The 50,606-nt window shown below is 31.7% G+C and overlaps 4 protein-coding genes and 1 long non-coding RNA gene across 5 annotated transcripts; 2 read left to right on the plus strand and 3 right to left on the minus strand.

The window, feature by feature from the left end:
* Positions 1-7,101: 7,101 nt before the first annotated feature.
* On the minus strand, positions 7,102-8,489 carry LOC121261205. Its single transcript, XM_041163449.1, has 2 exons — positions 8,276-8,489; positions 7,102-7,746 (listed from the first exon to the last, which is right to left on the minus strand). The coding sequence occupies exons 1-2, from the start codon at positions 8,441-8,443 to the stop codon at positions 7,225-7,227; spliced, it is 690 nt and encodes a 229-aa protein (XP_041019383.1). The 5' UTR covers positions 8,444-8,489; the 3' UTR covers positions 7,102-7,224.
* Positions 8,490-28,394: 19,905 nt separating this feature from the next.
* On the plus strand, positions 28,395-30,421 carry LOC121261206. The gene is made up of 2 exons (XR_005939846.1): positions 28,395-28,839; positions 29,963-30,421. It is a non-coding gene; the product is annotated as an uncharacterized LOC121261206 (long non-coding RNA).
* A 573-nt stretch (positions 30,422-30,994) lies between these two features.
* Positions 30,995-33,319, minus strand: LOC121260308 (protein FAR1-RELATED SEQUENCE 5-like). The gene has a single exon (XM_041162132.1). The coding sequence runs from the start codon at positions 33,317-33,319 to the stop codon at positions 30,995-30,997; it is 2,325 nt and encodes a 774-aa protein (XP_041018066.1).
* A 1,092-nt stretch (positions 33,320-34,411) lies between these two features.
* Positions 34,412-36,328, plus strand: LOC121260309 (probable calcium-binding protein CML43). The gene is made up of 2 exons (XM_041162133.1): positions 34,412-34,531; positions 35,731-36,328. The coding sequence occupies exons 1-2, from the start codon at positions 34,412-34,414 to the stop codon at positions 36,325-36,327; spliced, it is 717 nt and encodes a 238-aa protein (XP_041018067.1). The 3' UTR covers position 36,328.
* Positions 36,329-43,621: 7,293 nt separating this feature from the next.
* Positions 43,622-45,166, minus strand: LOC121261207 (acetyl-CoA-benzylalcohol acetyltransferase-like). Its single transcript, XM_041163450.1, has one exon. The coding sequence runs from the start codon at positions 45,120-45,122 to the stop codon at positions 43,812-43,814; it is 1,311 nt and encodes a 436-aa protein (XP_041019384.1). The 5' UTR covers positions 45,123-45,166; the 3' UTR covers positions 43,622-43,811.
* Between the last annotated feature and the right edge of the window lie 5,440 nt (positions 45,167-50,606).

The raw sequence follows: 50,606 nt of genomic DNA on the forward strand, positions 1-50,606 counted from the left end.
CATTCGCTCCGACCATCCACTGCCATCGACGACGAAGCTCCTGAATCCGTGGTTGTTCTCTATCCCTACACACACTACTGTTCTCTTGTAATTTTGTTCATGTTGATTGTTTTTGGGTTTCGATCGGTACTGATGTTCATGTGAACTAGTTTGTGAATTTCGATTGGGTTTCTGGCTTGTTCATCTTTATTTGAACTATTGTATTAATCCATAATGTTGATAATACTCTGAACCCATAGCTTGTTCGATTGGGTTTTTAGCTTGTTCAAGTTTCTTTCTAATCAGTGTCTCATGTGAAGAATAATCAGCTTCTTCCTAATTAATCAGCCCCAATTGCCCCAATTCCCCACAAATTATTTTCAAGTTTCTCGATTAGCATCAATGCCCCCATGTGAACAATTATAATCAATCAGTTTCTTTTCCACAAATTATTTTTAAGTTTGTGAATAATGAGTGCACGCCTCCATGAAAACAATTTTCAAGTTTCTCCCTTGACGGGCGACGGAACTTTCGATGGCATTGTGCGGCAGTGTTAGAAGGGGTTCTGTTTAGAATTTTGGAGTGTTGATTTTATCAAACGTGCAGCGTCTTACTATATTGTGTAGAATTTGCTGACATGGTGTGATTTTATTGGTGGTTGTCAAAGCCCTTAGAACAGACAAACCGTTCCGAAGGGGTTTTGATATTAATATCATTTAAAGAATTAGTAATGAGCTTGTTATATATATAATTTAAATTTAGTCAAAATTTAACTAGTCAGTTCAAAATACATTCACAAAAAATTCTCTAAATCTATGATAAATTTAATTTTGGGACTTTTAACTGGTCAAATGTAACCAGCCAGCCAGCCAGCCAAAACGAGTACTGGTTATATATTTTTTTCTCATTAATATAATTTTTCCTATTTTCTGTAGGTCGGTTTTTTTTTTTCTTTAATTTTCTTTAATTTTGTTTTTTTGTTTTTTTTTTTTTTTTTTTGTGAGCTAAAGTTAGCCTACACGTTGTGCGAGTTTTTGATTTACGAGAATCTCGTTGTATAATTTGTGAACTACAGGTCGTGGGGTTGAGTATACACATTTTTATGCATATTCAAGTTAACATTTAAAAAAATCAATTAGAATCCGAAAGTCATCTTTTATTTTAGGTGAATACATAGAAGGCCAAGTCATCTTTAATTTCATGTATTTTTTTAATCATCATAAATATTTTTAAAAAAATAAAAAATTCACAACATTATTAAAAAATATTTTTTAATCACAATGTAAAAAAATAAAAAAAAGCGCTTTCGGGACTCAAATTCGATTCCCAAAGCATTTCTCAAAGATCATATATATTTATGCAGTCTCGATCATAATAAATAAATAAATAAATAAAAAATTGATTTAACGGTTAATTGGTATTATATTACATTTTACTGTTAAAATTTTTATAAAGATATTTTATTGTTTATTAATTTGTATCTTAATCCATCTGTTTGCTGCGAGCTAATTACTTCTAAACTAATTTCAGGGCTATAATTTGTTTCCACAAGGAATTATATATAATATGATTAGCATCAATTTTATAAGAAAAATTATATTCATCATTTCTATACATTACACTATATATATATTTTTTTTATCAAATATGTGGTATATGTATAATAAATATAATAATTCAATAAATTTAAAAAAAATAAAATTAAAAAAAGTCACTTATAATTTTTTTTAAAAATATAATATATAAAGATGATAAGTAATAAAATTCATCTTATAAATACCTAACAAAGGGGAAAAAAAGGGCAGTGGTACTGTATCCGAAAGCTGGGGCAGTGAAATCGATCCAATTTGGATTTGTGAACGTTCATTTGTTAAAGCAAAAGGTTTCAGTGGAGCATCAAAGTTAGTGAATTATTATGTTTATGGACCCAGATTTCAGATCTGATGCGACATTCGAAAGTCTCTAAAAGAAGAAAAAAAAAAAAAAAAAACTTGGTTTCCTAAAAACTTTATAAGCTCTTCTCACTTCTGTCCATCAAAAAAGCAAGGAAATCCCAATTAATAGAACTAATTTATTTGAAAATAAATAAAAATAAAAACTACTAAAAGCAAAAGCATTAATTCGCCCGTATGGCTTGTGGCTTATATATGATGCAAAAGAGTGCATGCAATGGCGGTGGTATAGACAAACAGGACAAATTAAACAATGAAAGTTGATTTGGACAGGCACCGACCTCTGATTAAAGTCGGTGAGGTGCTTTGCACAAAAGAGGTAAACTCCCACTTTCTTTGAGTTTTCTTTTGCTTTTTTTCTTTTTGCCCTCCAGCTCCCCCGACCACTTTAGAACTAAAGGCTGAGTAATACCTAACTTACTTTGTAAGGTGAATTACGTAGCCCCACGATACACCCACACCATCAACGAGAAAGTTTATGTATGATTTTATTAATGATAAAACGTTGATAATGTGGGGGAAGGAACTAGCTAATTCGATACTTACGTACGTAGGTTAGCTAGCTAGCTAGCTAGGGCCTGATGGCATTTTGTGTATAAACATACATACATATATACATATATATACACACTAGTAATAGAGCAAAGTCCAAGAGACGTTTGCCTAATTTAGATTTTTTACAAAAATTATATGATTTTTTACAAAAAAAAAAAAAAAAAAATTAATAAATTATCTAACAACTTTTAGCAGTGGTTTAATATGCAAAGCACGTTTGTCACATTTGTCTAATTAAAAAAAAAATTCTTAAAAATAATGTGTCCAAACAGCAAATAAAGTATGACTCCTTGCATACAATACAAAAATCTTGAATAATTGAATTAGTTGTTAGTTCATAATCATTAAGATTGAAAGAGTACATAAGATTGATTTGTAAATAGTTTAATGCATAGAGCATAAAACCTAATATAAGTAAACATCTATGAATTTTCATCTTTCTGATCTACTTTAATAAGAAGAATTTGTTCCAATCGCAGTATTTCCAAACATTTTCTTTGGGTTGATCATCTGTACGTGAAATATCAATCATGATCACGTGTTAATGCTCTGCATGGAAGTTTCAGCTCTACAAATTAACCATATTTGACGGTAGAGATTAATGCATGCATGTCATGTTACCTCCAACTATGCATAAGATGTAATGAGCTCGTATGAAGCAAATCAACCCTCCCTATTTCTGATCTCACGTTCTTTCATCATTAAAGTAAGCCTATTATATTTTGGAAGCCTCAAAAATATTATAATTGAAGAAAATCATTTTATCTAAATGAGTTTAGTTAATTAAGAATATTATGAGAGTTAAATTATGTTAAAAACTCTAATTATTTATATAGTTTTACTTTCTTAAAAATATTTAGCAAAATTTCATCATTTATTTAATGATGAAATATTAGTATTTTATAAATTAAATTTGATAGTTTTTGTATGATATGGTATTTATATTTTAATTATCTATTTTAAGTTATTTTAAATATGTGTTTAAACATCCACCTTTGGATCAAATCTGAAGACTTAAGATGAAGGGTTGAAATTTAAATCTCCAAAACCTAGTCTTTTCCCCCACTTTCCCTTTCTCCCTCTCTCTCATTCCCCTTTAGTAGCCACGTCTTCCCTCTCTCTCTCACCCAATCTTTTCCCTCAAGCAGCCCAGCGCAGCCTTGCGCCACCCTGCGGCGTCACCGACCACCTCACCGGCTTCCCTTCACACTGGTGACCAAACCCCACTGTCGAAGCCCTTTGGCAACTCCTCCCTCAGTCACATGTGAGCAACTCGAAATGGGTCTCGACGCACGGGTTCTCCACCCTTGCGCCACCACGGCTCAGCCCCAGCTCCACCAAGCACCACCACTGAGTTCCCCTCACGTTGTGAACTACTTCCATGGAACCCACCACTCGTAGCTCCTCCCTAGTCCCACACACGTAACTCCTCTACACTAATGGGTTTCTCCCTGTAAAGCCGTCGTTAGCCAACTCCACGCCACCACACCAGCAGCAGCAGCCTCCTCCCTCGCAGACGATCCCTTCCCTTCCTCATTTCCTCCAGCTAAAGCCCCAGTCCCAACCTCTCTCATGCCCTCTCTCTTCATGGGATCCCAGATCCACTGTCGTAGGACCACCATGATGCCGCCGTATGTCGCCTCTAGCAACCACCACGAGGCCACTCACAACGCAGCTCCCTAATCTGCCTTCCTCTCTCACGCAACATTTCTCTATCTCACGGGTTCTTGCAGGCGCATAGCCTAAATCTGCCACCTACAGCCCACGACACTACCATCAGCCCTCCACAGCACCTCCCATACTCCTCCATGTCCAGCCAAGCCTCTACCTCTCCCTTGCTCTAATTTTATGATTTTGTGAATTTATACAATTAGGATGATTTTATGATTTTGTACCATTAGAATGATTTACGATTATTTTGCGATCATCATAAGGTGATTTAGAGATGATTTACTGTGAGATTGGTATGTGATTACTGTGAGATTGTACAGAGAGACCAACTGTCAAATATTGATACTGTTTATTCCTGTTCATCAACGAATATACCACAAAGCTTTGTGGGTCAGCAAAGCATTTTCTTATATATTATGCTACAGATCGACTCCGAGACAGCAGGCCGCGGCGGCTGATTATTGGTTCCGCAGAATAGATATACTGTCATGATCTTCTCCCCGCATGTCACTGGAAATTGTGTCCACAGAGTAGAGTCGCTGGCCGCAAAATGGCATCTGGCTTGGGATCAACAAAACACGATGCATGAGACGCACAACACCCTTATCCTGTACGAAAAATTACATGCGAAATTAGTAATTGAAATTAATTAGTACCACTGAGATTATGGCGGCCTATAGAAACCCTAGCTACCTGTTTTCCAAAGAAATGACAAAGAAAGAACTCGTCTACGTTCGTCTATAAGCTGGAATCATTCATGAAAGGAAGGAATGTCACTGGTCACATACCTCGAAGAAGAATAAGACAAAAAGCACATATGATCGATTGAGTACTGTCTGGAACTCAAAAAGAGAGGGAGTCGAAGGCGAAAATTAAAGGCTCCACAGTCACAAGCTGCCCAAAACATTTTATTTATTAATTTTTTTTAACGTCTATACAAGCACTTAATTAAAAGGTCATGAAATCTTTAGAACTCAGTGTACATTAAGAACTGATCAGTTGCATGTGTTTTTAATTCTTGAAGAGCATTAGACTAAGGCTTCTTTTTTTTTACAACTATTATTATCTCATCTCATCTAATCATTATAATTTTTTCATATTCTCATATAAAATAAAATAAATAATTCAACTTTTTCAAATTTTAAAATCAAAATTATTAAAAAAATATATTATATTAATATTTTATTTAACTTTTAACTTTTATTTCAATTTATCTCATCTGTAAAAATTAAAATGGGGAGATTAATTACCAAACTCTGTTGGAGTTGGATTAAGATGGGCTGATTTATTACCAAGCTCTGCCGAGCTTGTTTAATAGGTTTTAAAAATACGATCCCAAAGCCCAAATTAATGATCTGAAGTCAGATTCTAAAGCTATACGCAATCCTGGATATAATGCATTTCTTTAAAGCTAGGCCTGTGTTGTAGACCCGTCAAGAACGACTTGTCAACTAATTGAAGGCGAAGTTGACGAATGACGAGGAAGCCGGAAAAAAACAAACGCCTTTTTTATTTTCAGAAAATATCTTATCTCATCTCATTTTATTATTATAATTTTTTTAAATTTTTATATAAAATAAAATAAATAATTCAATTTTTTCAAATTCTAAAATAAAAATAATATTAAAAAATATATTTTAACAATATTTTATTTAACTTTTTAACTTTAATTTCAACTCATCTCATCTCATCTCATCTCTAAAAACAAACTAGCCCTAACAAACTTGGGACTTTCTGATTGGATGTGCACTAATTATAGTAGTTAGGTTATAAATAATATATGTATTTGTTAGGACGCCCCACTGATGATATAGTAGTTAGGTCATGGATGATCAAGTCTCATGTTTGTCTAATTAGTTTCGGTTAATGCTAGCTGTTGGACTCACAACGTATATAAATTTTAAAAGAATAACACATGGCCGGATTGAGAGTATATATGCTTGTGAGTTATACAATTAGTTATATATAATAATATTTAAACCTCTCATTTTGCTTATTAAGGATATGTCGGACAATTGGCATCATTAAGGGATCACGTTCAGGCATCTATGTTCAAGACTTAGGCGTAGTTTGGACACTGAGTATATTTTAAGTATTTTGTGGATAGTAATAAAAAAAATAATAATAGAATATTGAATAGTAGTGAATAGAAGTAAAAATTAATAATAAAATAATAAATAATAGTGAGATATTCTGAGATACTATTCTAAATATCCAAATTAGGCCTTAATTACCACTCACCGGAAATTGAAGGCTTGATTCCGTAGAGGGCCAACCCATGCATGCATGCATGTATGGTACGTAGTCATGAATGTTGCAGCGGATATCTAAGGCTCTTAAAAGTTTTAATTTCAAGCAACTTTCGATTAATCCTGATCTTCTAAGTTTCTATATATATATATACGTTCTTGACAGTACTATATACTTCTTATTTCTTTTATTTATTAATTTAATGTTTTTTTTTTTTTTGTTTGCTGCAAGTGATGATAAAGCTTTCATATATATGATCAGCAATTAATAGGAAACAAAATAATTTTGAGTTTTAGGTTCGTCCCCGGACATTTAATTGTTTGCATGAGCAGTAACTTTTTGAACCATGCATGCATCAACCATAGAATTAATGGTACTATTCATAATTATTACATTTTTGTTTGCTTTCTTGCAGTGCATGGCAGAGTACTAAAGCAATTTCTTTACCCAAAAAACAAGCACTAATTTTTCATTTGGTCGTGAAAAGTTCTAAATAATTAGAAAAAATTTATTTATTATTTATTTTTTTTTATCATCCTGATCTCATTATTTTATGATATAGATAGATTTTTAAGTGAAATATATTAAATAATTTATATCATATCATAAAATAATAAAAGGAGGATAAGAATTAAAACTATAAATATAATTACTCAAATAATTATTACGCAGCATTTACCTGCACGCACATCTGGAAAAGAAGAAAAAACAATTACAACTTAAAGCTGGACATAAGCAGAAGTGATCATAATTAACTTCCACATTATGCCATGGTTTCCCTTTCTTTTTGTCTTCTTCCCTTCCCTCGCTATGATATTCATACAATACTCCCATCCTCAAATTTCCCCTTTTCGCTCTCAAACACAAAGTCGAGGTTGTAAAGCACAGGCACCATTGTTGCAGAACACAAAAAGACCAATACAGGACCAAAAATCCAAAGCAGAAGAGGAAGTCCGACATGGAAGAGCCTGTTTCCAACAGTGTTGAGGAGAAAGCCCTTCTCTAAGAGCTTGTACACGTACTCGGGGGTGACAATGGACGTGGAATCCTGTGGAGTGTTGATGAGGATGTTCACTTGGTTTATGAACCTAATGGACAGAGAGTGGCAGAAAAATGAGAAGACGAAAACGGTGAGGAGAGTCACATACTTCAAAGCCAACATGAATTCCCCATGTCCCCCATAAACAGTGTCGTCCAGCGGTTTCTTCACGCTATATGTGCTGCTTATGACGGCAGCCAGACCAGTGCAGAGGAGAATCGATGTAGTGGCCATTAGGGTTGATCCCATTATTGTGTTCCTTAGCGATTGGACCGCTAAGATGTTCTTCTTGTCATTGTCCTGTCAAATTAAATAATTCAACTGCTGATCATTAGAGTTATTATTTTTCTTTTTACTCTAGTTTTATTTTGCCAACATGATCATGCATCTTCCACTATGATTACACCACAAAATTAACCCACGTGGAAGCCACTTTTTGATCTAATGTTGACAGGCCATATTGTTCCACGCGTGCATGCTATTGCTATTTGCTCAATATGATAGCAACTTTTGGGGATGAATCTTGGTAGACTAATTGAAGAGATGACAGCGATACTGACCAATTTCTGCTTGGATTTGTTGCATTGCGTTGTAGCCCAATACACTTAGATAGTTATGATCTGTTCTTAATGATCATTATATTAAGATCAGATGACAAGCCAGCTACAGTTGCAACTTTCTTAAGATTATGCTCCATGGGTATATGTATATGAATACAAAGGATATTGGTGTTTAAGCAATTGATTCCCTACTACTACGAGCAAATTAAGTTCATCATGTCTTTCTCTCACTACTTGCAGCAAGTTAATGACAAATAAGATGTTCGTACCTTCATCATGGCCGAGACCCAAAAACGTCGTCCGGCAGCATTTGTTCCGATGATAGTCGTGAATGGTTGTTTGCGAACCTTATGCCATAACCAGATATGATAACCACTGGTAATCAAAAACCCTAGCGGTACCAGAATCACATCCAGATAACATTTTCTCCATTCCATCTCTCTTTGATCTGTATATACAACTTTGGCCTGCTAATATACTACTTTTCTGAGTTCATGATCTCCTTTGCCTCTGATCGGCAACTATATATACACATGATATTCAGAAAGAATGTGCGCGGACTTGTTTTAAATGGGCACGTACGTAATTCAATTGACAAGCAAAGTAAATAAAACTGAACCCCTAATTTATCACAAAATTACGGTCATGACCTAAAATTATGGGGGACTTAAGTCCCCTTTGCCATCTTTTCTGTTCCCCACTTTTTCTTCGTTTCCTTTTTTTATCATCATGATGTGCTATTTTAAGGGTATTTTGGAGGAAAACCCACTCTTTTATTTTATTATTTTATTTTATTTTATTTTTCCAAGTGTCCGGAACTCTTCTGATCAGTTGCACACTAATCATTGGACATATGAAGATTAATCTTCATGCAGTTTCCTAACCATGATCAGATTTTATACACGATCGAAATTCTTAATGAGTGAAGTACTACTAATTATTAAGCCGTCAATTATAGAATAAGAGACATTTAAAGTTTGTTGTTCTAACTTCTAATCTTAAAATTAGATCGATAATTTTGCTCTTTATAACTGAGATCACATATTAATGAGATATATAATTTTTCCCTAGTATAAGTAAAAATATAACTCTAGATTGTCTGAAATGGGACATATTGTCTATGATTGTCTGAATGTATCGACATAGTACATGTCTGAAAAAAAGTAATGAGACATATTGTCTATGATTGTCTGAAATCATGTATTGACATTTTTGTCATTTCATAAAAGCTCGACACTCAATTTCATGAGGTTGAGTAAGCATACGTTTGATATGATTTGTAAAAAATTAGTAAATAATTTGTGAATAATATATAGTGAGCTGTTAATTAATTATAAAAAATAGTGAATATTAGTGAAGTAGTTTGAAACTATTTTACTTAATTACCAAACAGTACAGCCTAAGACAAAACTCTCTTTGTCTTTCTATTCTTTTTTTTTTTTTTTTTCAAATGCTTATGTATTGTGCGTATTTGTCAAAACTCAATTAGTAATTATATGATTTTAACCCATACAAACAAAAAAAAATGCAACTTAGATCAGCTATCTCTGAAATGGCGTTCAGATTTTCTACAAAAATTAAAAAAAGAAAAAGGTCGAAGGGCAATGTTGTTGTGATCGAATTATAATAATCTAGGGCTACATGATATTATATGCATGCATGGTGCATGTGGAATTAGGTACTGTTATCATGCGAGAGTGAGAGTCTGACAAGGCGCAGCTAGGAAAAAGAAACTATATATATATATATATGAGCAGAATTAATGGAGATAGAGGTGGCCACTGGCCAAATAAGAGCTAGCACGCCTTCCTTATGAGTCATGACTTGGATTGCCAATAATATAAGTTTATGACGGTTAAATGGAAGCCGTTTCGTACCCCAACTTCGTAACCTTCAATGTACACCGCCATTATTTCCTGGCCCACTCTAATTTTTCTTTTTCCAATGTAACGTATGCATGATTATATATATATATATATATATGCTATATACATGCATTTTAATCCCTTTTCAAAAAGCCAAACACGGGGAAATTAAAGCAAAATAATGACAAATTTAAAGAAAAGGCAAACTATAAATTTGTTCAAGTCCACTTTAAGGCTGCGTTTAAATGTTAAAATAAAGTGAATTAAATTAAATTGAGATAATAAAATATTATTTTTTAATATTATTATTATTTTAAAATTTAAAAAAATTGAATTATTTATTATATTTTATGTTAAAATTTAAAAAAATTATAATAATAAATTAAAATGAATTAAGATGGACCGATATCCAAACGGTCTTTGACGAAGCTCGAACTTTCAGCAAATTTAGTCTCACTTATTAATAAAGAAAATGCGATTGCATTGTTGTCCTTTTCGGTCAACAAATTTGTTTGAGATATGCATGCATAGGCGCTAGCTAGCTAGCTGTTTGTGATATTAACGAAAACAAATTCAAAGGCAAGCAATAAGCAGCCTGAAAGCGTACGTCCTTGTCTTCCGTTTCAATCGTGAAACTTTAAAATTCATTTTGATCAGAAGTACTAAATATTATTATTATTTATTTATTTTTATTTTCCCATAAAGATGAGAAAAAAAAAAAAACAACAGAGTTGTCCAATCAACAGGGTCATGTATAATGGGCTGCCTCATGATCAGGAAGTACGTACGTGTGGGTGGCCAACAACCTATTAGAATTATTTGATTTCCACATGATAAGGCCATATGCAGCAACCAAAGAAAACACTACAAGACCATTTAATTCGTGTCTAGTGCTCGTACAGACCCAACAAGCTTGCTTTGGGAAAAAAAATATAAAAAGATAATAATCCGAGTCCCTAGCACAAGCACTGAATACCATTGACGCATATATGGAAGCACGAAATCGCCAGTCACCATTTTCGATAGTACCTTTGCGCGACAAAAGGCCATTGTCGGCTGCCATATTTATATTTATATATATATATATATAAATAATAAGATAATTATCCTCTTATTACTTATTTATTATTTTTTTTATATTTAATTTTTTTTTAATTTTTTAATTTTACTTAATAGTTAAGAAAATGACTAGTAGTAAATTTATATATTTTTTTAATTTTTTCTTAATGATTAAAGATATTAAAAAAATACTTAAAATAAAATGATAAAAAAATTAAAATACTATAAATAGTAAATAAGTAGTAGATAGGTAGTAAGCCTATCACTACCTCTATATATATATATATATATATATATATATATATAATGCATGCCAACGTGACAAACATCTTTCAAAACCGGCCATTTTGCTCGATCGGATTGACAACGAGAGATCCAGAAGTTGCCACTATAATCATAAGACATAAGAATATGCTACTTCAGGATTCATTAACATCCACATTATAAATAATTAGTTCCCATTATATTGCTGATTTTCGTACGTACAGTGTGAATTAAGTACTGGAAACTTGATCTCTTTTTAACATTTTAATGTCATCCATGTCATTGACATATGAGAAAGTTTCACTACAACAAAAATTTATTTTTGAGACGATTTTTGTTTGGGATGAAATAAAAATCATCCCAAAAAATGAGATGTAAGGACGAAATTCAAATTTTGTTCCTAAATAATGACAGAAGGTGTTTACCATTCCAACACGGTATATATAGGGACAAAAAATTTCGTCTCTAATTAAATAACCGTTCGAACATCGACAAAAAATGCTTGAACAAAATAAAATAAACATTTGAACAGCTATTATATATGGTCGAACGGGAATTTGGCGCGTTAAATGATAAAATTTAACGGGACATTGACTTACCGTTCGAACAACATACAACAATGTTTGAACGTCAAAGTAAATTAATGTTCAAACATATATTATATATGATCGAACGAGAAATTGACGAGTTAAGTCAATAAATTTAGCGGGACATTGACTTACCGTTCGAACAGATTATGATACTGTTTGAACGAATACATTAATTAATGTCCGAATGTGAATAATGAGTTCGAACAAAGATTTATTGCAAAAATTTATAAAGGGAATGGAGAAACGTTCGAACATGATATATTTCGTTCGAATGGTTACGTAATTTTTACAATTATTGATAACAACAAAATACTTTACTTAATTATGGATAAATATTTAATTTATATGAAAATTAGCAATTAAATAATAGGAATTATAGAAATCAATCATTAATTTAGAAAAGACAAAAATGATTTAATTCAAAATTAAATTAAATTTACCAAATACCAAATATTGTCTATACTAAAAAAAAATGTAAAAAAAGATACAAAGTACTAAGATTCAAACTCTCTATACACATATTCGACTGCAGCTTGGTGTGTCTTTAACTGTGTTAGTCGAGTATTGATCGTGAGATGAGTCGCAAGCATGACATTAATCTATGTACGTAAGTCAGACATAGTAGTACGGATCTCATTTCTATAAGTATCGATGGGGTTTGGAATAGGACCACAAAGACAAAATCTCAAGGGCCTCGTGATTCGTGACATGGTGGAGGAGTTGATCGGTCTAAACTCTCATCGGCTCTCGGATATGCTCAACAATATTTGGCAGGACCCCGACATGTATAAATCGTGTGATCAGGATCTTGAATAACAATATATCCGTCATAATGTATCGAGCCTCTGATTGAATTCTATCGAATATATAACTCACTAGGTCAATAGGAACACCATGAACAATGCGTATCATATAAACTTCATTCGATCCATGCCAACCTCTGTCTTGTGATGCCGAAGATTAGACTATATAATAGTATTAATATTAGACTATTAGTATAGTTATATATTAGTATTAGTTATAAACCATATATTAGTATTAGTTATAAACTTTTAGTGATTTAGTATAACTATATTAATTATGAGTACTATAACTATAGTCTATATTATATTTGTAATATATATATATATAGACTATATAATATATATATATATATTGAATCATTGATACGTATATATTTATAATACATTTAATATACTATAGTCTAATATATTAGACTATTAGTATAGTTATATATTGGTATTAGTGATAGTGATTTAGTATAACTATGGTCTATATTAAACTATTAGTATTAGTTAAATAGTTGTAGACTTATATATCAGTATAGCTATATAATATATTAATCTATATAATAGTATTAATATTAGACTATTAGTGTAGTTATATATTAGTATTAGTTATAAACTTTTAGTAATTTAGTATAATTATATTAATTATAACTATAGTCTATATTATATTTGTAATATATATAGACTATATAATATATATGTATATATATTGAATCATTGATATATATATGTATATTTGTAATACATTTAATATACTATAGTCTAATATATTAGACTATATAATAGTATTAATATTAGACTATTAGTATAGTTATATATTAGTATTAGTTAAATACTTGTAGATTTATATATTAGTATAGCTATATAATATATTAGACTATATAATAGTATTAATATCAGATTATTAGTGTAGTTATATATTAGTATTAGTTATAAATTTTTAGTGATTTAGTATAACTATATTAGTATAAGTATAACTATGGTCTATATTAAAATATTGGTATTAGTTAAATACTTGTAGACTTATATATTAGTATGGCTATATAATATATTAGACTATATAATAGTATTAATAATAGACTATTAGTATAGTTATATATTAGTATTAGTTATAAACTATATATTAGTATTAGTTATAAACTTTTAGTGATTTAGTATAACTATATTAATTATAAGTACTATAACTATAGTCTATATTATATTTGTAATATATATAGACTATATAATATATATATATTGAATCATTGATATATATATATTTGTGATACATTTAATATACTATAGTCTAATATATTAGACTATATAATAGTATTAATAATAGACTATTAGTATAGTTATATATTAGTATTAGTTAAATAGTTGTAGACTTATATATTAGTATAGCTATATAATATATTAGACTATATAATAGTATTAATATCAGACTATTAGTGCAGTTATATATTAGTATTAGTTATAAACTTTTAGTGATTTAGTATAACTATATTAGTATAAGTATAACTATGGTTTATATTAAAATATTGGTATTAGTTAAAAAGTTGTAGACTTATATATTAGTATGGCTATATAATATACTAGACTATATAATAGTATTAATATTAGACTATTAGTTATAAACTATATATTAGTATTAGTTATAAACTTATATATTAGTATAGCTATATAAATTATTAGACTATATAATAGTATTAATATTAGACTATTAGTATAGTTATATATTAGTATTAGTTATAAACTTATAGTCATTTAGTATAACTATATTAGTATAAGTATAATTATAGTCTATATTAGACTATTAGTATTAGTTATAAACTTATATATTAGTATAACTATATAAATTATTAGACTATATAATAGCATTAATATTAGACTATTATTATAGTCATATATTAGTATTAGTTATAAACTATATATTAGTATAGCTATGTAATATATGATCAATTCAATTTTCATTTTTAAGATTAAACTTTTATTTTATAATAATATCTTATATATAATTATATTAATAGCATATGATCAAACAAATTACAAATGTTCACATTTAAGATTAACATTTTATGTTAAAATTTATAAATTATAATATGAAATTATTTCAACGATATATATAATTATATATCATATATAAAAATTTCACATATAATTATACATTATATATAAAACTTATATATATATAATATTTTTTATAACATTAATTTTGTATAAAACTTATATATAAAATATTATTTTTTATATATTTTTTTATCAACCTGTCCGGGAAATCGTAAAACTGGAACCGGACCGGTTCCGACCGGTTTTTTACATTACAAGAACCAGTCCCGGACCGGACCAGTTCAAAATCGGTCCAATTCGGACCGGTTTTCCGGTTTAAATTTACACCCTTAAGTATTAGTATATGCTAATTATAATACCATATATCCTATGATATCATATAATGTATACTATATTATAATATATCATATATCACTATAATATAGTACTATATATATTATAGTACTATATAGTACATGTTATATCACTATATCACTATACAATAGTATCATTGATATATATCAATATATATACTATATCTATATATCACTATATAATATATAGTATATGCTTGTATATAATATTATACACTATATAACTTGTTATACACTTGTTAACACTATAACTTATTAATATACTATACTATATTATATTATACTAAACTATATAATACTATCATATAATAATATATTAAATTATACTATAATATACAATACTAAACTATACTATACCATACTATACCATACTAAACTAATACTTTTTTTTTTTTTTATGACAAATATACTAAACTAATATTAATACTATATTATACTAGACTACACTATACTATACTATAGTACACTAAACTATACTCTAGTACTTTACTATGTTAATATTATAATATATGATAGTATATATATTATAGTATTACACTATACTAGTATTAATGTAGTATTTATAATATATACTCATAAAATATATTATGAGTATATGAGATATATATTATGATGTACCACCGTTCGAACTGTAGTACCTTACATTCAAATATAATAGGAACATTTGAACGTTTTTTTTAGTAGCAAGTCACGTTCGAATGGTGGCTAGGGTTTTTTGGCGGTTGCTAAAATGGTTGCGGGAATTTCTCCTGCCAATCCTTGAGTATTCGTTTGAATAGTGGCACAAAAATTTTGTTAGCTGGAAAAATTGCACACTGAAAAAATTTTCACGTTCGAATGTAAATGTGAGATGTTTGTACGGTATAGAATTTAAAAGGTCACGCAGGTGAGGACTTTTTTTGCCGTAATAAGCATTTTTTTAATTGAAAATGCGGCGTTTCAATTTAAGGAACTTGTTACAACGACATTTTGTCGCTATAATAAGTTCAAAAATATTATGTCTGGGTTAAATACCGTAAATCACTCTTGGCGACACACACTTTTCATTTCAGATTTCTTCTTTGAATTCCAGAGAGTGTTGAAGAATTTGAGGTGTTTTTCTTCAAAAAATTAGAGAGAGAGGTACTCACACTTTGGTTTAGAAAGAGACAGAGAGTGAAAGAGATAAAGATAGAGTGAATAAGATTGAGGGAGAGTTTTGAGAAAGGGTTGGATACGAATTTTTCCAAGAGTTCAAATTTGATAAATATCTATACACCTTAACTCATGTTTTTTATTATAAATTTTAGATGTTTACTAATTTTATTATATCTCGTAAATGTTGGGTAGAATTTTGTATTTATTGGATTGTTTGGAATTGCATTGAAGGTAAAATCTTTGATTTCTACTCATTATAATCTATATCTATGTTTGTCCATAATACATTATTTGTGTTTGTGAATAATCACTGGGTTGTTTTGCATTTGTTCGTCTATATCGATGTTGTTTTGCGTTCCAGTCAGGAAACTGGGCTGAAATCATTCGAACTATATCTGCTACCATTCAAATAGTATCTGTTACATTTGAACAGTAATTTTGCATTCAAATGTACACTATATAAGTTCGAACGTGAATTTCCACAATAGATTATGCAAAACTTTAATTAAATTACGAATTAAATTCTAAAAATGTATTTTAAATTCTCACATAATAGAACATCAGAATAATAAATATAATGTGAGTATAATTAATATTTAAAAACATAATAGATAGTTGGAGGTTATCATAATAGACATAATAATAAATTATAATTATTACTTAAAAACATAAATAACACAATAGAACAACATATAATAAACTATAATTAATACTTAACAACATGCACCAAGTGAATAAATATACTAATAAAAAATATTTGGTCAAAAGTAGTTACCATAAATAAGAACAACATAATAATAAACTATAATTAATACTTAAAAACATGCACCAAAGTGAATAAATAGCACAATTAATCATATAGCACAATTAATTAGATTTAACAAAATCGTATAGCACAATTTATTATATTTAATAAAATCATATAGCAAAAAAATAGTACCTTAATTATATAATTATCTGTTGTTTGATATATTCTTGTATCCTGATTTGTTGTTGTGTATTACATGAGATTAATGGTATGTTGCATCGAAATAAATGTTAGACCCGTTCGAGAGTTATCAATCTCATTGAACGATTGATTGATAACTCTTAAATTATCAAGAGTGAACAATTTGGAATTGTAATATCATTATCGCAAACTATTCAACTATATTTATTCGTGTCCGACATTATATTTTTGGTAGAGTCATCCGTTGTTTTTTTTCTGAATATGCAGTTTTGGTGATAGTGCATTGATGTTTTACTTATCGGTGCACACGACCAAACAAGCATATTTAAAGAATTATAGAGAGATGTTGCTGAAATTTCGTTGGACGTGATAGATAATAATTGATAGATTGACGACTATGATTTTACAATCCTAAATGGGATAAGACCAACTACGTAGTGAAAGGAAGAAATTGCACAATATGTTAGATACATGGTTGCTTGTTGATGCCCACGTGACTGTTTGTAATAGGGTATTAGGCATGGATAAGAGTTAGATTCGAGTTAAAGATCGTTTAGGTGAGGACTATAATGTATATGCTGAAGGTGATAAGAAATTGTTAGAGTTCGCATCCTTTACAGTTGATAGTGATAGGCGTATTAGATGGTCATACTGACAAGGCAAGAATTTGCATTTTCATTAGATAGACTTGCTAAGAGAGCATCTATTTGTCAAAAGCATTGACCAGGGTTATACTAATTGGGTCTTACACGGTGAACCATATCCATTATCATTCAAGCCTTCACATGAAGAAGAAGGCATCGATGAAGATGTACAGCCAGAGGTTGTTGGTGATGAATACAATGAGGTTATAAAACAAATGTTGGGTGACATTGGTGCGAAAATGTTTATGGATGAAGGTGATACAGACACATCAAATTCAAATTATGTGGGCTATAACATTTTCGCATGTTTGTGGAATGATTCACAGCGTGAGTTATATATAGGATGCAGAAGGTACAGAAAGTTATCATTTACAGTTACACTGCTTCACATAAAATCTATGTTCTGATTACCTATTAAGCCTGTCCATATGTTACTCGAGCTGTTTAGAGAGACACTTCTATCAGACAATATTTTACTTCTCAACTTTTGTGAAGCAAAATAGTTGAAATGAGGACTCATGTTTGATTACAACGTAATACATGCATGTAAGAATGATTGTGTATTACACGAACTTATGCACATTTGGCTACAAGTTCATGGCAGAAAATCTTCCAAAATGTTAATTATATTAATATTATTTAATATGTATGCAAAATTTAGAATATTTTGGGTGATAATATCTTTATATATATATATATATATTTAATTTTTCAATGATGACTTCGAATTAAATTTTAGTCGGAGAGAGGAGCGTAAGACTGTCGATGAGCTTATGTGTAATGCATTTCACAAATATAAGACGAGGTGTCATGAGCATTATAATAAGCTCGAGAACAAAGAAGATGCGCACCAACATCCTTTTCAGGATGTCCGACCTTCCAATCGGAAAAAAGTTTTATGACATGTTTGAGAATCTATCATATAAGAAAAATTAAATGAAGTTTTTTATGTGTCTTATTTATAATTTTCGTTTTTTAATATTTACAACTTCTATGAAGGAGCGAAATTCTATAAAGAAAACAAATAGATCGAAGTTTAAAATTCATTATCATGCAGGCTCAAAATCTTTTCATCGACTCTCTAAAAAACTGGTAAAGCTATTTTATTTTTATTGTATATAGTTTGTTATTTGGAAGTATTCTAATAATTTTATATCTCAACAAATGTCTATTATAGCAAGAGTTAAATACCAATTATGATTTGACAAAATTATATGCTGCATCATATACTGCTCTCCATTGGACTCATCCCGAAACCCATGAAAATTATGTAAGTATTATATCTGTTTTAATTAAACATATTTGAATATTCGTAGTGATATTAATTTTTTCTCTTGTATGTAAGATGAAATGGCTGCCCTACATTTTTTTTACAAAAAAAAAAAAAAAGTTAGAGCCACATGTCCATAGTAGCCCCTACCCTATATTAATTAACAAAACCCTCACTTGTGGCGGAGGAAAACCGTGTAACAATAAACCACTTGAGTGTAAAGTAATAAACAAAGAAACATCTGAACCTAAGTGAAACTAAAAGCATAATCCTCAAACTCCTAGCACAAACCTGAATCTAAGGACAAGCAAGAAACAAGACCTGAACCCACTCGACGCCAACCATTAATACCTTAAAGAAGGAAGACCTAATTTATCCACCTTTAAAATACCTTTTAGCTTCTTTGGAACATCATCAAAATCAATCCACGTACCAGACTGATGGTTCGAAGCCAGAAGAGCAAGTAAATCAGCTCCTGAATTTCCTTCTCTATAAACATGACTGATCTTGACCTGCAAATGGTTGCACTACATGCTGAATTTGCGCCAGATCAAAATTCCTCAACGAGTGATGTTGAAATTTTTACACAAGTTTTAGGTCAACGTTCAGGATATTTGAGAGGTTTGGGGTGCTTTGTAAAACCTTCTACCTCTTCCTTATCGTCTGGGTTTGCTTCTAATACTTCTATAATGTTAGAGAAAGTAAATTCTAAAATTGAAAAATTAACTACAAGGCAGCATGAGTTAAAGATTCAATTGATGAAATAAGCAGACATGGAGATATGCATGAAACAACAAGAACAACAAGAAGGAGAGTTCAGGAGAGAGGTGCAACTCTAAATGCAGATGCTTATACAACAATTCAAACCTTCAAGCAACTGATTTACATTATAAGTACAGATTTTGAGATCTATTTTTGTACGAAGGATGTTAGTACTATTTTTATTTATTTATTTAGTTCGCACGTATTTGACTACTTTTATAGATATTAAACAAATTGTATTGTATTTTTTAAAATATTATGTATGTTTATTTGGTTTTTTATTATTGAGTAAAATAAAATAGTTGCCGTTCAAATGACAAAAAATCGATTAAACATTGATACAGAATATTCGAATGTAATCGATATTAAACGTTCGAACAATACTTCAAACCGTTCGAACAATACTTCAAACCATTCGAACAAATCATCGAACATGAAATAAACGTTCAAATGACATCTCATAACAAATCGTTCGATTCTATCATGGTCCAGTCGAACGTCTTACTCAATACATTCAAACATATTTTACTGTTCGACCATCAAGTTGTTTATTCGAACGTTTCCTCATGTCTATTTAGTTGAACAGACTACTATCGATTGATTGCTCACGAAGGATGCATTCCTACATAATTGGCATTCAAACATCAAGTTTGTACTATTTTAACGTTATTTTGGGATGAAATTCAATCGTCCAAAAAAAAATATTTCGTTTGAACACGTTCGAATTAATTTGCTTAAGTTCGTTTCAAAAAATATTTTTTTGAATAAAATTAATATTTTCATCGTAAAATATCTTTTGAGAAGTGTTATTGGAATGACTTTGGGATATTTTTTTTAGTCCCAAGAAATATTTTAGAATGAAATCACAATTTGTTGTGACGGAAATTTTCATCCAAAAAACCACTTATGTTGTAGCGTTTTCTGTTCAAAGATATTTTAAGACAATATATATTTTCAAAGCCCACCTCACATTTCCACAGCAAGTGAGATAATGGTCATCTATATATCTTGAGAAGAAGCTGCGCACCTTGATTACTACTAGATCATGACATCATGCATGCGAATGAGAAGCCTTGAAAATAAAATCACAATGATTGAAGGCAACGCACTCAAGAAATTAAGGAATATCAGTACTGGGTCGAGTCGGATGTCGTGTGGATCGATCCGTATAGCTTCAAAGAGCTAGGATTGGTATTTTCTAATGAACAAAGCAAGCAGGCGCTAGCCGCTCTGGCTACATGCAAACTCACGTTCTTTTCCATTCCCTTAATTTCTCAAACTATTGGGTTATCCGGTTATCGCCTCTCTCTCTCTCTAGCTCTCGCGCGCGCGCATATATAGTGAGGTTAACTCTATAAATTAGGAATAATAATATGTGATACGATTAGTGAATTTAATAAAGACAAGATATAAAATTAACGAGTTTAAATTTGATGTTAACGGATTCAGACTAAAATTGATTTATCCGTTAAGACACGATTTATAAACAGATTAATTTGCCTAACACGAAATCAACCCGTTTTGATTCGTTTAGAATTTATTTTAAAATCAAAATTTTATTATTATTAAGTTATAATATTAATATTTCTCGTATACTTATATTGTTATTGTTTTTATTGTTGGGATAGATTTTAACTTTTATGTAAAATTATGTTAATCATGTTAAATAAGTTATGCGTTTTAATTCAATCTATTTATATGAAACAAATGAGTCTAAATGAGTCGCATCGTATTAACATATATATTTTTAATTAATTATCAAACAGGTCAAAATGAGTAATATGACAAAATCCGTTATTTAAATAAGTTGGATTATAATTTAAAAGTTTGACATGTTTAATTTAAGAGGTTAAGTTAGATTTAATCTATATAATTGAATGTTCATTATTTAACACAATGTGAACACGATTCAAAAATCCGTAAACACGAAAACACCACCCAGAAACGGCAAATCTTGTACGTATAATCCTCCTTGTAGCTTCTTGGGTTATGATATATCAAAGAAAATAACTTAATTTAGGACAGAGGTGTTACCTAGGTTGTCGCGCTTAGTATACATATTCATTGGCGGCCTTTCCTGTAGCTTAGGATTCATATATATATATATATATATATATATATATACTAGCAGTGGTAAACGGCAAAGCACGTTTGCAACATCTGCCAAATTGAAGAAAAAAATAAAGTGTGATTTGAAATATTAAAATAGTATAATGCATAAGAGTGAAATTACTATTTATTCATGTTTATTATTTATTATAAAATTTAAATTATATTAAAAATTCAAATTAATTAAATAATTTTTTTTCTTAAAAATGTTCAGTAAAACTACATAATTTATTTAATTATGAAAAATTAGTATTTTATAAATTAAAGTTGATTTTAAGTGTATGATATAATATTATTCTATTAAAAATGTTCATTAAAACTCTATCTTTTATTTAATGATGAAAAATTAGTATTCTATAAATTAAAATTAATTTTAAGTGTATGATATAATATTTATATTTTAATTATATATTTTATATTAGTTTAAATCAATATTTAAACTTTTACCGTTAGATTAATTCTAAAGATTTAAGATGAAAGGTTGAGATTTAAAACCTAAAGTTTATGTATGATATGTTATTTATATTTTAATTATTTTAATTTTAAATTAGTTTAAATCAGTGTTTTAATAAGAGAAATTATTTATATATAAATTTTAACAAGAGAAATTATTTATTATAGTGATAAATATTAAAGTCTTATAATTATATCTCTAAATTTTAACAAGAGAAATTATTTATATAATTCTAAAGTGTGTAAAATATGCACAATATCTTTAAAAAAATTTGGTATATTTGAGATCCACTTTAAAAAATCTACTTTTTACATAATAGTGATAAATATTTTAATGATTTTATTTTATTTTTATATATAATAGTGATAAATATTATAGTAATTTTATTTTTTATTTATATATAATAGTGATAAATATTATAGTTTTTTTTCCTCACTTTCTTTCTCTCTCCTCTGCCCGATTCTATTTATCATTCTATACCACACATCACACTTGATAATTTTTTTTTATATACTAAATAAATTATTCTATTCATCATCTATACATCATATATTTAGCAAGAAAAAAAGATAAAATAAAAAATAAAATAAAAAATCATGTATGGTGTGTGGTGTGTGGAATAGGAAAATATGAGTAAAATAAAAAGATAAAAAGTTATTTTTACATTGATCCATTACATTTAACCATATATGATTTTAACAACTTTAGTCAAGCCACCTTTAAAATTATATTCTAAAATAACTAATCAATATTACAATTAAAATATCTTAGAAAAAACCTAGAGACTTATTATCTTACAGCCTACTTGGAACCAAAATATGTTATAATTTATGTTATACAAACAAGTTTAAGCTTTGTTCATAAGTTAATTTTAACAAAATATATTTTTAAAGTCATATAATTGCATCTCTAAATTTTAACAAAAAAGAAATATTTTTATAATTTTAAAGTGTGTAACTTCCGCACAATATCTTTAAAAAAATTTGGTATATTTGAGATCCATCTTAAAGAATATATTTTTTACATAATAGTGATAAATATTTTAGTGATTTTATTCAATTTTATATATAATGGTGATAAATATTATAGTGATTTTATTTTTTTATTTATATATAATAATGATAAATATTATAGTGATTTTATTAATTTTTTTTCTTTCATCACTTTCTCTTTCTCTCCTCTAGCCCGATTATTGCCCATGGCTCATTCTCCTTCAGCCCCGCCCGGTGCCGCCGTACTCCGACCAGCCTCACCGCCATCACCGGGGATTCCCCCTCAAGCTGACGACCAACCCAGCCACCGCTGATATCCTCCACGCGCGGCCTCCTTCTCTCCTGCAGTAACCCAATCGAAATGGGTTTCTCCCATTTGTGTCAACGTGAGCCGCCGTATGCGGCCACCCAGCCTCACGACCACCATCGGGGACTCCCCCTCACGCCGGCGACCAAGGCAGTAACAACGGATGTCCGCCACGCGCGGCTGGCTCTCCTCTGCGGAAACCCAACCGAAATGGATTTCACCCATTTGTGTCCACTTATGCAGCCGTATGCGGCCACCCAGGCCACCGCGCCTCCACCAACTCACACCGGCGACAACCTCGAGCAGACCTAGCCATCACGAACCTCCCTTTCCCTCTCCGTCGCACAATGCCATTCGCACGCACCGACCCATTTCTCCAACTCTCTCTCTCTCTCTCTTCAAACCAAAAAGAAAAGAAGAAACAGAATAAACACGCGTAAAAAAAATAATACAGCCTCTTTACTGTTCATTACGGTTGATGTTACTGTTCATTACTATTGATGTTACTGTTCATATCAACATAACATCTTTTAAGATATAGGAAGATATATATATAAATATATATATAGAGAGTATTGCTACAGAGCAGTTATTGTAACTGTGCACACATTACATACACTACGTGGCTGCTTCTGGTCCATTTATTTTTTTATTTTTTGGTGCAAAATGCACATACAGCTTCTCTCTTCCTCTCTCTCTCATCATCTCTCTCTCCAGCTTCTCTCTCATCAACTCTCTCTCTCTCGCCAGCTCTTTCTCTCTCCTCAACTCTCTCTCTCATCAGATCTCTCTTGTTGACTCTCTCTCATCCCTCATCATCTCTCTCTCTCTCTCATCGTCTCTCTCATCTCAATCTCTCTCTCTCATCTCCACTCTCTCTCATCCTGGTAGTAATTTTTTTGAGTGTGATAAGTATAGTACTTATGACAATACTCTCTTTACTCGCTCACCAATTGATTAGTTATATTTAAGAGAAATGCTAATCTTAGGGCTTCCCACAGTTTTTTTTTTTTTTTTATAAACTTAATAATTAAAAAGATATTTTTTAATGATGTTATGAATTTATTAAAATGTGTTAAAAAAATGCATGAAAAAAAACTATTATCGGGAGCCCCATCGGGAGCCCCATGTGTGGCTGTAGAGCCACTCATATATTAATCCAGCTGATGATCAACAGGTGGCCGGGTCTATTCATTATTTAAGAAGAATTTCTCCATTTTTAATTCCTAGATGTGTTAAAGATCTCGAATTTATAGCTTGATCTGTTTTCCAGAAAGAGTTTATGTGCCTCTCATCACCTTTTTTTATTATTAAGTTGGACTTGTTTGATAATATATGCCATTGCCATTTTCCTATATTATATATATATATATTAATTTTATTTTTGTATATGAAAATATGTGCTTATAACGGTAAATTGCATTTATATATTCAACGATATGATTAAAAAAAAACAGTAGCTGCTTTATTAAGAACCTTCGTCGGAAAATTAGTTCCTCTTATGCTTTTTTTATTTTATTATTTCAACAGTTCTAGTTTATGGACATACCTTTAGTTGGGCTGGCTCGGCCTAGCCATTGTTGTAGTGGAAAGTGGAAACCTAGCTCGGAGTCCATTATGGGCTGCAAGATAAACCCACGGGCCATGCCTAGTCTTCTGAGCCTGCCTATACTGAAACGTTGAATTCAACAGACTGCTAGATCTCCTGATGGGTGGCCCAACGTAATACTGCCTTTTCCCGATGGCCCAGCCCATTATCGCAGTCATGTATGTTTTTCAAAATTCGCCGGCTTTGCATCGGCTTCCTCCTTGATTTAGTGCTTGGACTATAGCATCGACGAAATAGAAAAGAAAAGCCAAAAAATAAATAAACACACGTTACTTTTTATAATAACTTACACAACTATATTTTAAAATGAAAATATCTCGTAAAAATAATATTACTTTACAAAAATATTCTTATTTTGAAATATAATTATAATATATATTATAAAATATATTGTATAGTTATCATTAATTAATCATGAATTGCAAACTAGGGATACTACCAGCCTATGCAAGGGCGAGGTCGACCCTTCCTTGCACCCCACTCCCAGGTTGCAGCCCAAGGAGACGCGGTCTCCCATCCGCTCCAAAAGTATCCATGGCCCACTAAGCCTAGATACTATTTTTGGGCTCAAAGTGAACAAAAATATATTATTAGACCTAAATTGTTAGATTTAAATTTATAAATATGACCATAACTTAAAATTCTTCCAAGCCGCCACTTGCAGCCACCCCCACATCCCCAAATTTTCTTCCCAGAAGCCCTTAAAAAGGCGGAGAGGTAGTAGAACTAAGGAGGCAGATACCGATTCAACGAACAACTCTAATGACTATGAACAGAAACCGAATCATGATGACGTTAGCCTTAGTAGAGATACCAGCAGTGGTGCTTCTACTACTAAGCTTGCTAATGATGGTAGCACTAGCAATGACAGTGGCAATAGCACCAGTATGACCGACAACCCTGAAAATCCCAATCCTCGAAACGACTCTATTGGTAGGATTTTTAACAATCCCAGAATTCACGATGCGTTCTTGGGTGCTGGCGAATATGGGAATTTGGTTTTGCCAAATGGGGATTTTGGCCTAGGATTTAAGAGGTTCAATTCGAAGGAGGGGCCCCTTGTAGCCATTGGGCACTCGGGAATGGGCGGATCAACAGGCTTTGCCGACTTATATAACAGGTTTGCTATTGCTGTGACCCTGAATTGAATGTCTTTTGGCGCTGTAACTGCAAACATCGTACAACTTGTTTGTTCAGAGTTGAATATCCCGGTGCGGGAGGAATTCTTGAGATTTGGTGGGATGGGATCTGATGGCCAATTAAATCCAGCAAGACCTTTGATTAATTGAGGACGGGAAGAAAAATTTTTCCCGTTTACATATTACATTGTTTTTACCTATACTACCAATACTATATATATCTTGACATTCAAACTCTACAGAAGCTTTTCTAGCGCATTGTTATAACTTTACCGAAGACAAATGTAGATGTCATTGTTCTTACATTGTACCGTATATGCTTCCACTTGATCACAAAAAAGTCACGACAGGTGCAAAGCATAATTATTTTTTCATGGTTTTTCTTTTAGACTAATTGCCTTATTCTGTATATACGACGTGCCAACGGTATAAGTTTAGAGCATACAAATTTGAAATTCTGTGTAAATTTTTTGAATTCATTATTGATGGAGGGAGGGATTTTCTTTTTTTTTATTTTTTTTTATTTTTACTAAATGATTCAAAATTGGATTTAGTAAAATGATATTCGTAAATTTTCCGAATGAATTAGCATGACGTATCTCACATGCAAAAGCTGTAGCCAAGATGCATATCATGATTTCCTTTTTTTCAAGAGGCATTGATTAACAGGTAACAAGGCTTTAAAATTGAAGGCCGGTGCGGGGAACCTGTGGATTTTACATGCTATACCAAAATCGCGGAAGGAAATGATGAAAATACGAGTATGAGAAGCCATTAAAATAAGTCGATCCACGTAAAAAAAAAATTGTCTAGTCTTTTTTCTCTCTCCAGGCTATATATCCTCTCACCACCGTTTTAGGTATAACCACATCTTCTCCGGCCAGAGGGGGTGGAGAGTCGACTCCACCCTCCCTCCCCATGTCTGGCCTTTGCCGAACTTGTTGTCCAAAGATTTTTTTTTCCCCTGATTTTCCTTTATTTTTTCACCCATAGCACCGCCACTTTGCAGCCTATCCTACAACCCCCATCAGATTCTCTAGTCGTCGATCTTTTAGATGATAGAAGAAAATGGACCAAAAGTGCAGCACATACGTCTCACACGCGGTTCACACTGCAAACAAGACTCACTCGCCGTCGCACTAGGGGAAGTCTTTCTTCGCCACGTGCGGCATTATCGAGGTCAGCGACTTCGAATCTTTTAGATCCGACCTATATTTAACTGTCAAGGGTGGTGCGTGAGCTACACGTGCCTCCACAGCCAGTGACCGTCTTTAGCCGGCAATTCGACTCATTTTTCGGTTTTTACTTTTTTCTGCTCCTGCTTTTCCTAATCAAGGATCAAGATAAAATAGTTGTAAAAGTCTACTTTAACTAGTCCGGCCAAGCAAAATGTAGCACACAATAATTCGTTACGGCTTCTAGCCGTAATTTTATAGTCTGTTTATCAAATTATATAAAAATTACTTCAAGTGACTTCCTCTTGTAGGAAATGAGTGAGTCAAATTTTTGACTCCAGATATCTTTCTTTTCTTATTTTGCATGTGTTGTACTTGTTAGTTTTGAAATGATTGTTGAATATTCTCACCCCCATTTAATCTTGTATCATATAATGTCTTTGTTTATGATTTCTTGTTTTAAAAACTAAAATAAAAAAAGCATCCACGTGACAAGAGCGGGCAGTACTTGCAAAAAAGTACAATTATAATTAACTTGTAAATAAGTGAGTATAGCTAATAAAATTAAGAAAATGATAGAATTATTATTTTTTTACTATTCATTTACTATTTATTTTATTTTATTTTTTTATTTTATTTAATAGTTAAGAAAGTGATTATTAGTAAAATTATATGTATTTTTAATTTTTTTAATGATTAAGGATGTTAAAAAAATATTTAAAATAAAATGATAAAAAATAAAAAATCTCAAATATAATATAAGTAGTAAAAAAAGTAGTAAACCGGTTGCAATGTATCATTACCCATAAAATTATGACGGGTACAACTACAAAACGCGGTTTCTACCCTTTCTCAGTGCTTTATAATATGAATAATTCTTCTTGCAGTCCCCGAATGCGGGACTGCAATGCAGTCCTTTAATGAAACGTTACGTTTCATTAAAAGAGCAAAACGCAACGTTTTATTAAATGCAAAGAAACCAATCTCCAGAGGCAGGCCTCGGCTCCTTTCAGTGTTGTCTCTCATTCATTTCAGACCCCTTCATCACCCAGACCAAGCCAATCGCGCACGAAGCCCCCCATCGCGCACGCACACGAATAGCGCCGTCGCCGTGCTGAAGCCCCCATCGCGCACGAACAGCGCCGTCACCGTGCCCAAGCCCATCGTGCAGTGCCGTCGCCATCTCCGTCTACATCGCGCAGCGTGGCCATCTCCATCTTGGTGAGGATTTCCCCGAATGCGATTTGAGCGTGAATTTTTCTGGTCTGAGCGTGAATCTTGACTTGGTTCTGTTCATAATTCTTCTCGTTTTTTATCTGTAAGATTGGTTTTGCTTGGTTGTAAATTTGTGTTAAGATATTTACTTGTTAGTAGAAAATACTTCTGGTTTAGAAATGCACTCTACGTGTTTGTTGAAATTTGTGAATGGGTTCCGATTTGGTAATTTATGCTAAGAGATGGCATAAATTATTAATTGAATACTTCTGGTAACTTATTAATTGAATACTAAGAGATGGCACATTAATGAATGAATAATTTCAAAAATAGCTGAAACTTAACATATTCTATTTTTTCATGTGGTTAAAGCAGTCCATATGCATCGTGTGTCCACACTTCAATAACTTAAGTGGCTTTGATCGAGTGAAAAAGATACTGTCAGCATAAATTAGAACAGAAAACTCATCTTTAACTTTTAAAAAATTCACATCTGAAAGCATGAATCTCAGAGCAGAAATTATTCATGGAGTTCTACACACACGAGTGATTATCAAGAATAGCTTCATTATCAAGAATGATGAAACAGTTTTATGCTATTCACAGTGTAAAATATCATTTTGTGTACATGTGCTGGTGAAAATTGAAATACAAATCATTATCTTGTTTATGCCTTGCATTTGTTTGAGGCACATTCCATTAGTGAATAGTTAAGAGTGCAGTCCTTACTGCTACTGTTAAATTATTGGCATATTCTCCTTAAATTATTTATCCAATGTTATGCAAAATTTCTTCAATATTATTGAACACTTCAACAACAATGGACTTTTGGTGTCTTCTCTCTCATGGTCCTAGTGCATAAATTATCGACTGGGAGACCAAACACATAAAGATATTAACTTTTATCTTAACTTTTATCTATTTTCTATGTAGGCATAACACATTTTCAGCATTACACAGCTTCAAGAATTGTGTAAAATTTTTGATACGCAATGTCTTCATTGCGTTCTTCATCTTCTTCGAATCATGCTCCAAAATGTCTATGCGGAGAGATGGCACGTTTAAAATTATCGAAAACAACCAAAAATCCAAGCCGACCTTTTTATTCTTGTCCAAATTACAATAGAGAGGTAACACTAAAAAATTTTAAACAATACAAAGGTTACATTTATCAGATATTGTTGTATTAATTGTACTTTCTTACACTAATTAGGTGTTTGCTGCAGGGAAGGTCATACTGCGAGTACTTTTTATGGGCAGATATTGAAATAGAAAATGAAGGAAAAGTTGTGTGCGAAAGAGAGCGTCGTCTCCAAAAGAGAAAGGAAGAACTCCAAAAATGGGAGGAAGAACTCCGAAAGAGGGAGGAAGAACTCCAACGTGCAAGGGTACAAATGCAAAAATTGAAAGATGACATCCAAAATGATCAGGATGAGCTTCATGGTGTAATGAAAGATATTAATCATACAAGCATACGACCCTGCGTGTATTGGGGACTTGCAATTCTAATATTTTGTTGTTGGATAGGATCAAGAACAGTTACAAATTAGTAGCAGTGTATATCAAACTGTGTAATGTTGTTAAGTATGTTGTAATAGATATGTTTACAACCTTTATCAATATTGTAATATTCAAACCCATCAGACTTGTGAACATTATGAATGGTTATGAGAAGTATTTTTCTTGCACTATATTTCATGTATTTTGTTCTACATTGAATAAAACCCATGAGATTATAACTTTGAACCAACACTTTTATCAACACTTTAACTTGATAACATATCTCATACCCATAACATAATTCATACTCTTAAAATGATATAAATATCCAATCTTATAACAATACACCAAGTTTACAACAATGCAAAGTAGAGTTATACAACTGAAGTTATGAGCTTTTGTCAACATAACAGTCTACAACGTCTTCAAATCATTACTTCTTTGATGGGGGCAGCAGTCTACCATGTCTTTCATCAATCATCGAGAGGGTCAGGACATGCGAAGTTCGCCTGCAAGTAATTTAAAATATTTTGTAAAACATCATGCAAAACTCAGCATTATTTGTTTAAAATATAGAGAAAAAAGAATATTATTTAACATTTATCTGAGAAATAACGCTTTGTTGTGTACCAGGTAGTTGCGAAACAATAGCTTCTGGTGTGTCGTGCAGTATTACCGATTCTGTGGGGTTTAATACATCTTCCGTCCGCGATGGGGCCTACATTTGAATACATAAACAAATGACAAAATCATATTATTTAAATCTTCCATACATTATTTCTTTGTCGCTTGCCACTAGCCTTTTTATTTTTGGTTTGTAACTTCTCTATTGTAGGTTGTCTCCTCTTTGATGGCGGCCTGCCTTTGCCTCTGACAACATGAGGGCTCAACACTTTCTTCGAACTTCCAGTTTCGGCATCAATGGAAGCATGAGTGCTTGCAACTGTGGCTTGAGGCTTCGATTTAGTGTAAATTTCATTCATCGCCTTTAGCTTTTGTGTCATGTCCAAAGAATTATCTTCGCTTTCACATGCATTTGTAGCTACTTGGAAACATAATTTTATCAAACCAGAGTACCGACTAGCAGCTGGTTTACCACTCAAGTCATCGTAACTGCTTCGAATGAGAGCATATCTACGTTTAATGTCCTTCCTCCACCTCTCCATAATGTATTTTTCTGGCAACACTTGGACATCCCTTGCAGCAAAAATTGAGAGAATGTGCCTACATATAATCCCTCTCATCTCAAATAGTCCACACATGCACTTTGCCTCACACTCATCTTCATTGAAGTACGCCTGCAAAGTTGACTTCTTGATGCCGTCTTCAACTACCCTTTGGTCATTAACTTGATACGTGGTAATTGCCCCTTCTGTTTTTATGACAACACAATGAGAGTAGATAATTCCCATTACTTCTGACTGCACTTCCTTAAATTTAGAATTCGTGTACACTGCTTGGAATTTTTTCTCCACGGGTAAATGATTTATACAAGGGACTGTGCAATTGAATGAGTGGAAATCCGCTGCCATCTCATTTTCTACTTTCTTCCTCAGTGCATTGTCGAATTGATCAACGAATTCTTTCAATATAGTCCCTGAATGAACATATCCATCAAAAAAGGCATTCATGCTCTCACTCCTCTGAGTTGTGCTCATCCCAGCCCAAAATGTATTTTTCAAATATACGGGAACCCAATACATTCGCTCACTATAGAGACTTTGAAGCCATGCATTTTCCTTCAAATTGTAAGTGTTAATAAAAACCTCCCAAGACTTCTCAAACTCGTCAGAAGTCTGAGAATCATAAACACATCTCTGCAATGCACTTTTCAACCCACACTTAAATTCAGTATGTGAGCCCAACTTCTCTGGTAGTTTTCTCATTATGTGCCACAAACAGTATCTATGCCGGGTATTTGGAAAGACTATTGCAATAGCATTTTTCATGGCCCTGTCTTGATCAGTGATGATAGCTTTTGGCGCCCTCCCATCCATACATTTCAACCAAGTGTCAAATAACCAAACACATGTTTCAGTATTTTCACTTGATATCAAGCCTGCTCCCAAAAGTATTGACTGTCCATGGTGGTTAACACCAACAAACGGAGCAAATGGCATGCCATATCTATTTGTTAGGTATGTTGTATCAAATGTCACAACATCTCCAAAATAATCATATGCTGCTCTGCTGCGTGCATCGGCCCAAAAGACATTTTTTAATCGACCATTATCATCCAAATCCATCGATGAGTAAAACCCATCATTCTTATACTGCATCCTCTCAAAATAACCACGAAGTGCATCAGCACCTCCTTTGCCAAGTCTAAGGTGGCGAGCCTTGTCTATATAATTTCTTGCATCTTTTTCAATAAATGGAAGTTTCTCAAAACCACCAGCCTCGACAACCAATACGTTAAAACTTTTGGCCATACCTATGCCTGCCTTGTCGTTAATATCTAACTGCCTCTTCACAGAATCATCAATTGCTCGATTACATCTAAAAAATCTTGCCTTTTGTGGACTTAACCCATGGTTATGTGCATTGCAAACAGTCGTTATACGTAAGACACCATCAGCCAAAACTGCATTAATTCTCGCCTTACAATCAGTCTTTGTTGTCGGGCGTGGTTTAGAAATGTTGGTAATACGTTTCCTTGCCTTACCACCACGAGCACACCCAAGTGTTATATATCTAACACTCCCATCATCTTCACTTTTACTTCTTTGGGTCATTATGCCAAATCCAGCCTGTCTCCCATATTGCTTGTAGTAGTAAATGAGTTCTTTCTTAGTTTTAAAAAATATCTCCGGCGTTGGCTCTGAAATCCCATCTTCATCATTTCCCGGTGTTGGTTCCGAAACCCCATCATCATCATTTCCCGACGTTGGCTCTGAAACTCCATCATCATTATTTCCTAGCGTTGGCTCTAAAACCACATCATCATCATCATTCCCCAGCATTACACCATGATTATCAATCACTACCTCATCATCTCTCACATTTGGGGGATCCATATAATTACTGCTTTCGGAAAAAAACAGTGATCGCCTAGTAGATGTGCATTCTTCCCCTTTCTCCATCAGCAACAATCTTCATATATTTAAAGCACAACATGAAAGTAAAAAAAAAAAAAAAAATTAAAGCACAACAAATTAGCAACATTTACATAAAAATCTAACCACAGCATATGATAAATTTAGCTGGTACACAAGAAAAATCATGCTGCAAGTTCATAGTCTATATAAGTTCAGAAATCGATCTATAAGATCCATCTGTATATTGACCATTGCAAATTATTGTGCTACATAGGTCCTAAATAAAAAACTAGAAACGCTACGAAATTGTAGAAATATGTCAAGAAGTTAGTATTGCAGATGCTCATTCATCTTCCAGATAATTATAACGCAATGAGGTCTCCATGCATGCCAACAAGAACAGCAGCACAAGCAACATTTTGGATTTAAAGTCCAATAAAGTAAAGAATGGCAATTGATAAAAAATAAACATATCCAATCCTTTCGAAATTAACCATATGCCCACCAAAAGGGAATCTAGAAGTCTTGATGATATCCAGCACAATAGATGGAGTTAGATTAACAAATAGGACGAGAAGAAAAAATGTAAAAATTACCAATTTCTTTCTTTGATAAAAAAAAAAAAAAAAGAGTGAGAGGGAGGAACGTAAACAATATTTTGGTATAACAAATGGAGATTAATTGATAGAGTACTATATAGCTAATAACAAATAACATCACAATCCTTTCTTCAACATAAACACAAGCAGCTTTCGCAAGAATTCCAGAACTATCAGACAATAAAACTGCAGGACCCATCCAAAAGTCAAAGATGATATGTTAGAGAACGAACATCTACAAATGATATTTTCAGGAAATGATAAGAATGCTAAAAAATGGAGAAGCTATTAACAGAGATAAGAGTGCAGCTGAAACTTGACCATAAGATTCTCAAGAACTTAAGTGCTTTGCCTCTTGATTTTGTTCATGAATGATTACTCTGTATTTATACAAACTAATTCACCAATAAAAAATCAGATCCCTAAAAATCAGATTGTCCATCCTAAAACATGATTATTCTATATTTATACAGACTAATTTAGCAAACAAAATTCAGCAAGCAACCAAAACCCAGCAGTAGGTAAAACAACCCATGATATGTATGTAAATAAACAAGTGCAGATCAAGGTTTTTACCAAGGAGGTCATCGGCAATCGGCAGTCGATGGTGCAGAAGGCATTCCATCCGTTGGTGGAGAAGGCGTTTCTTCCGTCGATGGTGGGTTGAAGGTCCTCTTCTCGATGGTGGAGGAGTGATTCGTTCGGATCGATGGGCATGCACAGCGCAGAGGGAAAACGTAAGAGCAGGGGGTGCGAGATTTGAATTTGGTTCCAATTTTCGTGCAGATTTATGTTCTAGATAAGGAAGGTTAATTTGGTCAATTTATAAATTAAAATGGGGATAAGATGGACATTTCATAGACCAGGACTGCAATACAGTCCTCTTAAGAGGACTGTATATAGAACTACTCTTATAATATTAATAAAGGAAGCTGATCGGCTGAAGATTTGAATAATTATATTATAATTGATCGATTTATTTATTTTTAAGAAAAAATATAATTCAGATCATTGTAATTGGATGAAAGTGGTGCCTCCCTTCTTACAGGAAGCTGCCGTATCAAGTAGTACCCCATCTTGGCTGGATTATGCACGGTGGCTGGTCTCATTAACACCTTCTACTAATAAAAAAAATCAATAACTCAACAAGCAGATTTACATGTACTTGGAATTTTCAATTTCCTTACTTTATTGATTCCGTCGTACACCCAATAAATAGAACACCTTTTTTTTTTTCTACTGAAATTAAAATTAACTAGACTTTTCTGGATATCCCATCATTTGGAGAATTTGTAATTGTTGCGTGGTATTTTAATTTTTGTTTATAAAAATTTTATATACAGTATTTATTTTTGCATACTCTTTACACACTCTCCTAATGTAATTGATTGCGTCATTTTTTTATTATTAAAATTACTATTTTGATCAATTACATTAATAAAATGTACAAAAAATTTGCAAAATTGATTGTATTTAGCAGAACTCATCTCATCTCATCTTATTTAATTATTACAATTTTCTTAAATTCTCACATAAAATAAAATAAACAATTCAACTTTATCAAATCTTAAAATAAAAATAATATTAAAATAATATATATTCTAATAATATTTCATTCTATTTTTAACTTTTATTTCAACTAATTTAATTTTATCTTATCTGTGAAAATAAATGGAATGACATTTGCGTGATTTACAAAGAAAACGGGGGTATAATACCATTGTTCCAACTATAAAAACTGTTGAACACGAGAGGAGAAGGAAAGCAATCTCTCTCTTATTTGCTCAAATCCACTCGTTCAGAGTGCTTTCTTCTAATAAAAGCTAGTAATTCTTTTGAAAGGTGAAAAGCTTTTAGTCTAACATAACGGGAATAACCGATGCATGCTCAAGACTGATTGGAGACCGCGTGTTGCATGCATTTGGAAGTTCAAGAGCAAGCTCAGCGGCAACTCACCTTGGTGAGGACCATCATGGTTGCAAGCAACAGAATGCGCGCAAGGTTGATGACACAATGGTCCGAGCTCTAATCACCGTGTTCGGAATGAAAAACAATGGAAGAATCAAGAAGGAGAATGCGCGGCGAGTGGTGGAGATGCTTGGCTTGATATATAGTACTCCTCCTTCCGAGGAAGACAAATCTGGCTTTGAGCTACCTGGCGAAGGTGTTCTAGACGACGACAATGAAGTGCCCATAGAGGAGGAGGTGCTTGGCGGCTTCGAGGATGCGTCGAAGCAAGCCGCCAAGCACCTCGAGTTACTGCGTGAAGCCTTCAAGATTTTCGACGAGGATGGTGATGGATATATAGAGGCAGTGGAGTTGAAGAGGGTGCTGGAGTGCTTGGGATTGGACGAGGGGTTGGATATGGATCAGATCGAGAAGATGGTGAGAATTGTGGATTCGAACTTGGACGGGAAGGTTGATTTCAGTGGGTTCGAATTAATGATGAAGTGAAAATTAACCTGACTGATTATTTATCAAAGAATATTATTATTTATTGAGTTTGCATGTTATGCTAATTATTGTATACCCTTCTTTTCTTAAAGGAAAATGCATCGTCCTGAAAAGTTGAGGTTGGTTTAATCGAAAACATGAAATTGCAGAGTCGCCGCGCGCGTTTGATCAATTTGCTTCATTACTTGTTTAGAAGAAACTTGAAAATCTGGGATATTTTTTTTTTCCGAGCTTGAACAATAAATTGGCAACATTTGAAGTCCAAATAGCCATCAACCTTCAACATAAATATACATTGAACTCTTCCTTGCTTTGCACTCGGATACGGATGCAAACCCCAATCATGAAGACTGGCCATCTTTTACCAAAATCAATCATGCTATCATGGCCAGGATCTTTTCCATTTTATGCATTGTCAGAGTAGTAGAGAAATTTAGGCACTTTGTGTTGGTATTTTTGGTCCATTTTTTAGGCACTTTGTGTTGGTCTTTTTTGACAACATTTTGGTTTACAACAAGTCATGGCAAGAGCACTTGGGTCACGTTCAATAGGTTTTAGAGGTGCTAAACAACCACAAACTATATGCTAAACTCTCGAAGTGCAGATTTGGGGTTCTTGAAATCAACTACTTAGGACACATCAGTTCTAAAGGGGTTAAAACTGATCCTTCTAAGGTAGCATCATTGCTAGATTGGCCAACACCAACTAATATCATTAAATCACTCTGCAGTTTTTTAGACTTAACAAGTTATTACCATAAGTTCATAAAATACTATGGTTTTATTGCAGCACCACTCACCCAGTTACTTAAAAAGAACATTTTTTTGTGACTAAAGATGTTGATAAAGCATCTTAGAGCTGGAACAGGTAGTATCCAAACCCTCGGTTTTAAGGCTACCAAATCTTTCACACCCCTTCACTATTGAATATGATGCAAGTAGAAGGGGCATAGGGGCAACGTTAATGCAATTCAATCAACCTATAGCTTTTTTGAGTAAGGTTCTAAAAGGTAAGGCTCTCATATTATCCCCTTACGAGAATGAATTTTTTGTCGTGGGGACAGCAATTCAAAAGTAGCGGCCTTATTTGTTAGGCCAATCCTTCACTATTATGACAGATTAGCAGACCTTAAAATACCTTTTGAAGTAAAGAGTGGGCACAAATGCTCTACAAAAATGTCTCACAAACTACTGGGTTATGACTTCATTATTCCTTACAAGATGGGCGGGGAGAACAAGGTCGTTAATGCTTTATCCCGGAAGGTTGATGAAGAGATCAGTCCACAGGGATTATTGGCCATGATCTCTTTTCCTAACACCTTTTTGTATATGAAAATATGTGCTTATAATGGTAAATTGCATTTATATATTTAATGATAGGATTAAAAAACAATAGAAGCTACTTTATTAAGAACCTTTGTCGGAAAATTAGTTCCTCTTCATGCATTTTTTTTTTAACAATTCTAGTAATTTATGGCCATATCCTTAGTTAGGCTGGCTCGATGTAGCCATTGTTATAGTGGAAACCCAGCTCAGAGTGGGTAATGATACATTTACACCTCCTTTACTATTGATTTATTGTCTAATTATTTTTTCCTCTAGCTCTTTGAATCTGGATTAAAAATATTAGATAATGACAATTTTGCATAATCTAAAAGAAAATAAATTCAATATGTAACTAACGTAATCATCATGTCATTTAATTAAAAATAAATTTAATTTTATAAAAATTGACGTTCATTTGCCCTTTGAGTCAGTTTTTATAAAATTGGATTTATTTTTAATTAATTTACATGATTACATTAGTTGATTGAATTTATTTTTTTCTATATTATGCAAAAAGGTTATGTTATGAGATTTTTAATCCAGATTCAAAGAGCAAAAGGGAAAAAAATAGTTAGATGGTAAATTAGTAGTAAATGAGGTATAAGTCATGTATAATTAATACCCTTTTCAAAATTCGTCGACTTTGTATCAGCTTCCTCCTTGATTTAGGGCTTGAACTATAGCCTCAACGAAATAAAAAAGAAAAGCCAAAAACAGAAAAAAATGGAAAATGGTAAACATACTTTACTTTCTATAATACCTTAGGTAACTATGTTTTAAAATGAGTGATATTCTTATAAAATATCTCATAAAAATGACATCACTTTATAGTAATATTCTTATTTTAAAATATAATCATGATGTATATTGTAAAATGTAATGTATGTCTAGTGCCCTAGTAAAATCATTTATCCTTGCAGTGGCAAAGTAGATATGGATAACTTTTGCTAGCAAGTTTGAATTCCAAACTAGGGGAGCTATCAGCCCATGCGGGGGCAGGGTCGACCCTTCCCCACACCCACCCTGGTGCCGGGGGTGGACCCCTCATCTGCCCCACCCTTCGTCTGCCCCAATAGATTCCATGACCCACTGGGCCCAGATATTTTTTTGGACCTAAAAGTGAACAAAAAAAATAAAAAAAAAATTTGGACCTAAATTATCACATAATTTAAATTATAAATATAATCATAATTTAAAAACTAGTAACATAGTTTTAAAATTTGTTAGTTTATATAATGTGCAAGCTAATATAGTCTAATCATGTGGCCTTTATATATGAGGTCAATGCGCAATACAAGAGTCTCATTTAAGTAATGAGGAGCTCTTATATTGTCATGCCCATTGTGTGACATGTTTATATAAAATATAAAGAAACTAGAAAATCATAAAAATATAACTATATATAAAATTAGATCTTAATAATTTGCTACATATATATATACAAATAAAATTCTAAATAACACAACTTAATATATGTTTCAAATTCCTGACGATAATGTTCCATGAAATAATATTAATCCATTATTATTTTTTTATTGAAATATTTAGAATTTATTTTCTTCATAGAAACTATCAAGTGATCTTTTTTTATGTTATTTTTCATTCTAGTATGTAAGTTAGTTTATCAAGTTTCATGCAAAATCTAAATATTTTCTTGTCACATTAAGTATATAATGCTATAATTGAGACCTTAAATAATTTTTTTTTACTCAATGAAGTCTAAATGATAAAACCTCTCAACTATTTTTCATGTAAATCATCAACTTTAAATTATTTCTCTTGTATTTTCACTTTGAATTCCATATTAAGAAGTCTAATATTGTATGAAAAATACTTTGAGATCTATATTAATAAGTTTATTATTTTTTCTAAACTTAGTTTTAATTTAATTTTGGTGAAGCCACATCCTTAAAAATAAATAATATATAGAAATTATATAAAATTTTGAGACTATAGGAAAAAAATTAGAAAAAGATATTTTTAGATATATTGAGATTTTAGAAAAGTTTTAAAGAACATATGGCCGGGACTGTAGATTTTTTTTTTGGGGGGGGGGGGGGGGCTTATATTTTGAAGTTTTAAAAATTCTAGGTGGCCATGGTGCCCTAGTTATAATGTAGGTCCGCCGCTGCTTTTAATGACAATTGACTTTGGTAGGTCGGGTACTTCACCATACAGATGGGAAACTACAAGAGTGACAATAAAAACTTCACCAAGTGAGTATTTGTGGAGGATAGATGAAAATGGATCTCAGCGATCGGTACCAGTCAAAATGAAGCCGTCGATATCATAAATGACATATTGAAATTACATCAAAACCCAACCACGGATTATCTCTCAAATGTTTGGTGGAAATGTGAAAAAAAAAAAAAAAAAAACTTCGTACACTCACGGACGGCTCTCTCTCCTGTCTATTCCTCTTCTCGTCTATCACTCTTCTCACTTTTTTTCTTTCTTGTGCAGGTACGCCACTTTCATCCGCCACTTTCATTTACATATAGATAAATGTTAGTATGCCCACTTAAGTTTATTTTCTTGACCGTTTATATATTTAATTCTTATTAATTAATGATTAAAAAAATAATTTTTAATTTATTAATGTATTTTTAATTTTTTAAAAATATTTAAATATGTTAAAAACTATAAAAAAATATAAAAAGATAAATTTATGTTAGCGGCACACTCCCAGCGATCAGCAATGAAGGTGCCGCCTAGCACTACACTTATATACGTGTGTGTGTGTGTGAGACAAGCAAAATTACAAGCATGTCATTGTCACAATTTCCCTCCAATGGAAGCACCCATCACAACAGTGTTCTATCCCGTCATCATTACAGTCAACTAGTTGACTATCTTTGACGTATCTTCCAGCAAGGGGATAACAGAGGGTTAAGATTTATTCCTCCAAAAGCTTCCTCCAATGATCACCATTAATTTCATGATCTCCACTGGCATGGTAGTACAGAATATACGGGTGGTGTATATAGGAGGGTTAATTTGATCTAGCGATGATATTTTCAAACTCCGAAGAGCAGGTGGAGTTGGATTTGCTGGTTTGATCAACTTTTTGGATAGGATTTGAACCTTCATATTCAACTTTTGATCAGACGTGATCTTGTAGCAGATCGAGATCTATGCTCTCTGGGATTGGCTTGAATAAACCCATTGCATTTGATTGGAACTACATAAACAAATTACAGCCAATATCGGAATCGCTGCATGGTGCATGTTATTTTATTCCACCTGCAAATATAAAACTACCTCATGAACTAACAGCAAAGGGATCGTATCAACTTGTCAATGTCGATCCGCTTTATAATATAGATCAACAAACGCCATGATATCCCTCTGAGATAGAGAGAGCACGGGAATTGGAATTATTTTGTTACACCTGCAAATCAAAGCATGCATATATCCTACCAAAACTGCTATGAGACCTGCTCGATCTTTTTCTTCTTCTTCGCTTTTATTTGGAAATTTTTTGAAAATACACTGATAGAAAATTGAGATCTGGCAGTATATATGTATATATAATGCAACAGTCAAACGTTATTGTGTATGCCGGGAGCCCTTGAACAGCTAGCTAGCACCTATAGCTAGGAAACCAAAGAAAGCACAAACGAGGAGCAATAGTGCATATTTCTTCAAACTAATTAATCACCGTTGAAAAACAGGCCAATCACAATCTTACCTTATTCTTGCGTACCCAGATCAGCTAAGCCCAAATTTAAATAAAAAGACTTTAGGGATCAAGGAGAAAGAACGAAAAGATCACGTTTGTGAACTTACTGTAACGATGATGACCCAATTCGATCCCAATAGCACCAAATATATGTTATATTTATTATAGATTGTGATATTAAATATGTGAATTTATTGAATGTGTGTTATTGTTTATTTATTTGAATCACTATTTTAAAGAGATGTATTGATTCAATGATAATGATGTGTTATTTTAAATAAAATGGTAGGAGTTCGGAACTCCACAAATGCATTTTGGTTTATTTTGTGAAATAAGTGAAGTGTTGGACTTAGACAAAATCAATACTTGGCCCGGCTAAACAATTACAACACTTGGGTGGTTGCACATGGGTCGAATAGGCACTTTGATAAAATGCAATGCTTCAAAAACCAATTTAACTAAAAATGTACTTTTGGAAACTCGAACTAGTGCCCTCCCGGAAGGGATTAGGCATATCTTTTGATTTTTAAGTGAAACATCATGACCTTTAAACAGTAACTATCACTTAAGAAGTCACAACTTAAGAGTTGTAATATTTCACACGGTGCCACTTTATTATCTATAAATAGAAGATGAGACCCACAAATTTTAATATTCTATTCTTCCATATTTTCAATCACTTACACATGAATTTTGTAGATAAACTCTAAAAGAAAAATTTCAGTATTGTTATATGCAGTTAGTGACTTTGTTGTATCCTGAAAGTGAATTACTTGTAACTCAGTAGCAAATCCTTTTGAGCGATGGCAATTATTACCTTAAAGATAGTGTTCTACACATGTCAAAATCGTATTTATTTTTTCAGATTACTGTATTCACACAATTTTCTTCTACAGTAAATAGACATGAAAGACATGCTTTAAAGCACACGGAATTAATTGAAGCGTACAAAAATGCAAAATAACATGATTTAATATTGTAGTCGCTAGAACAGTTGTGAAGTCCTAAAACAGTCTAAGTGCACCTCATCAATGAAGTTATTAACGTTAGAATATATATATTTATTATATAATATATCTATAATATTCTAGTATGAATGATGATATTATAATTTATTGTCTGTCATATTAGTTTATTGTATAAAATAATTAGTATAGTTGATTTATTGCGTTTCCGTTATTTCTCTAGTCTCATAATCATTCATCTATAAATAGTGTCAGATGTTATATATATATATGTATTCAATAACAATTGATATTAATAAAGATGTAATCCTCAAATCTCTTCCCTTCCCTCCTCTATCTCATTTTTTATTTTATTATATTTTCTACGATTAAAAAGCAAATAGCGTAGACCTAGAAGACAGTTTGAAGACAAGCATTGGGTTTTCCAAGGACCTGTGTGTTACTTATGTTTTATAATTATGTTTAATATTTATATTTTATACTTTTGTTTAATACTTATGAATAAGAAATGTCTAGATAGTGAAAGTTAGTAGGAAATATTTTGAAAAAAAAAAAAAAAGTTAATTGTTGGCCTCCATCTGGGCTAGTCATCGGGATGGTAGCCATTCGATTTGGGTATCGGGTGGCCACTCGATCTGGGCTATCCAGAACCGCCCAAGGATAGGTGATCAGTACTGTTAGTCACCCCATAGGTCAATTCGATTTTTTTATTATGTATTTATTTTATTTTTAATATTTTAATTGAAGGACTGAAAATAACTAGGTTCAGATGAAGAGCAAAAAAGAAAAATACTTTGAGTGACACGTTTTTAGATTTTTTATATTTAAGAATGGAATTAATGAGAATTAATGTTTAGACTTATTGGAAAAACTTTCAAAAAAGTCTTGCATGGCGGACTTAGGTCCCATTTGGATTCAGAGATGAGTTAAGATGGTTTTAAATGAGTTAAATAAAATATTATTATAATATTATTTTTAATATTATTATTATTTTGAGAATTGAAAAAGATAAATTATTTATTATATTTTGTGTAGAAATTTAAAAAAATTTTAATGATAAGATAAGATGAGTTGAGTTGAGAATCTAAACGGAGTCTTAATTAGATGAACCAACTCATGAACTTATTTTCTAAGAAAAGTTCGGTCTCATTATTTCGTCAAAGAATCCAACATGCATAAATTAAGGCATAATTAAAGAAAATCATACATAGACTCAAATTAATTTAGTTAGACTAACGACTCAATACATCGAGATTTTTGTATCAATGCTTGATCTAGCTAATTAACATTTAAGCAAGCTCAGATCGACCATAATAGATCTGGAATATGGTGATCATCGAGCTCTTTATTGTAATATATATGAATAACGCAGCATTAAATAACTTGGTAAAAACACACCATATATTATATATATATATATATATATATATATATATATCATGATCTCGTACGTCATGATCTAGCAGTCGGATCTGTGGACAAGCATTTATTGAATTGATGTCGGGTGATACATTAGATTTGGGATGCAAAGGCGATAATGTCGGGATGATCTTGAAACAGGAGCATGTTTTTTTCATCCAAGTGCATCCATGCCTCCACTCCATCACCATCTTTGGTGTCTACCAGATAAACAATTTCCACGGGTACAGGTGTAGCGCTCACCCAAATAGGTTTTCCCCAACCGAAATCTGTTTCATAGAAAGGCAACCGGCACCAGCTACTGAACAAATAGACATCAGTCTCACCTTTTTCATATTCCTCACAAACCTCTCTCAAGGAATCACTCACCATGGAACATAAATCGTTCCCGTTTTTTGGTTCGAGGCAACCGGCCACCGCATCCCTCATTGCATCATTAACCAAACCCACCAACGCATGCAACTCTATCAACTTCTTGTCGCAGCTCTCTCCACCAAATCGAGCAAATGCATTCCTACATAGGTTTCCGCTAGAGTTCTCCGATATTGGCAGAGCTGTCTTTCCACGCATGTTCACTAAATGACTCAGGATAGAAGGTCTCGAGCGCCCATGTCTAGCTTGAGACACGCCAATTAGAGCCTTCCATATGAGTGCCGTGACCACCGCTACCCGTGAAGGTTGGCGTTTCGACGTTGTAGAATCACAGGCGTCGACACCTTTGGCAATGGCTTTTAGGCTTGCTACTGCTGCCTTGTTGAACACGAACCTTCTTGTGATGTCAGCTCTTCTATAAGTTTGGTGCAATGCAGCAGGCACATTTTCTCTTGGTGGGAAGAAAGAAGCCAGGTCAAATCTTGGATGACTAATGTCGTCGATCCCACCTACACGACATGTAGTAGCCCACGAGTTAAAGAATGCAGTGCCTGTGAATCCGTCGGTTATCCTGTGTGCACACCGAATCCCAACGGCTAGCCCTCCACAATTGAACATGTTAACCTGAACAATTATCAAAGGAGTAGTCGCCGATTCCAATATTCCATACGGGATAAAATTGTTCAACAGCTCCATGTTGACTTCTCCTGTCAAAAGTTGAGCAAGCTTGCCATCTACTTGGGCTTCCAAGTATTCAACCCCTTGATCATTACAGTCAATTAGTTGACTGTCTTTGATGTATCGCCCAGCTAGCGGGTAATAGAGGGTTAAGATTTCTGACAGTGATTTCTCCAAGAGCTTCCTCGTTTTATCATTTTCATAGCCATTGGCAGGGTAATATAGAACAGATGGTACGTGTGTTGGAGGGCTTAGCTGATCTATGGATGATATTTGCAAACTCCGAAGGTGGGGTGGAGTTGGATTTGCAGGTTTGATAAACTTTTTGGATAGGATTTGAACCTTCATATTCATCTTTGACACTTGTCTTACAGAAGATGACTATAGGCAGACTTGGTTTTACGTGAATTGGCTTGAATAAATTCATTTCGAAACGATCGACTATATATAGATAAAAAAAGGAACTGTAGGGGTGGAATTTCAGCCCTCTCCACAAGAAATAATTACGAAAGAGATGTATTTTAATTACAAAAAATTTACACAAAAATAAATTTATAAATTGATATAGTTTGATACAGTATATCAAATTATAAAATTATTTTTATTATAAAATAGATTTAACGAATCATATAAAACTACGTCAATTTATAAATTTATTTTAATATATTTTTTTATGTATGTAACAATTCTCATTCAAAAATCCCTTTCCTCCAAAGAGCACGCGCTGTAGGTGGACTTTGCTACTTTCAAACAATGTCGGCTACCATATTAACCAGTCAATTACACCAAAAGACGTCGTCAGCACTTACTTCCTAACTATCATTTATTCTTCTATATATACCTAATCTTCTTCCTCATTAATTTTTTTTTTTTTAAACTCTGGGGCTAGCTTGGCAAATCCAAAGATTACACAAATTAATCACCCTGGACTAGTTCATGCATGTTACCAAAAGTACTCGACGTCCCTGCGAGTCCTCTCAAAATGATTAAAAATAAAATTAACTCTCTACGTATCCCAATTAAGATGCACGGTACTTAGAAAATGGCCGTAAGCATCGCGTGCATGGACCAGCATGTCTACGGGCTAGCTAATTAGTTGTCAAAGCTTGAATTTAAGGTTCATGATGTCAATAGCTTGACCAGCGACAATAACGTCGGTGTAGCCAGCTCAGTTTAATATACTGTTTTATACACTCAATTGGCAACTCTTAAAGGTTGAGGTACTGTTTATATTCAAAAAATATTTCATTTTATTTTATCTTATCTCGTGGTTATAATTTTTTTAAATTTTTATATAAAATATAAAAAATAATTTAACTTTTTCAAATCTCAAAATAATAATAATATTAAAATATAATATTTTATTAAATTTTAAATTTCATCTCAATTTATCTCATCTTACCTTATAAATTTACGGTACAAACTGCACCTAATAGCCTTCAGCTCGTACAAGGAAGAAGATAAAATTTTCGCAAGTGGGAAACAAAATGCTATGAATGAAAATAGCATTTATTTGTTCTTTCTAAATGAAATTGATTGCTGCAAGGGAAGTCTGACACGGAATGTATTGTACGGGATGTTAATTTCTTTTTACCCCTAATTATACACTGTTGATAGTCATGTATGAATAGTGCAATTTGATTTACACATCCTCTTCTTTAAAAAAAAAAATAGTAAAAAAATTACACATTAAACAATAAAAATAAATAAATAAATAAGACCAACCACAAGTTTCAAATGCATAACTATATAAATATAAGAAGAAAACTGCTAGAAAGTCCGTTTTGGACTGATCTGTTTGATTTGTCCAATCATTTTTTTTAAAATTTTTTAAGAAAATATTATTTAATAATATTATAAATTTTTTAATTTTTTAAAAATATTTAAAAGTATTAAAAAATGATGTGAAAAAAAAGAAAAATACTATTTTGATACTTAATTTTGATACCTTATTGTGACACTTCTTATATTTTTATTATTTTTTTTACTTAATAGTTAAGAAAGTAATTATTAATATATTGATATTTTTTTATATTTTTTAAAAATATTTAAAAATTATAAAAATAAATAAGAATAAAAAAATAAAAAGATAAATTTGTACTGAGCAGTAGGCCAGCGGCTACTCTATAAAAAAATCTGTTCACACATTTCCACAATAGCACCAACTTTTTTATAATTAACTTGCACCGACGCTTGAACTTGTATATATCATATTATTACTATAAGACTCTGTTTAAATTTAGAGGTAGTTTGGCCTCATTTAATTATTATAATTTTTTTAAATTTTTATATAAAATATAATAATTTAATTTTTTTAAATCTCAAAATAATAATAATATTAAAAAATAATATTTTATTTAAATTATTTAAAATCATCTCATATCAATATCATATCTTATCTCCCTATCAAAACCAGCCACAAAAAAAATCAATTACACCAAAAGACGTCGTCAGCACTTACTTCCTAACTACCATTTATTTGTCTATATATACCTAATCTTCTTCCTCAATATTATTATTATTTAACTCTGGGGCTAGATTGGCAAATCAAAGATTACACAAATTAATCACCCTGGAGTTCATGCATGCATGTTACCAAAAGTACTCGACGTCTCTGCGAGTCCTCTCAATTAATGATTAAAAATAAAACTCAATTGGCAATAACGTTGGTGTAGCTAGCTCAGTTTAATATACTATTTTATACAGCTCAATTGGCAATTCTTAAAGATTAAGGTCTTATTTCGATTTAAGAAGTGTTTTATCTCATTTTATTTCATCTTATCATTATAATTTTTCAAATGTTTATATAAAATATTATAAATAATTTAATTTTTTTAATTTTTAAAATAATAATAATATTAAAAAAAATATTATCATAATATTTTATTTAACTTTTAACTTTCATCTCAATTCATATTATCTGAATTCACTATCTAAATTACACCTAATAATAGCCTTCAACTCGTACGAGGAAGAAGATAAAATTTTCGCAAGTGGGAAACAAAATGTGATGAACTAGAATGGCATTCATTTGTTCTTTCTAAATGAAATTGATTGCGGCAAGGGAAGTCTTACACGGAATGTATTGTACGGGATGTTAATTTCTTTTTACCCCTAATGATACATTGTTGATAGTCATGTATGAATAGTAAAACAATTGCACATTGAACGATTAACAAATAAATAAATCAGGTACAAGTTTCAAATGCATAACTCTTGGATAAATTTTTTTTTTTTAAAAAAAATTAAATTAAATTTAAAAATAAGATGAGATAGTTTTAAATAAAAGATAAAAATTAAAAAAATATATTATTAAAATATTATTCTTTAATATTATTATTTTTTTAAAATTTTAAAAAATTAAATTTTTATTATATTTTATGTAAAAATTTTAAAAAATTATAAAAATAAGATAAAATAAAATGAAGCACTTTCCATCCGAGATTTGGTAAAAACAATCTGTTCACACATTCCCACGATAGTACCAACTCTTTTATAATTAACTTGCGCCGACGCTTATACTTGTATATATTATGTTATTATTCTAAAAAAAATTTTGCCACTAATTGAAAGCAGTCATTGTCCATGTGACGTGACATTGTTATAAGGGCGGCTCAATGGTAAAGTTATTTAAACAGTAATAAACATACAACACTTTACATAATATTTTTTATAATATAGTATAAAAATAAGAATATTTTTATAAAATAATGTTAATTTTATAAGATATTTTATAAAAATATCAATCTTTAAATATTATTATATAAAATATTATATAAAATATTGTATATTTATCAGTTTTCAAATTATTTAGATCATTGACTGACGCCCCATCTTATGCCAGTAACGTAACATTGTCACCAGGGACGATTCAATGACAAGGCTATTTAGGGTATTTAATATAATAAATTATTTATATTTTTAAATAAATTTTTTTAAATTTTGTTAAATTGAAACACAAAGTTTACATTAAGACCCGCCGCTATTGTCACTTGCCGTGTACATGGATTGGTCATAACCATTTTTTTTTGAGTGGAAGAGGGGGTTTTGAATTACAGACCTCTTTCTTAAATATTAAAAATTATGTCAATAAAATCACATGTGTTTAACAGTTATAACCGCCTTGTATAATCGTTGCTCAATTACAAACAAAGATACATATTCATTAAGAAGACTGCGAAAAAAATATATTTATTCTAAGAAGAGGTTGACAGTTGGATATTGAATGCCATCTTTAGATCCTGCAAATACTCTGTTTAGAATACGTTTAGATATTAAATTGAATTGAGTTAAGATGATAAAATATTATTAAAATATTATTTTTTTATTATTATTATTATTTTAAAATTTGAAAAAATTGAATTATTTATTATATTTTATATTAAAATTTAAAAAAATTGTAATAATAAATTGATATGTGTTTACTTTCCAAACGAAATAGTGTTTAGTCCTGGGTAGATGGATGTCGCCCACCAACGTAACCAAGTCTATTGTATAGAACTTCATTTAGATGAGAAATATTTTATTTATCATCCTCATATTACATATTATATATAATTTTTTTTCTTACTAAATATATAGTGTGTGAATGATAAATAAAAAAATTCAATTAATTTAAAAAAATAAAACCAAAAATATAAAAATAAAAATAAATGTAATATGTGATTTGTGGCCTGATATAATGAGTAACAAAACTCGATAGATTAATAAATAAAAATTTCTATTTACAAATCTGAGTAAGAGATTGCGTGTACAGTCTCGTTATCTAATCTAAGAACCTTTACCTAATGAGTTAATAAATATGATATCCAGGACCTTTACCTAATCTATACAGATTAAGTCAAAATCATTTTTAACTCTAATATTCTGTTAAAAAAATCTTATATAGTAGAACATCCATTGAATTTGATCCTCTCTCAAAGTTTTGCCGTCGCCGGCGCCACCACCTGTATCTTTCCATATTTATAGAATAATAATAACCTTACACTTCATTGACAATCAGTTTACAACCTAAATAACGAAAAAAAAATGATGTGAAAAGCATCTTATAATCTTATAATCTTGCAATATGTTTTTTATTGTCTTAATTATAAACTGGTTGCAAATTACAGTTGAAAGCCTATCACCGTACATATTTTATATACCTTGCTAAACCAGTTTCTCATTTCGCCCCCTACGTACATAATATTTTATTAATTAGGATCTTTCTTATTAGCAATACATCAAAACCCAATGAGATTTTCTCCACACGTTCTGTCGGTCGTGATCAACAACACCGATAGCTTTATTAACACTCTTTTATTACCTTACACGCGGTTTTAGTTCCATTCTTTTATTAACTCTCATTTTAGTTTCCAACTCCAATAATCCCATTTTTAATTCAAGCTCTGCACCTGCTCTCGGCCAACGAAAGTCCCATTCGAAATCCAGATCAGTTTCCTCCTCCAGTCCATTCCGTTGCCGTCTGTCTCCTGATCTATTCTTAACAACTCCCCTGCACGCAATACTCCACTCCCTTCTCCCAATACTGCTGTCTATGACTTTTCTCTTGCAAACTGCTCGTGTCTCTCCCGCTAGAGTATTGTTTAGAGAAGAAGATAAAATGTATAATTTTAAATCAAATTTAGAAGTTGAATAAAATATTATTTTTTAATATTATTATTATTTTAAGATTTAAAATAAATAAATTGTTTATTATATTTTATGTAAAAATTTTAAAAAATTATAATAATAAAATAAAATGAGATAAAATATTTTGCTATTCAAATGGTACATAAATCCCCGCTTTGCTTCCGGCCTTAAAGTATTAGAATTGGATTGGTCATCTTATTTTTCAAA

The sequence above is a fragment of the Juglans microcarpa x Juglans regia genome, chromosome 4D, assembly GCF_004785595.1.
Source record: "Juglans microcarpa x Juglans regia isolate MS1-56 chromosome 4D, Jm3101_v1.0, whole genome shotgun sequence".
Lineage (NCBI taxonomy): Eukaryota > Viridiplantae > Streptophyta > Magnoliopsida > Fagales > Juglandaceae > Juglans > Juglans microcarpa x Juglans regia.

Excerpts from the sequence above, each read along its gene's own strand:
- LOC121260308 (XM_041162132.1), bottom strand. The coding sequence starts at position 33,319 with ATGGAGAAAGGGGAAGAATGCACATCTACTAGGCGATCACTGTTTTTT.
- LOC121260309 (XM_041162133.1), top strand. The coding sequence starts at position 34,412 with ATGTATGTAAATAAACAAGTGCAGATCAAGGTTTTTACCAAGGAGGTC. Across the intron at positions 34,532-35,730 it reads AGGCGTTTCTTCCGTCGATG|TCTAACATAACGGGAATAAC; the intron begins GTGGGTTGAAGG and ends AAAAGCTTTTAG.
- LOC121261205 (XM_041163449.1), bottom strand. The coding sequence starts at position 8,443 with ATGGAATGGAGAAAATGTTATCTGGATGTGATTCTGGTACCGCTAGGG. Across the intron at positions 7,747-8,275 it reads GGGTCTCGGCCATGATGAAG|GACAATGACAAGAAGAACAT; the intron begins GTACGAACATCT and ends TTAATTTGACAG.
- LOC121261207 (XM_041163450.1), bottom strand. The coding sequence starts at position 45,122 with ATGAATATGAAGGTTCAAATCCTATCCAAAAAGTTTATCAAACCTGCA.